Source organism: Rattus rattus, chromosome 9 (genome assembly GCF_011064425.1).
Source record: "Rattus rattus isolate New Zealand chromosome 9, Rrattus_CSIRO_v1, whole genome shotgun sequence".
Lineage (NCBI taxonomy): Eukaryota > Metazoa > Chordata > Mammalia > Rodentia > Muridae > Rattus > Rattus rattus.
Genome location: NC_046162.1, coordinates 84,806,518 through 84,877,386, shown reverse-complemented (window position 1 = coordinate 84,877,386; position 70,869 = coordinate 84,806,518). Strand labels below are relative to the sequence as shown.

The 70,869-nt window shown below is 49.1% G+C and overlaps 1 protein-coding gene across 2 annotated transcripts; it reads left to right on the top strand.

Moving 5' to 3' along the window:
* Positions 1-16,852: 16,852 nt before the first annotated feature.
* Tbx4 (T-box transcription factor 4) lies at positions 16,853-46,293 on the top strand. Of its 2 annotated transcripts, XM_032912713.1 has the most exons (9): positions 16,853-16,989; positions 20,483-20,689; positions 21,313-21,407; positions 29,157-29,276; positions 30,239-30,386; positions 41,284-41,436; positions 42,103-42,191; positions 42,272-42,507; positions 44,245-46,293. In XM_032912713.1, the coding sequence occupies exons 2-9, from the start codon at positions 20,486-20,488 to the stop codon at positions 44,856-44,858; spliced, it is 1,659 nt and encodes a 552-aa protein (XP_032768604.1). In that variant the 5' UTR covers positions 16,853-16,989; positions 20,483-20,485; the 3' UTR covers positions 44,859-46,293. The 2 variants fall into 2 exon arrangements, with proteins under 2 accessions (XP_032768604.1, XP_032768605.1); XM_032912714.1 differs by lacking the exon at positions 16,853-16,989 and having other exon boundaries at positions 20,486-20,689; positions 44,242-44,954.
* The last annotated feature ends 24,576 nt before the right edge of the window (positions 46,294-70,869 follow it).

Genomic DNA, 70,869 nt, shown 5'->3' with positions numbered 1-70,869 from the left:
GGCCCAGGGTAGCCGTGACCTTGCAGAGATTTCCTTCCTGAGCCCACTGAGTCGTGAGTTTATGTAGGTGTGCACCGTCACGGTCATCTTGTCATCCCAGCTTTTGTTCCTTCAGAGATGTAGGTGTCTATTTGATGTATATTGGAGTTTTGCCCGTGTGTCTGGGTGTGACCCATGTGTGTGCTCTGAGCCTGCAGAGGTCAGAAGATGGGTGTCAGATGCCCTGGAACTGCCATGTGGGCGCTCGGACTGAACTTCAGTCCTTCGAGAGAGCAACAAGTGCTTCTAACTACGGAGCCATCTCTTCAAGTCGCTGTCCCCATCTCCTCTCCTTCCTCTCCCTCATCTCTTCTTCCTTCCTCTTCCTCATCTCTTCCTCCTTGACTCCTATATATTTGTTTGCTTTTTTGTAAGACAGAGTTTCTCTGTGTAACCCTGGCTGTCCTGGAATCCTTTAATCCTCTGTAGACCAGGCTGACCTTGAACTCACAGAGACCCCTACCAAGTGCTGTCACCATCTTATCTTTTAGAATGGTGTGTATGGAAGGCATACATACATACATATATACACACAAATATATATTAAATATGACACATATATATATTATATGACATATATTGTATATAATGGAAGTCACTACAGTAAAGCTAATTAACATATTCATCATCTTACATAGCCATTGCCTGTGTGTGAGAGAGAACACTGAAGATCCACCTTCTTTATAAGTACACAGTATACAATACAGTATTTCTCCAGATCATAACACACACTAGAGCTCCGGAATATATTCATCTGGCATAGCTACATTTTTTAAGTACCACCTCCCCATTTCCTCCCCTCTAGAGTCCACTCTCTGCTTCTGCACGTTGGATGATTTCAGATTCCACTCATTAAGCGAGATGATTTAGTTCCCGTCTTTCTGTGCCTGTCTTATTTCGCTTAGCATAATGTCCTCCAGGTCTGTTCATTCATTTGCAGCTGGGATGGTTTTCATCTCTCAAAGCTGAGAACTATTTTATCGAGCTTACACATCCACACATACATAATCACGTCTGGTTTAACCTACCAACCCTGAACACTAGGTTGTTTGTGAGTAACACCACAGTGAGCACGGGCTTCCCGGTGCTTCCCTTTGTGCCTCTACAACAAAAGACAGAGACCAGGAAGGTTTTGTTTTTGGTTTTGTTTTGTTTTGTTTTTTCACATTCCTGGAGGCCGGGTGTCTGAGCTAACAGACTCTGTAAGGTCCATTAATGGTACAAAGAATAGAGGATTCGGGTGGGAGAGACAAACACTAGTCTCAAGTAGGGGAAGAAGAGCAGAGAACCTTTGATAGGAGCCACCTGTGGTGGCTGACCCTTTTGGATTCCAATCACTTCCACTAGGTCCCCACTTCTTTTTCTCCTGCCTCAGCTATACCAGAGGGGTGAGGTTTCATGTGGAGACTTACTTTTTAATATTTCCACAGTAGTTGTCTTAGTTAGGGTTTCCCTTGCTACGAAGAGACACCATGACCACAGCAACTCTTATACAGGCCATTTAACGGGGGCTGCCTTACAGATTCGAAGGTTCCGTCCATTAACATCAAGGTGGGAGCATGGCGGTGTCCAGGCAGGCATACCTTGGAAGGAGCTGAGAGTTCTATATCTTCATCTGAAGAAGAAAAGACTGTCTTCCAGGCACCTAGGGGAAGGGTCTCTTAGCCCACCCTCTAAGTGACACATTTCCTCCAGCAAGGCCACGTCCACTCTAACAAGACCACACCTCTTAATAGTGCCACCCCCTGGGCCAAGCATATTCAGACCATTCCAGTATTCTTTCATGGAGACTATACCAACAGGACTCACTTTAATATCTGATTTCCGCTGGGTGGTGGCAGTGCATGCCTTTAGACCCAGGAGACAGAGGCAGATGGATCGCTGAGTTCAAGGCCAGCCTAGTCTACAGTTGGGTTCCAGGACAGCCAGGGCTACACAGAGAAACCCTATCTTGGCAAAACAAAACAAAAATCTGATTTTAACTTCTTTGGATAAATATTCAGAAGTGGGATTGCCATATCAGGTGGTGGTTTCATTTCTTTTTTTAACATTTATTTATTTATTTATTTATTTATTTATTTATTTATTTATTTATTATGTATACATCATACAACTTTCTGTCTGCATGTATGCCTGCAGGCCAGAAGAGGGCACCAGACCTGATTATAGATGGTTGTAAGCCACCATGTGGTTGCTGGGAATTGAACTCAGGACCTCTGGAAGAGCTGTCAGTGCTCTTAACCTCTGAGCCATCTCTCCAGCCCTGGTGGTTTCATTTTTAATTACTGTGGTGCCACCATAATACTGATACAACTGAATCAATTCACGTTTCCATGTGGTATAAGATTTCCCCTTCCTCCTATATCCTCAGTGTGTGTGTGTGTGTGTGTGTGTGTGTGTGTGTGTGTGTGTGTGTGTATCAGGCTGGTCTTGAACTCATGGAGTTCTGCCTGCCTCTGCCTCCTGAGTGTTTAATATAACCACTGTGGTAATGTTAAGGTGTGAGCCACCACCTGCCTTGCTTGACATTTTTAAAAAGTACTGTAAATTGGGTGCGGTGGTGCACACCCACAATCCCAGCACTCCGGAGACAGAGGCAGGTGTGTCTCCAAGTTGGAGTCCAGCCTGGTCTACAGAGCTAATTCTGGGATAGCCAAGGCTACATGGAAAAACTCTGTCTCAACAAACAAACCGACCAAACAGAAAGGAGATCATGGTCACTCTTAGCTATAGTAACGAGTTCAAGGCCAGCCTGAGCTCTGGAGACACTGCCGCAAAAACAAGCCCTAAGCAAATAAAGACCGTCATTCTCAAGGTGTGAGGGGACTCCTAATTGTAACTTTGATTTGCATTTCTCTGATTATTCTCATGAAGCAATGTAGTCATTATTCATTTATCTTTCTTTTTTCTTTTAATTAATCATTCCATTCATTTACATCTCAAATGAATTCCCACTTCCTGGTTACCCCCCCCAAGTCCCCATCCCATAACCTCCCTCTCCTCCCTCCCCTTTGCCTCTATGAGGGTGCCCCCCCCAACCTCTCCTTTTTCAAAAAGATTGCATGCACTTCTGCCTGGGGACACTGTGGGAGCTCTCGCCTCTCTCCTGTTACCTTGTTTCTGGGGAAGGTTCTCCTCCTTTCTGCCAGTTTGACTGTCTGGATGATTCCCCTCTCATCTGGCTGGGATTACAGATGGGAGCCACTTCATTTGAACTTTTATATGGGTTCCAGTGATCAAAGTGAGGCACGGGGCAAGTGCTTTTACCCGCTGGGCCATCTTGCTGGCCCCCTGTATATCTTCTTTATAAAAATGTCTACACAGAGAAACCCCCTGACTTGAAAAACTAAAACAAAACAAAAACCAACTAGCAGCAAAAACCAATCAACTAAACAAACAAAATGTCTGTTCAGGCCTTTTGCCTCACGCTTCAAACTCTGCTGTTGAGTTGTGTGAGTTTATTGTATTTGTTTATTAACCTCCTAACTCCCTGCCATGGTTTGCAAATATTTTCACCCATTCTTCCAGCTTCCCTTTTCATTTTTATTGTTTCTTTTGTTGTGTAGAAGACTTAACTTGAGAGAGTTCTATGTGTTTCTTTTAGTGTTGGTTGCCTCTGCATTTGGTGGGGCCTTCCAAAGAAACTGGCCAGTATTAAGGATTTCCCCTGGGTTAACTTCTAGACTGTCTTTGGTTTCATATCTCACATTTATAGATAGTTTAAAGTTTTTTTATTACACTTATTTATCGTGTCGGGGGAGGGGGAAACACACACTATGGTGTGTGTGTGGAGGTCAGAGGGTAACTTTTGGGACTCAGTTTTCTCCCTTTCCTGTGTGGGTCCCAGGATTGAACTCAGGCCACCAGTCTTGGTGGCAAGTGCTTTTACTCCCCACCCATCACCAGCCCCTTGAATTAGTTCTATACAGGCTGGAGTATGATGATCTGGTTTCTTTCTTTCCCGTGGATGTCTAGTTTTCTTAGCACTTTATCTTAGTTTCTCTATTGGGTCCTAGGTTTCTGACAGAAACTCCTCTGGGGCAGGTGAGGACTCCAGAGATCTGCAAGAGTCTGTTGCTAAGCCTCAGCCACTGCCCACAAGGGGGAGGGGACAATTTCATTGTGACAGAGCTATAGGACTCTCCAGAAGTCCAAGGAAACCAAGAGTTCCAGCCTCTCTGATCCTAATGGTTGGTAACATCTACACTTGCACCACCGTGTGAGAAAGAGATTAACTATGATCGCCCCTGCCTGCAGTCTGCTCCTATTGGCTGCCAATGGTCCCCCCCTCCTTCACATGTTATCCATGGTTTACAGGGTTGACTCCCCCGCTCCGCAGAACGGCATTCTCTCTTGGCTCACCTTAACTTTACTTCTGGCTTCCTTTTCCACATCTCCAAAGGATCTATTCTTGGTGTTCTCGACCAGTATAAACTCCTACCGTGTACTTAAGTGTCTAAAATCAGGATCCACAACCCCGGCAGTTCTAACTTTAGTGGCACCATAACCAACATGAAGCTTATATTTTTCCCACACTCACTGTCTCTCTTAAAGTTTCCATGACTAGGTAGGATTCTGTTGTCAGAGCTCTGCAGACATCTTGGTTGACCTGACCTGGGAGGGACTCACTGGAAAGATGAGGATTCAGGCCTGGAAATGCAGAGCTGAGCAGTGGGTACAAGCGCACAGCTCTTTTAGGACACAGAGAAGACAGTAGAAGAATGTTACTAACTGCATAGTATCTTTGCTGAGGCTCAGATAAACAGTATGTATGGGTTTAGCCAAAGGAGGATGGCTCAACTCCTTTCTTTCATGAACAAGATCGAAATTCTAGGAAGGGAATGTGTGAGTCACATGCCTTGGCTAGGACTGGGCAGACCTCCTGCATGGATGGTCTTACTAAATTGTACTCATTAGGAACAATTTTCTCTCTTAAAACTATACTAGGTGACTTAGCTATTTTTCTATTGCTGTGACAAAGCCTCATGACCAAGGCAACTTATAAAAGAAAGCATTTAATTGGGTTTACGTTTTTACAAGCTTATAGACTGTGATGATCCAGCAGAGGCAGCAGGAACAGCTAAGAACTCACATCTCAATCTGCAAGTAGGAGGCAGAGAGGGATCTAGGAATCCCATGAGTCTTTTGAAATCTCGAAGCCCCCACCCCACAGTGACACACCCTCTTCAGCTAGGCCACACCTCCTAATCCTTCCCAAAGAGTCCCACCCACTGGAGACTAAGTATTCAAACATACGAAACTATGGGGTGTCCTGTTTAGGACTGTCCTTTTGCTGTGATGAAATACCATCATCTAAAGCAAGTTGGGGAGGAAAGGTTTCATTTGACTTTCACTTCAGCATTACTGTTCATTGAAAGAACTCAAACAGGGCAAGAACCTGGAGGCAGGAGCCGACGCAGAGGCTATGGAGGGGTGCACTTCTTACTGGCTTGCTCCACATGGCTTATTCAGTCTTATAGAACCTAGGACCACCAGCCCAGGGTTAGCACCACCCACAGTGGGCCTGGCCCACCCCTACGGATCACCACTTAACAAATGTCCTGCAGGCTTGCCGCAGCCTCCATAAGAGGCATTTTCTCCACTGAGGCTCTCTCTTCTCAGATGACTCTAGCTAGTGTCAAATTTACATAAAACCAGCCAGACAGAGGTCCATTCTCATTCAAACAACCACACTGGGGCTTGGAGCCTGAAGAAGGGGAACAGATCCTGAATGTGTACAATCCGTCATACACTAGACAGAGTATATGATGAATACATGTGATTCCTGACGCTTAATACTCTAAACATCTTTCTAGTAATTCCCCTGCTCTCACGACTCTTAAGAGGCCAGTTCCCATGAACACACATGTTCATCTCACCAATAGAGGTCTTCTAAAACACAAGTTAATCTTAAGTTTTTGCCTCTTCTTCCTGGCTCCTTCTCGCTCCTTAAATATGACTCTCCCGATTTGCACACAGTCTCTCTCCCTGTGTCCTTCACTGTTCTCTGCCTCACAGGATCCCATTCACATGATCTTCTCTCAAGAAACCTTCCTTAACCAGCCAGGACGAGCGGGCTGGTCCTTCTCCTGTACTCTCCTCAGTATGGATTTGATTTTAGCCTTGAGCTGCATAAACTTACAAGGAGTCCGGCTCTTCCTGGAGATAGGGGACTCCCCTAACTGGGCAGCCTGTTTTCTCAGCTTTACTCAGCTTCTAGTGTGAGTAGCTTCTAGTGAGCACTGTGAGTAGCATATAGGTCCAATGAGCTATCCAGACAAGGAAACTGGAGGCCCCGAGAGGTCAAGCCACACACTTAGGGACCAGCAACTTCATACATAGAAATGGATTCTGAGTAGGTAGTGATAAATCAGATCGTGCTGTGTAATAACCTGGGCAGTTGGTAGACACTGGAGGGGAAGGGTGGTCGTCAGCCACCTTCTTAGTGGGAAAATAAGGTTCAGCTCATTCAAAAACTCAGGTGGGGGGGGAATTCAGTTATCTATGAGGAAGAACGTTTGTTCCTGGGTCTGGTTGATAAAAGGGTGTTGACTTGAAATGCTTGAGGACTTGGCCCACTGGAGGCTTTAAAACCCAAGATGGCGTACGTCAGAGAGACCTCCAAGTTCTATTAGAGGTAGGCAAATGGCTGAGCCAACCTGGGGAGACATTGCCTGTTGAGGGAGTCCACCAAAAACAGAGGAACCCGGCCGAAGACTGCAGGTCTCCAGCTATATTCCCATGGAGCTCCAGGCTGCTTGGGGGAGGAGGCCTAAAAGGGGGAACCCAGCTAATTAAGCCTATACCCACAAGCGAATGTGAGGCTAATAAGGCGGCCCCATTGCAGGGTCCCTCCACACCAAGCCAGCCCGGCTGCCTGTTTATTGCCCGTATGGAGATCATTAATGCCTCCTGACACTGGGGTCACTCTCAGGGTCAATCCCAGAGCCTGTGCTGCAAGACAAGGGGAAATGAACTTCCCAGCACATGTGGCCCAGGCGTGACAGGGAGGGGGGGTCTCCAGTCACCCCCACTCTAGAAGAGATCTGCACCCCCCCACCCCGGTCATTGAGACCCTCCCCTCAAAGCAATCCCCTGCCCCACACTGGTCTGAGAGAGGGAAGTCTATGGAAGGGCGAAATGGCGACCCTTGTCTGGCCGGGACAACCCCCACTGAGGCTGTCCCCACCAACAGACGTGCACTAATCCCCTGGCGACGGGCTGGGGTGGCGTCTGGGAGCTGCAGCTGCAGCTCGACAGGGGCCAGACTACCAGCCACAGGTGGCGGGAAGACGCGGGCCTGAGGCCACGTGGTGGCGCACGCCTGGGCCTCGGCTCCACCCTCTCTGCCTTCTTTCTCAGTGATTGGGTCTCTCACCCTTCCTGAAAGATCAGTGCTGTGATTGGTGAATCTCGGTCCCTTTGAACTGAAGGACAGACTCAGCAGCCACTCAGCGATCTCCTGATGACGGTCGTGTCCACCTTCGCTTGGACATAAGCAACTGAGTCTGGAAAGGACAAAAGTGAAGGCAGGGACCCCCAGATATCATCTGGGTAGACGCGTTCCTTAACCTGGGATGTCTTCCACGAGAGCGATCAGAACTGGGATTCGATCTCTATCCAGACGGGCAAAAAGATGGGAAAACCTCCAAGTATCTTGGAGGAAATCAATAGGATTATGAGGTTAATGCCAGCGCAGTTTGAGTGACAGTTACCAGATAAATGATCCCAGAAGGACATGGCTGAGGTTAAATGAAGCCCAATAAATAAAGGGGCATGTTCAAAGAAAGAGCTTCAGAAGACGCAAAGAGGCAGAGTCCAGCCTAGGGTTTGTTGACTCTGTTGGAGAAGTCGCAGTTCCAGCCTGCAACCCAGAACTGTACCCTTTGCCGTGCCAGCATTGGCTTAGCTTTGAGGCATGGCATTCCTCGGACAGCTCCATCCACTCTCCCCCTCTTCCAGCCCCCACAAGCTTTGGGATCGAATGAGGGAATGGAAACTCTTACTGTGGAAGTCTAACCCGTTAACAGAACTCCAGCTTGCCTCTTGATTCCTTAGAGAAAAGACCAACGACAGGGAGAGGGTTGGAGCTAGACGTTAGAAGGCGTTTCCCAAGCATTAGATGGATACACTTCTGGGTCTTGGAGGCAAGGACCATGTTCTCCTAGGCTTCCAGCTCAACATCTTCTCACCGTGAAATATGCCAGAGAAAGCTGTCCTTCACTCGCAGTGATCAAGAGCCCCTTTCCAGTTTCTTCCCACTCTTCCCATCAATGTCCACCTCAGGCATTCTTAAGTTCTTTTTTCTAGAATGAGGCTCACTTACTTTCTGTAGGCGAGTAGATACGGCGTCTTTCTGATAGCCAATCATATTAGAAGAGGGAGAGATCAGAGCTCTGTGCAAACCTTCTGAGTCCCTCTAGGAGCAGAGATGGATTTTCTCTGGGGCATCAGGTCTGGGCCCAAGGCCTGTGATGAAGGATTCAACCCAATGTGGGCACAGCCTCCCTTGCTTGTTTGGTCAAGGCAGATGCCCTGTTAGAAAGGGCCCTTCCACAACATCTCTGCACCTGAAAGTTTGCTATACAGAGCGTGTGTGTGTAAAGTTCTCCTTCTGCCAACAACAGGACCTGGAGAAGGAATACCCCGTTCTCTTGAACAACTGGCTAGGTGGCATCAGCATGGTTACAGAACACGATACTCTTGGGACCATGAAGGATGAGAGAGGAGCTCGTTCTCTTTCCCCCTTCCCCTCTTCCCTTCTACCCTTCCTCTCCCCTCCCCCTCCCCCTCTCTCCTCCTCTCTCTCCCTTTCCATCTGCCTCTCTCTCTGTCTCCCCCCTTTTTTTTTTTTTTTATCTCTCATGTGGATATCAGAGAGCAACTTTATGAACTGCTCTCCTTTCACATTTCCATGGGCTCTGGGGTTGAGCTCCATGCTACCCACTGAACTACCTTGTCAGTCCCAAGAGAGCCTGACAGAAGAGGAAATTAAATTTCTGGTCTCTGGGGGCATTTTTTTTTTATTAGAGAATCTAGCATTTCTAGGTGTGAGACTTATTATGCCTGTTATAATAGCACATGGGAGGCTGCGGTAGAGGGTCACTAAGTGCTCGAGGATAACCTGGGCTATGTTGTGAGGTCCATTCCAGCCTGTATTATAAAATGAGACCTTGCCTCAAACTTCAAAAGGGAAAGGAAGAAAAGAAAGAAAATTTAGTATCTACCAAGGCCTGGGTTTGATACCCAACACTTCAAACAAAAAGAACCACGAACCAATGTAGTAGTTAAAGCTATTGTTTCCTGAGTACTATTACTCCAAATGGCCCCTTCCCATGAGACCCTGGGCAAATCCTACTTGGAATAATGACACCAGAACCAGAGTGTTCCTGTGCGTGAGGCACAGCTGCTGGCTTGTCTTCCTTCCTTCCTTCCTTTCTTTCTTCCTTTCTTTCTTTCTTCCTTTCTTCCTTTCTTTCTTTAAGTGGTAAAACCTCCCTGGGCTGACAGCCTCAAAACTTCAGTGTTCAAGTGATTCTCCTGCCTTGGTCTCCTGAGTAACTGGGACTCAAGGTACAGGCTGCTATGCCTGTTGCTCTGACAGCAGGAGTGTGAAGATGGTACTGTTGTCTTCTGCTAATAAGAAAAACTACTGATAAGTGACTGTGTTAACCTTTTGCTTTTTGCTGCTATGACAACTTACTCGAGAGTAATAATGTGAAAAAGGGAGAGTGGGGTTTTTTTGTTTGTTTGTTTTTGTTGTTGTTGTTTGTTTTGTTTTGTGTTTTTGACTCATGGTCTCGGGGGCTTAAGACCATGGTCACTGGCTCTATTGTTTCTAGGCCCTTGGTGAGAAAGGACACTGTGTCAGGAGGGTTTAATGGAGCAGAGCTGGTCACCGGATAGCAGCCAGGTTGCAGAAAAGAAAGGAGACAGAGAGGTTCCTGGAACAAGGTGTAGACCCCAAGGACACGCCCCAGTGATCGTCTAACCATTCTCTGCTTCACTGCTGAAATTTCCATCACTTCCCAGTGACTTCGTTAAATTATGAATTCATCAGCGATCCATCCATTCTTCAGGTCAGAGCCATCCTGAGCCACTGGCCTTGTGAGGATAATCTCACCAGCTGGGGGGAAAGTCTTCAATGTGTGGCCCATTCTGGGGGAGACACTTCCCATGCAAATCGTAAAAGTGAGCTCAGAGCCATATATCTAAAGAGCACGGTGCTAAAGATTCAGACTAATTGACTTGCAGTCCTGAATTCATTTCCTGGCTGTCTGACCTTCGACAAGTTCTCTCACTTCAGTTTCTTTATCTGTAAAATTGGGTTAATGATGGCACCCGTTTGATCGGATGATAGGGGTGAACTGCCTCCTGAATTCTGCCCGCCATGCTGTAGGTGCCCAGGGCATGTGAGCTAGTGGATGAGACCTCAAAGCACCTTTGTGGGATGTCACTGTGTCCCTTCAGCTGTTCTGGGACATTGGTATCAAATTCATTCTGTGGATGAGGAATGGCCTCCAAGTTGTTGTGGCCCCTGGGCTCTGTTACACCAGGCTGGGTCTCTCTTTGGAAACCAGGTCTCACTCTATGGCCCAGGCTGGGATTGAGTTCCTCGGCTCAAGCCATCTCCCTACACTCTGGGTTTTATCTCCTATTTATTTGTAGCACTGTGAGGAATTGAGCTTTTAACTTATTGGGCAAAAGTTCTACTATTGAACTCTATCCCACAGCTCTGCATTCTTAGCGTCCTACATTTCTGAGCCCAGGGGCTTTTTGGGTTATTCATGATTAAGAAAACTGGAAGGGGTAAGAATTATGCAGCCTCCTGACCTTAGTGGACCATTGCCTTTAACCCTAGCCCTCCAGAGGCAGAAGCAGGTGGATTTCTGTGAGTAACCTGATCTACATAGTGAGTTCTAGGACAGCCAGAGAGCTACACGGTGAGACCCTGTCTCGAAAAACAAAACAAAAATTATTAATTAATTAATTAATTAATTAACCTAACCCAGAATGTTTGCAAACTGACCAAGCCTAGTATCCAAGCTTCCTCAGACAGTGAAAGACTCCTATTTCAGAGAAGCTGTTTTGGTGCAAACCAGAAGGAAGTGGCACTTTGGGAGAGTGTGGTGCTGTGGACAGAAAAAGCTGAGGTAGCACAGGGTGCCTACAACCCGTATTGGACTTTGCCTTTGCAGTGTGTCTATGGAAGATCCCAGAACCACCTCACTCCTGAGAGAGGACTGCCTGGTAGGACATATCCAGCTCAGGGATCCAGCAATTCAGGCCTCCATTTCTTCTAACTGGAAGTTTCCTAATTCTCTCTAGTGGAAGAAGGGCCTGGGGAGACTGGGGTGAGAGGTCAGGTGAGCAGCCCTCATCTGTGGAGCAAGGGGAAGCACCTGCAGCCCCCACCGCAGCTGCCACCTTCTTCCGCTCCCATCCCCCACCCCCTAGAGTGGGGTTAGATCCCTGCCCCCACACAGCTGGAGGAGCTTGCTAATCCCTATGGGACCTGGGCTGGGGAACCTGGAACCAAGAGCCTGGGCTACTGGGAGATAATAAAGCCTCAGGGGACAGGTAAAGTCCCAGGGCCTCACCCATCCTTTCCCTTGGGAGACTTAATAAGGATCCCAGGCCTTAGATCCCAGTCTACACAACTTGAGGTGACTGGGAGGGGGTGGGAAGGCTTTTTTTTTCCTGGTCTTGGGCTGGAAGACATGTTACACAGGCAAGGGCCACCCAAACCTTCAGCTGGGTCTTTCCCTGTGCAGTGCCTAACAGCTTAGCGTTGCACTGGGACCTAGTCATGGGTCTTACAAGTTTCTTTGGGCAAAAAAAATACAGATTCAGATGAACAATGGAAAGAAATGGGGCTTAGTTAGGGATGCCACAGGCATCCACTGTGTTAGCTCTGACATCCTCAGCACAGTACTGTTCATCCTTCTGAACTTCGGAAGTATGGGAGGAGCTCACCCACGAGGAATGAGGCAGAGGGCATTGAGGGTGTTGACTGGTTTCATTGTGTTCCTTTCTGTAAAGAAAACAAAATGGTTTTCATAATAGTCATTCTTCCAGTCTTCTGCTTAGGTGTTCTTGGCCAATGAAGGGGTCATGTGTCATTTCCAGCTGCAGGGTGGCTAGGAGAGGGGACATCAGGACTTTCAGAGTGATAGTTCCCACGTGGGCTTTGTTCACAGAATGTGACTCAGTTGGTCTTAGGACGTTTATTAACTGTTCCCCACATCACTTTTCTTTTCTTTTTTTTTTTAAAGTTTTTTTAAAGATATATTTGTTTAATTTATGTATATGAGTACACTGTAGCTGTCAGACACACCAGAAGAGGACATTGGATTCCATTACAGATGGTTGTGAGCCACCATGTGGTTTCTGGGAATTGAACTCAGGACCTCTGGAAGAGCAGTCAGTGCTCTTAACCGCTGAGCCATCTCTCCAGCTCATCACTTTTCTTTTTGAGGTTGGGTATTGCGTAGCTCATGGTGCCTTTAAATTCCTAATGTATAAGAGGATGACCTTGAATTCCTGGTCATCTTGCCTTTATCTACAGGCTTCTGAGATTACAGAACCCAGGGTTTCCTGCAGGTCACAGGGCACTTTACTAACTGAGCTACAACCCCAGCCCAGATTCTTTTTTCTTTCTAATCGTAGTAGCTAACTGTAGTGCACATGGTATAATCCCAGCACTTGGGAAGTGGAGGCAGGAGGATTAGTTCAAGACCAGCCATGGCTACATCGGAACCTGTTTTTTAAAAAGGGAAAATAAGGAACTAGAGAGACGACTCGGTTGTTAAGAACATTGAATGTTTTTCTAGAGGATTGGGGTTAGATTTCCAACACACACATGGTGGTTTACATTGTCTGAAACTCCAGTTCTAGGAAATCCAATGCCCTCTTTGGAGTTCCCTGGGCACACGCATGGTTCACAGACATACATGCAGGCAAAACACCCAGCCACGTAAAATAAACAAAATGGAAAATTGTAATTGCACATTACTACACTCCGCTGTTAGCTCAAGCAGTCAGCCTTGACCACATCCACCCTAGGCTCTGGGCAGATCGCTGTAGTGTGCTGGCTCCCCTGCCCTTCCAGGAATCCCGCACCCTCCATGAGTCTTGATGAAGGAATTACTGAGCTTATGTGTTTTTTGTTAATGATTTGCAGGTAGTTAGTTAGTTAGTTAGCGAATGGGACTGGAGCTTGGCCTTCCCTCTTATTTAGGAAAGTGCCACCCAGTAAACACTGGGTAAATATTTCTTTGGGTGAATAAATGCATAGAATAAAGATTTTAAAATGGAGTTCTCAAGCAGCATGAAACGAGAGTGCAGCCACTAACCACTTTAACCAAATTCTGTGCAAATAGAAGGATAAACATTTACATGGGAGACAACTGCTTTCAAAAATTATGTAGGGCTGGAACATGTTTGTTCCTTCACTACAGAATCACTGCCTCTAGGCTGGGAAGAGAGCTCTGTCAGGGAAGCGCTTGCCTTGCAAGCCAGAGGAACTGAATTTCAGCTCCAGAATCCATGTAAAAAAGCTGGGATTACTGGCACATTTGCAATCCCAGTGTTAAAGACAGGTGAATCCCTGGAGCTCCATGGCCAACCAGCCTAGCCTATATGAAGAACCCAGGGCTGGTGAGAGATCCTGTTGCAAAACAAACACGAGTGACACACACACACACACACACACACACACACACACACTCACTCACACACACTCACATACACAGAGTCACACACATACATACACATACTTATACACACATACACACTCACATACACACACTCACATATACACACATACTCTCACACACAACTCTTTCATATACACACACTTATACACACATACATGCACCCTCACACACACTCACATATACACAGTCATAGACACTCATATACATACATGCATCACATACACATAGATACACACACACACACGTATACATACACAGGCACATATACAAAATAAAAAATAAAAATGAAAAAGGAAGTATTGATTGAACTTCTCTGAAGTGGAGTAACATCGTTCTTTCCTGGTCTTTGCTGCTGGTAAATCAAATTTGGTGTCAGTTACAGCTCTCCTACCCTTAAGACCACGCACACACTTTCTCCTTTGTCTTGGCCCTAATTTGTCTTCCTATTTGTATTTCACTAGCTTATGTTTGTTATAAAACACCTTGGGCTTTTGAGGAAGAGGGGAGTGAGGTAAAATTTAGAACTACCAAGAGCTTTGGTGAGCAGCTAGCATGCGTCAGGCATTTGCATGCACCGACTCAGTCAGTCTTTGCCATAGCTAGTAGGGCCATGATCACCCCATTTGATGTGGCTGTTAAGAGACTTGCCTAAGGTCACAGTTGCTAATTGGTGGTTCAAGATTCAAGCCTGGATCAAAACCAAGGCCAGCCTAACACCAAACCTGAGGACTTTCCCCTAAGCCAGCCCAAACCAGTGTGCTAATACTTATTGGATATAGTGGTATTGTTTAGTTAGTTGAGGTGTGAGTGTGTGTGTGTGTGTGTGTGTGTGTGTGAGAGAGAGAGAGAGAGAGAGAGAGAGAGAGAGAGAGAGAGAGAGAGCGTTTCGTTTCCTCTCTCAGTCACTGGCTGGCTGGTGTGCTGCATTATTTTCAGTGCCAAAACCGTGCCTTTTTCTTCCATATCTCATGTCTCCACATCATCGTGAACCAGTTGATACTGATTTAGACCGTCTCCCACGAGTCTCCAGAAAGACGTGTACTTATAGGAAGACTACAGTCTAATTATTTAAGAGCCTTACTACATGATGTGTCATCATGAACTTCCCCCATTGACTGTCAACAAATTCTTCCAGGGTCTGGCCTAACTCTAGTCTTCATACAGTTCCTGCTAATTCACCACTGGCTCTGTTTGCCCATTCCACACAGTTAGTTGCCTGGTCAGCCTGCCTACGGTGTGGGAAAGACTTCCCTACAGGCAGGCTATTGAAGAAGACAAGTGTGGAGCTGGGGGCAGGAACTGTGAACTGTTATCCAGTTTTCCCTAGCACAGGAAACATGGCTACTGAGCATACTCCGGGCCCATTTCTTTCTCCATTCCAAGAGACAGAGTGAGGAGAACTAAGTCTCTCTACCCCTCTTAGAGGTTGTTTCCTGCCCTCAATTTGGGACTCTATGGGAGACATTTTTGTTGTTTTGTTTTTTGAGACAAAGTTTCTCTGTGTAGCCTTGACTGTCCTGGAACTGACTCTGTAGACCAGGCTAGTCTTGAACCCCTATAGATCTGCCTGTCTCTGCCTCTGTGAGTGCTGGGATTAAAGGTGAGCCCAGAGGTCCTGGTTTATGGGAGGAAGGATCCAATCCATAGACACTAGGGATGGTAACAGGGATGGCTAAGCTGGGCCACTGGATCCTGACAGCAGCAGCTGTTGGTTGGTTGTAGGAGTTAAGCCTGCTTCTTCCTCCCAGGCCTGCCCATACAGACATAAGCTATTCTCTCTACAGTTTGTTTTTTCCCAAGACCCTTGTTTTGCTTCTTTCTTTGAGTACATGAGCTAAGGAGGCACGGATGCTGGTTTGCCTCTCAGCTTTGAAAAGGGGGGCAGATCCCTTCAGGAAACTATCTTGGTGTTGTGCCTTAAGTCTGCTTCTTAAGTGCAGATCCTAAGCTGACTGGGAAGGTGACGGCTCCAGTGAATCAAGGGACACGGACCACGCTGAGAACTGAAAACTATTGCTGGGGATCCCCACTAACAGATTTGTGGGGCCTTTGGAGATGAGTAGACAGACGGGCATATTCTTGACCAAGTTTCCTGGGCATGTGGCAAGCTATGAGCCTAGATGCCCATGAGGCAAAGGCCACAAGAGCCTGGAGGTTGTGGGGATTGGAAGTAGATCTAAAGAAAAAGAACCCAGAGGGAGGCAGGCAGTCTCAAGGTCTAGACTACTAAGCAGGCCTCACTTTTTCTGGCTTAGAGCAGAAGGAGCCATCTGCCTTCTCAGCTCTGCAGGCTGGAGTAGAATTGAATAGAATCTTGGGGACCTCCTTTTGGCTGCAGTTTCCTCAAAGGGTTCAGCTATTCCCTGTACCCCCAAAAGCCCAGCTGTGGCTAGGTTAGGGGCCAAGCTCCCACTGAGGCTAGTTAAGCATCCTACTGGTACCAGGCCCGGTCTGGCCACCCAGCCTCCTCCTTGCACTCCTCCGTGACCGCGCCGCGGACTCATAGTCTCACCAGGCCTGTCGGCTGCCCGTGGTCCTCTGGCCAGATCTAGGGCGCGGGGCTGTAGGTGTGAGCCTGGGCGATCAGGGGCCGTACACACACACATAAGGGCGTGTGTGCCCTTGGCCACAGGGCTCCCAAGTCCACTGCTTGCAGGCGGGGCTGTGGGAGAGCCGGTGCAGGGAGGTGACCCGGCCAGTGGCCAGGTCCAGGCCGAGGAACGGGCCGGGCTGTCCAGCCTCAGTGGGAACAGGGCACAGCGACTCGGCCGCCCGTCCCCTCTTCCCTCCTCTCTAATCTAAACCATGCGGGGCTCCAGGCCCCTGCCCAGACCTAGGACCACGGCGAGGACACCCGGTTGTACTGCTGAGGAGCCTGCAGCCCAATCGAGGCTTGGGGTCTTGGAGGACGGAAGAGTCCCAGGACCCTAGAATTCCCCCTCTCCGGGGGGCGGCAGGCGAGAACTGATTGACAGCTGCGACGTCAGCACGGAGGGGGGGCGGCCCCGGAGGGAGGGAGGACCAGGAGGAGGGAGCAGAGGCCCCAAAGTGCAGCCTCGGAGATCAAGGGCCCGCTCCACACCCGGGATGTGCCGGGCCCCGAGGGCGCAGCAGGCAGCTGGACGGTGACCCAGAGGCCCAGGCAGTGTCCCTGCGGTCCCGCTCCTCTAGGACCCGAGCTGGTTGCAGACCTGGGGCCGCAGGAGCCTCCGCATGCTGCGGCGCAGTTAGGGTGAGTGTGGGCTCCAGCCCGTCGCGGGTGAGCAGGGTGCGGGGCTGGGGTCATCCAGCTCAGGTTTAAGCAGCAGAATCCAGAGGGATGAGCTAAATAACAAGCAACTAGGGTAAAGGCCTGGGGTGGTCAAAGCCGCAGGAGGATCACGACCGTGCTTCGGTAGCCAGGTAGTTGCCCCGGGCCGACACCCAGTAGCAAGGGCACAAGCCCCATGTCTAGAGTAATGGGACTAAATGAGTCTAGGGACCTAAGAGTATTATCGCTTAAGAGCCGGCTTCGTAGAAACAAGAGCTGTGGCCTTGAAATTCGAATTCGCAGAATAAGAAAGGAAAAAAAAAAAAAAAGGCTTGGGACTGGCGGTGAAAACTGAAAATCCACGCAAAAATGTGGGTAATCAGAACCACGGGCTGTTTGATGCCACAGACTCGTCAGACGCGTCAGATTTAAACCAGTGGCCGTTACATAAGTAACAGTAGCTCAAAATTACCAGAATGAGAACAATTACCAAAAAAACAACAAAACCGTTAACTGATGAAATCCTTAGGGTTTTTGTCAGCACAATAGTCTTTTTCAGGATCAAATGAAAATAGTAATAACAATTTGAAAAGGGCTGAAGTCAAAGTAACTCAAATACGGAGACAAAGTAACAGTAAAGTCGCGATCTGTAGTATATAAGAAATAATACTGACATAGCAAATTACTGAACAGAAGTACTGTAGGAAACAAGCTAGGGAGAAGACGAACAACATATATATATCATGGAAAATGCCTTCGATACATTGCGAGACTATCGCGCAGTGCATTGTCGATCTCATATCAATATTAAATATTAACCAGAATATTAACAAGTAATCATAATGCTTGCAGAGACACAGTGATGAGCATTGCTGGAGTAATGACAACTTATGAGCGAGTATTAATAGTCACAATATTGTAAATAATATCCAAGTAATAAGTATTATACCAACGTGCTGAAAAATAATCAGAATATTAAAGGCTACGGCAGGATTACAGGATGGTGACAAGTAGCAAGCAGCCATGACGTGATGAAAAAAAAAATAACAGGCAAATTAAGATCCATACCGTGACAAATAACGACGGAGTAACGGGAGATAAGACGCATACCAATGCCTAGAATATAATAAACAATCTTAATAACGAATCGTGGTAAGATAACAAGAACTATTGTAATGAGATAAAGAAAATTAACCTGAAATATCGGGGACAATAATATTACAATTAGGTTAAGTAGCAACGTATGAAAATTTAGATAGACTGAAGAGCTAGAGGTGGGACCGTGAATGGGATGTCCAGTGCAAGTAAAGTAATGATAGATTAACACTGTATCCAATTGTCGATATATTGGAAACAGTATTACTAATTTGCCAAGGGAGCCCTGACCATCGGAAACAGTAGCAGGAAAGCAACAGTGTATTCTATGACGATAATCAAGCTACCGCTTTACCCTTACGGTGTTAAAATCATGAATAGTCCCAGAACTAGGGATAAAATTGCCGAACTGACTCGAGTTTTACTTAAATAATAACAGTCAAAACACTAAAAAAATTTTTAAAAAAATTAAATTCCCTTAGTGTAAGTAAAAAAAACTACTAGTTACAAATATGAAAAAGAAAAACGTATCCCTTTTTGTCCCCTCCGGAAAATAAGGTAACTCAAAGCGACCATCCCAGGCAAAGAAGCAGCTCACCCGCGGGCCACTCCGCAAAGGGTTGAGGTGAAGGGACCTGGTGGGGTGGCAGCCTGGGACCCAAGTGCCAGTATTGGAGCAAGCTGGGGGCGAGAGGAGCGTCCAAAGGGGCAAGGGAAAAAGGGGAAACTCAATGGTAGCTTAGAGGCAGAGGGAAGTGATCCCCAACCCGATGCTGGGGAAGGAGAGCGCAGAGTAACTCTGTCAACGGGTGTAGGAGGGCAGCCCGCTCAGCACAGGCAGGGTGAGGAGTTGCAAGGCCGCTGCTAGGCTCTGGGTGATGGGGACCTCCGTAGCGCAGCCGGCAGCCCCTGCTCCTGGACCCTCAAGCCTCCGCACCTGGGGCGGGCTTTGGTTGGCGCCCAAAACGAGTGGAAGCCAGTGCATTTGCCGGGACCCTGCAGCATCCCCGTTTGTGAGAATCCTGGATTTTCGAAGCTCGCCCGGGGAGCCAGCACGTGGCTCAAGGCGGGTGCAGGGGCAGGCCACGTCCATCGAGTCTTGCTTGTTCAAGGCGGGCTGTGGCCGAGACCGGCTGGGCTGTCAGCCTTATCTTTATGGGCTTTTCCCAGCCCCGACTGGCCCCAGTCCCCTTTTATCTCCTCAGTTGCACTTGGCTTGTTTACTTTGGAGGCCCTGGGAGTCTAAACCTCGGTGCAGAGGCTGGTGAGCTGGGTAGGCAAGAGGCCTGAGTCTGGGGATAGCCAAAGAGATCTGGGGTAGAACAGAAAGTGTGGGAGGAGAAAGGGGAGACATTTAGTTAGCCAAGACACACAGAAAGTCTACTAAAACTTGGCCAGATCCTGGAGGAAGAGGGTGGTGGGGAGGGAAACAGAGCAGTATAAGGCTGCACCCCGAGGGATGCAGGACAGGCTGGACCTCGTAAGCTTGAGTTTTTCTTTGGTGTCCCCAAGATCATAACATGCATTTGGGCAGGCAGGTGAAGAGGCTCGGATACTTAGGGGAAATTTTAGCTGTGCTCTGAGGCAAGGCCGGACTCTGAAATGGACCCACCCTACTGGCCTAGTGTTTAGCTAACAAGGTTTTGAGTCCTTTGGCCCAAGGAAGATTTCTTTTTGGAACTAAAGAGCGAATGTGTGAGCCAGCCTGTGGGAATGTGAGGACAGGTTGAGGAGCCCCCTGGCAGAGTTCAGGATCTGGATCAGAGGGACCCCAAGAGAGAGTGTGCTTCTTGGGTGAGGAGAATGTGGTGTGAAGTTTAGAAGCCTTTGGATCAGCCGATCTTTATTCAGAGAGCCAGGAATGGGGTGCTGGCTGAGCGCAGGCCTGAAGCACCCCAGTTCTGGGCCTTCCTCGGATATGGGGCTGCAGGAACCCAGTCCCTGAATTCAGGCCTAGGTTTCCTCTCCCGTAAGCTTCAGGAGTGTCCTGGACATCCTGGGCCAAAAGCAAGACCCTAGTTACTTCCGAATGGACAAGAGGACCCAGGCCTCAGACTCCAGTTTAGCAGGAGGGAGGGACACCGTGTGAGCAGAGACCATGCCTAGAAGGCGGTCTTTCTTCAAGACCTACTCATCATATAGCCCCAAGTCTTGGGGGCAGGCAGACCTTAAACTGCACGTAGACCCTCCCAGGTCCAGAACCTGAAGGGAGGAGGCTAGGGTCCTGCCCTCCAGCATGCTCCCTCCCCCAGCTCAGAAGGGGGCGGGGTCCACGTGTGCCGGGGCGCCCACTCGAAGCCTGGGGGACTCTAAACAGGGCCACAGGGCCTCTAGCCAGTGTGGATCTGGCCAAGTGACTCGGCGTGTGCTGTGCCCGCAGGAGATGCTGCAGGATAAGGGCCTGTCCGAGAGCGAGGAGGCCTTCAGGGCCCCGGGCCCAGCTCTCGGGGAAACCAGCAACAGCAACAACACCAACGCCCCCGAACCCGCGCTGGCCACGCCGGGTCTTAGTGGAACAGCGCTCAGCAGCCCCCCGGGCCAGGGCGCCGACGTCGCCGCAGCCGCAGCCGCCGCCGCCGCCGAGCAGGTAGGGCATCGGGCTGTTTGCTTGTGTTGTTTCTTCTCGTGGGTTGCAGAAAGGACTCCTGGGGTCAGAGTCTGTCGTCCCTTTGGTTCGCTACCGGGCAGGGGTTGTGCTTTCGAGGGAGGACCCTTCTCCACCTCGAACCCTCAGGGTTGACTCTGCGGCAGCCCAGGTAGCGGAGATCTTTGCTTCAGGGGTAGAACCCAAACCAATGTCCAGCTCTGAGGACCCTGAGAGGGTGAACGCCAAGGAGCGAGAGAGACAGGAAGGCCACGGAAACAGCACCGAGGCGGCTTTGGAGCCGCTACCCTGTACGCCACCACAGCCTACATCCCCCGAGCCTTTCTCGGGCCAGCTGTGGCGTGTCTACTTCTGCATGGTCACTATCTGCCCTCTGAAGGCCTATCAGCAGGTGAAGACCCAAAGGAGGGAGTTTGAATCTGCCTCAAAGTTTCAAAATCGCCAACGGTTCAAAATAATTTTGTGAAACGAAATCTTGAGGAGCAGGCTCTGGGGCTGGCAAGTCCTGCACGCTTGGTTGGTCTGAGCTCTGTTCTGTGCAGGCTCCGCGTGGAGCCCAGCTGTGGGCCAGCTAGGCAGACAAGTTCCCCTCCCTCCCATCCCAGACCATCGAGAACATCAAGGTGGGGCTGCATGAGAAGGAGCTGTGGAAGAAGTTCCACGAGGCAGGCACGGAGATGATCATCACCAAGGCCGGCAGGTCAGCTGGGGAGAGTGCCGTGGGGAGGGCGGCAGGTGGGCAGGTCACCCGGGGAGAGTGACACGGGGAGGGCAGCAGGTGGGAGCTAGGAGGATGTGAAGGGGCTGGGGTCCTCCGGGTTCTTGGTCTGGGACCGGTGGGAAATTTATCAGTCACTGAAATCCCAGCACCACGTCCTAGGGCAGCGGTCAGGGCCCACAAGTGTTTTTACACCTTCAGAGGGCCTGAGGGGGTCTGAAGGCTCCAAAAGAAGGGCAGTGTTATGCTGATGACAAAGGCCGGTGCAAACAAGGGTAGCGGGAGGCCACCTGCAAGGATGCTTGCCCTCGGGAGAATTTCTCTGGTGCGTTCTGCCAAGGAACCTTCTGGTGATAGAAGGGATGAATTGCCCTAACTTTTGGGGAGCCGCATGAACCCCAAGGTACTTATCCCAAGGCAACACCCTCCTCAGCCTAGGGGAAGGCGCCGGCGGTTCTGTGTGTTGTTGGGGAGCCTCCCTAGCTCTCAGTGGCTGCCAAAGAAGGGTGATTTATAAAGTGGAAACATCTTTAAAATGCACTAGTGTCTGTGGGAGAGAAAAGGGAGGAGAGGGTGAGAAGAGAAAGACAGAGCTGTGTGTGTGTGTGTGTGTGTGTGTGTGTGTGTGTGTGTGTGTGTGTGTGTGTGTGATGCTCCAGTAGTCACATGCCCATGAGTGTGTGTAAAGCAGACATTGGCTGGGCTGGGCTGGGCTGTCTGGCATGGGACAGTAGTGGCCCAGTAGAGCAGTTGTCAAGGTGAAGGAGGAGGCTGTAGGCACTGGAAACTTAAGGTTTAGAAAACTGCTGTGGGTCCTCTGCCCTTTCTGCATCCATACACTTGGTGTTGGTCTCTGGGGACGAGTTAGATGGGAAATGTCCATTTCGCTGGTGATGGGCCCCAAAATAGTTGTTTGGAGAAAGAAGGTGGTCAACATGGTCAACCGTTAAGGGGCAGAGTTAAGGAGTCAGACTAGAGTGTGGGAGGGGTGTTCTTTTACCAACTCAACTGTTTCCATCTGTGCGGCGCTCAGACAAGAGTCTCTACCTGCTTTGACTTCACCCACAAGAGAAAGGGTCCTGCACCATTCAGCAGCCCATAAAGCACATGACAAAGTTCCAGAAACCAGTGGCATGTCGTGTGCATGGTGCACAGGTTCAGGGGTCCCAGGCAGGCATTGTGAACTTGGTTTGCTGTTGAACATGGGCCACCCTCTTGTCTCAGTCAGAAAAATGGTCAACCTAGGGCTTCTATCAGCGAAAGGGGGAGGCTGTTTTTAGGCTTTTTTTTTTTTTTTTAAGGTTTGCTGCATTTGGGGGATTGAAAAGAGGATGCTTTTGCATTTTTTGTAGAGTGACCCTGTGGAAGAGTCATGGAGAGGAGAGAAAGAAAGGGGCAGGTGTGGAAAGGTCTACCTTTTTTCCGGCTGGGTGCACTTCGCTAAGTAACTACTATCTACGGCTCTATGGTACCAGATGTTTGAGGCAGGGAACTGTATGTGTACCTGCTGTTCTCCTTAGCTATAGGACTCAAACCAGGGGCTCCTTTGAATAGCGCTGGTTAAATGTCAGGTGCATTACAGGTGTGGAGAAAGGGGGATTGTTCTTTTGTGCATACTGACATGGAGGGAAGTAAAAACAGAGACCGCTCCAGAATTTACATTTGTAGATTTTAGCGTCTTGGAAACATGGTATTTACCTCTGGGTCTATGAGCTTGTGGTTTCCAGTGGGCTTTCTATACCTATGTGGGTCGTCCTCCCTCCCTCCTTCCATGAGCCCTCAAATCCACACTGCAGAGGCTACCCTACCATCAGTCAGAAGCCTGTGCCTTATCCAGATTCTACCCAGGGGTGGAGCTTGGGAATGGTGCTGATAGTTTTAAAATGGCTGTGAGGATGCTGGTCAGTGATGTGGTTCTCACATCCTCTCATTTCTCCAGTGAAAACATGCCAAGTATAATTGGAAAAACTCACTAGCTTCATCCACTCTCTTTTTGGGGGGAGGGAGCGCTAGGATCCACCTCCCATCTTGCACTGCACGTGCAAAGCATGCGGCTAAGGCTCTGAGCTACACCTGTAGACCCCCACTGCTGTCAGGGACCACCTCCATTGCCAGCTCACTGTGTCCAGGTAGTGTGAGTCCAGGGCTCTTTTGTACTCTACTTAGTGCTTCCCAAACTCTGCTAGTCTACCCTTCCTGGACTGTGAACGCTTCTCAGCAGATGGCCTGGTACTTTTTCCTGCACCCTGGATCATGGATTCCTAGATGTAAAAATTGGAAGCAAACGGAAAGACCAAACCAACCCCCAGAAAAGGGAATTGCCAGGATTGTGCAAGTCAAGCAACTCACATATCACATATCCGCCCCCCAGAACAAGACCCTAACTTTGAAATTATTCAGTTTTTTTTTTCTTCTTTAAATGGAGGTCCTGTGTAGTGTGAGGTTGTTTGGTCCTAGAGACTCTGGCTGCTTAGGGCACGATGGCTGCTATCTGGCCAGCCAGGGAGGGACAGGGCCTTGGTGAAGGGAACCAGAATGTTCTTAAGCCTGTTTGAGCTCATGGTTTCACAAGTCTTCTGCCTAGTGGGTCCTTGAAAAATCTGAAGGCCAAAGCAGAAAGAGAATCAGCCTCATTGGGTAGTGGTTTTGACTAAGATGCTTAAGAACCTGTGATGTTAGGTGTCTGTCACACAAGAGCCAAACCCTCCCTGGGCATTCTCCATTCCTCTCAGACACTTGTACCCAGAATGCTCTTGTTGGTAACGCAGAGAAGAGATTTCTGTCTTGGCTTCATGTGGTTTCCCAGCTTGATACATGTGAGAAACTGCATTTTTCTCCCAAACACAGATAAAAAGTGAACTCCACAAAAATTTAAATATAAACCTTCCTAAAACGAACATTTCCTGCCCATCTGAATGCCCCGCTCCTAGGTCACGGTTTTGCCACCAGATAAATCTCCAGTATCAGCCTTCAGAGCCTGTTGAGTTCAATGTTGCTTGTGTCAGTGACAGTGAATTTGCGTTTGAAAAATGAACTACCGATGAGAACTCCTGTTGAACCTGTATTGTTTGTTATTCTGAGGCAAGGATTTGGCCCGGCTTAATCCCAGGCTTCAAAGCCAATTGCCTTTGCTCTGTATACAGAGCGTCAGAGCCCAGTGGCGTGGATGATAAGAGAAGTAAGGGTTGAAGACACTGGGAAAGTGGGTCGGGGAGAGAGTGCTTTGATCTCTTCTTAAAGTATTTTCTGAAAGCAAAAGTCTATCAGAAGGAAGTGCCTTAAGGGAGAGAGAGAGAGAGAGAGAGAGAGAGAGAGAGAGAGAGAGAGAGAGAGAGAGAGAGAACTCGGAGCAAAGCCACTGACCTTCCCAAACAGTATCCATTTCAGCCACCTTCCCCTCAGGGAAAACACATCTTTAAAACTGCTTTGGGTATATTAGAAAGCCTCGAAATCTTCTCTCTCTCTCTCTCTCTCTCTCTCTCTCTCTCTCTCTAGCTGAGTCTTTTAGTTGTGTTTTCAGAAATCACTTGGCTCCAAAGGTCTGGCCTGAATACAGGCAACAGTCCAGCTTTGGTTGCTGCCCACCCTTCCCAGCCATACCCCGGGACTTTGAGATTTTAAGAACAGAATGATTGGTGGGCTCTCCAGTGATCCCGCCTTTCCCCTGCAACTCATTTTGCACTCCGTTTCCCTTGAAGGTTTAAGATAGGACCTCTCTCTCTCTCTCTCTCTCTCTCTCTCTCTCTCTCTCTCTCTCTCTCTGTGTGTGTGTGTGTGAGAGAGAGAGAGAGAGAGAGAGAGAGAGAGGTAAAAGCTATGTCATTTAAATGTAGGTAGATTTCTTCTCTGAAGTGAACTATTTCTGTGAGAGAATACTGGGCATCTGAAGTTTACAGCCCTATAGAATTTTAAAAACATGAACCCAGGGTGTAACCGCCATCCAGATAAGGGAGAACCTTCTAGTCCCGTACCCTAGCCTTCCTTGCAGGATACCCGTTGCTGCCTCCCTGTAAACCACTTTCCGCACTTCCCGCCTGCTGCGGTGGCTCTAATGCCTGCGTTTCGGTGAAGGCGCGTGTAACTGCTTCAGGCCTCCATTCCCAGGGAAATTGGGGCTGCGATGGGATCCAGCTAGGTAGGGAGAGTCTGGCGGATTCCAGGATCTTCATTTCCACTCTGTCCTCGAGATAGCGGTTGTGCACTAATTAGGTGCCTTGAATTGACAACCGTGAGACCTAGGAGCCCAGCCATCCTCAGTGCGTCCCTTCCCGGCAGGGAGTTCATGGTTACAGATCTGTGGCCAAAATCACAACTCCCCCAAGCCTCGAGCCTGTTCCGTGGAGGAAGCTTATCCTAGCAGCTCATTCTAAAGCCATTTCCGAGTACGAAGCAGATAAAGGCTCGGAGCCTGTACCCTCTCAGAGCCGGCTGCTGACCAGAGGGGAGGTCCGGGCTTTCATCTGCTCCCGGCGGGCGGCCAGGCGGCCGGCGTGTTTATTCCCCTGGCGGAGCCGCTTCCGAGCGTGCTGGCCTCCGCAGCTGTCTGGAGACTGAGTGGGTGTGGGGACCGGGGACAGTGGGGAGAGAGAGAAGACGCGGGGGCAAGTGCAGAGGGTGTGGAAGGGAGCCAGGGGAGCCGGCCCAGTCGGGTGCAGCGACAGCTAGAGCTAGTGACAACGAGCTCCTGCTCCGCCCTCCTCAGCCCCAAAGCTTCCCCCACCCACTCTAGGGTGTTGGTTTTCAGGTGCGTTTAATGTTTTTTTAGTGTCGTAAGTCAGAAATAACTTATAGCTCACAGGGTCCCTGTGTTTCATTAGGGAGGACCTTAACTTTGCCAGTAGAGCGCCGAGGAAGTCTCAGCTCCCAAACTCAGTCTGGCCTCTGCGTGGAGGCCTGCTCTCCTGATGACCAGGCAGGCAAGCTGGACGTTTGGGTTCCCTCACTAGCCCTTTGCATTTGGAGGTGGCATACCTTACTCTTCATACAGCAGTGCGTGCTGGGGGTGGGGTGAGTGGCAGCATTTAGGGCCCCCACAGAACTTCAGGCCCTTGAAGCTTGCCCTGAAGAGGTTTGGTTGGCTGAGGGACCCACAGGATATCCTGGCTGCCCTCTTAGCTTGTGAGAGGTGCTGTCCTCAAAAGAGGGGCATCTGTGGACGGAAGAGGCAGAGGCCAAGAGGTAGTCTTCCTTCCCTACACTGGGGCCTCAAGACCCCCTCAAAGTGGCTTCTCCATGGTCACCTGCTAGAAGGGGGAGGACCAAGGCCCTGAGCCTCCGGAGGCAGAGTGCAGGTGTCTGGGGGTGGGGGTGGGGTTCTGAGGAGCACCCAGGGTCTGCCTGGCCCTCTGAACTGCTGAGGCCCAGGGGGAGGTAGAGAAGAATTGGATGGTCAGGGTCTTTTACTTCGCTCTCTGTCCAGGCTATACATACACGGTTGTTATAGTGGAAGGGAGGCATTTCTTTCTTGTCCTTGTATGTGGGCACTGGCCCTGGAAGGAGGCTAGGGCTGACCTCTGCTGTTGCTACCCTCAGCCACTACCTGGGCCTAGCTAGCCCAACACCATCAGGGCTGCCCCATTTTGTTTCTGTTTCTGTAGTAGTTGTGAAATGGTGGCTTGCAGGGGACAGGGTTCTTGGCCTTCCCCCAGGGAGGGTGAGGCAAAGCAGCTGCTGCCCTCCTCCTTTAGCTTTAGGTCCACTAGGAGTGAGGCAGGGCCAGGAAAGAGGGTGGCGCCCATTCCAGCTGTGCCCCTACGCTGGGCAGGGGGCTGGTTCGAAGGAGGAGGCTGGATTGGGTTCCTGAGTCCTCTGGCTTTTCCCTCATCCTTGGAGAGGGGGTGGGGTGGATATTTGAAAACGCTTTCAATTGACATCTGAGACAAATTCTTCCACACGGTTTATAAGTCCCTAGACTTGCAGCTAGAACTACGAGGACCCCCCCCCCCCGCCCTCCAGGCACGCATACAGGCACACATGCGCACTCCCCCCACATGCTTATGCACATGCGCCTGGTGCTTGGGGGCCAGCATAGCAGCCCTTTCTTCCTGCAGTGTGTATACCAGCCTCTCCTGCAGCAGGAGAGGGCATTGGCTGGGCTAGGCAGGTCCTGGAGGGGAACCAACCCTTCCGGAACCCTTGCGCTCAGGGTCCCAGCTTGCTGTGGGGTCTGCCAGCTTGTGGAGACCTTTATTCTTTCAGGAAGTCCTGCCCAACCCAGGTAAGCTAACATTGATAACAAAACGGTGGTGGTGGTGGGGGGAACATCCAATCTTTTTAATCTGTTTAAGCTGTTTAAGAGCAGCTTCTTGTGACGTTCTCTGTTCCTTTGGCTTAGTGAGTAGCTTCCTGGTGTTGACTCACTTCGCAGTACTAACAGTGGAGGGAGGGTTGAGGCTCCGTGGACCCTGCCTTTTTTCCCCCCTTGGTTTTAAGAGACAGGGTTTCTCTGGGCCGTCCTGGCTGCCCTGGAATTCACTCTGTAGACTAGTCTGGCTTTGAACTCAGAGATCAGCCTGCTTCTGCTTCCCGAGCGATAGGGTTAAAGTTGTGCGCCACTCTGCCATTTTCGCTTTTTTTTTTTTTTTTTTTTAAAGACAAGGTTTTTTTTATGTAGTTTAGACTTGTCTCAAACCAACAATCCTGCTTCAACCTCCCTGAGCGCTGGAATTATAGGTCAGTATGGCCTTGCTGAGTTTAAACAGAGTACACGGCTTGTGTAATTGATGATCTAACAAGCTAGGCAAATGGTCTACCCCTGAGCTTACACCTCCAGCCCTGAGCTGTTGGAAGTCAGCTGGGGAGGGACCAGAGGCACCTGGGTAGGGAGTGGGGCGTGGCTACTTGCTCTGCTCTGCTCTGGTTAAGGAGCTGAGGGACCTATGCTCTTGCAGACTTGTATGTATGAGTTGAGGGCCATGGGAAGTTTTTCTCTGGAATGTTTCCCCGAGCTTTAGGGTTCTGGACAGCTTCATCACAAGCTATAGGAACGGGAAGACTGTTTTCGTTGGGTGGGTCTGCTTTCATAGAAATAGGCCATGCCACTGGTCTGTGGAAGGGGGACACAGCAGGAGCTGGAAGCAAGAGGGGTTAAGTTATCCTCACTCGGGAGGTAGAGAAACCAAGGCACAGAAGACCTGGTCAGTGGTGGATCAGGGTCTGAACTATGTATGACAGGCTGATTTCAACATCTGTGTTTTCACCCGTGAGGCGTCTCCACTGATTCCTAGTCAGTGAGGCACCCACCATGAGAAACACCCCTGCTGCACACACAGGAAGACCTCAGGGTTTTCACGAAGCGCCCTTCCCTATGAGAGAGGCATCTTATTGATTATGGGAGCAGCTGACAGGGACTTCCAGGTCAACTGCCCTAGCACCCTATGGTGGCACCTCAGAGTTTTAGCTGCACCTCGTAAGCTGGCAAAGGGCTGGGGGCAATTTAAAGCAACCAGATGGCTACTGAAATCCTTCCCCACTATCCTGGCCAGGGTCTCCGAGCTGCTGGGGTCCTAATCTTGGGGGAGATTTCCAGGGTGGGAAATTTGGGAAAAGGCATACATTGTCTTTCTGGATGTAGATTGAGAGCTGGTGGGGTCCGGTGTAGCTCTGTCCTGTGGTACAGTGAGGACAAGAGAAAAGTGGGTCAGGACCTATGGGTCAAAGGGCTCTGCGGTCTGCCCTGGCATTTACTCTCATTTCTCCTGGTGTGCCACCTCAACCCCTTGACTCCTTCAGGAGAATGTTCCCCAGCTACAAGGTAAAAGTCACAGGCATGAACCCCAAGACCAAGTACATACTACTCATCGACATTGTCCCTGCGGATGACCATCGCTACAAGTTCTGTGACAACAAATGGTAAGAGGCCGGGCCATCCTTCCTCAGCTGCTCTTGGTACTCCTATCCGAAGCCAATCTGTCTCGGCCCAGATCTGCTTTTTTTGGTCCCTGGCCAGCACCTGGGCAGGGGCTAAGGCAGGTCCAAATGCTTTTAGCACCAGCACTGTCTATAGCAGATGTGCAGGCTTGCTGGACCTCGAGGGGCCATACTTCCTCACATCATGGGTAGCCTGGTGCTGTCTGGTGGCAGGAGCACTAACACCGGGTAGAGTCAGGCACTGGCAGTGCCTCACTGGGGTGGAGAATGGGTAGCATTTTCTCTTGAGAAACTAATGGTTTAGCGATCTTACTTGATTTCAGGCTCTTCTGTTTCTCTGCCTGGCTTCAGAGTCTGACCCTCTCAGACTCTGACTGAGGGGTTTGCTAGTAAAGGGTCTGGGGAAGAGATGAGCAGGGTGGAGGGACAAGTGAGTGTCATACCTTAGACATATACGTGTCCCTGGAACATGGAGCTGGGACACTGGGCTCCATGGTGGAGGTCATAGAAGCAAAAGCTAGATTAGAACTCAGGACAAGCTCTGGATATGAAACGTTGTTTATATAATTATTATTATTAAAAGCACGCGGAATGGAGGTTGGGGACGCAGCTCAGGGGTTAGAGCACTGTCAGTAAATAAGTACAACTCATAAACAAATCACACAGAAGTGCCCCAGTGTCCCTGAAGCATCTTTATAAAGTGCCTCAGTCTGGGAAGCAAATGCTCCTTGCGCGTCTCTCTCTCTCCCTACAGCAGGGAAAAAGCTGGGAGGTGCTGACTCCTCCTCTCTGCCCCTCCCACTCCCCCCCCCACCCGTACTGGGTAGAAAACAGCTATTATTCCTGTGGCTCTGCCTGGTTTGCTCTCTGAGGGAACTGGAAGTCAGGCACCGCCCGCCTGGACCCCAGTGTGCTCAACTGTTCTGCTGTCTGCTTCTTGGCAGGATGGTTGCTGGGAAGGCCGAGCCAGCCATGCCAGGGAGGCTCTATGTCCACCCGGATTCTCCTGCCACCGGGGCCCACTGGATGCGGCAGTTGGTCTCTTTCCAGAAGCTGAAGCTGACGAACAACCACCTGGACCCCTTTGGCCACGTAAGAACGGGGATGGTAGTGGAGGGATCGGGGTGGGCCGCGTGGATTCAAGGATCCCCCTTTGTCTGACCCTGCAGAGCAGCTGTATGCGCCCCTCTCCCCCTCATTAGCTAGTGCGTCTGGGCAGATACCTCAGTCTAGAGATCGGAGGTGACCGGGTACCTTTTGTAGCAGTGAGGCCTAGATGAGAGACGATGCAGGAAGTACCCTATAGGAAGGAGCTAAGTGAGGGCAGGTACCACAGTGGAGCTGCTGACGGGGATGAGGGGAATCTGAGGACACTGATGGAAATGATGCTGATGACAACCCTGACGGTGGTTGATGGTGATGGTGATGTCAACGGAGATGAAAATGGAGACGGGGATGCTGAGGGCCATAACTGGTGATAAAAGGATCACGGGATGGCAGATTAAATCTCTCAGGTTTGGTTTTCCACAGCCTGCTAGATCTGCAGACATGAATTCCGAAGTTCCTTTTTGCACGTTCCACTCTTTTGACCTCTGCCTCCTAACTCGGCCTCTGCCTAGCTCCCTGGGGTCTGGTTCATACTTCAGGGCAGAGGCGGTGGGAGTAGACGGCAGGCAGCGGTGGGAGCTGCCCCAAGCATCCTAATTCCATCCTCCCAGGTTCACTCTTTCCCCATCTGTTCCTGGCAAGCCCACAAAAAGGAGCTTTTTTATGTGGAAATCTTTAGCTCAAATGTGTTGCAAACAGAAGCCCAGCAGCTGGTAACTTCCTCCAGGGCTTCAACCCTGCCTCCATGGGCTTCTGTGATTCTTTGGAAGTTTAGGGCAGGGATGTTGGGGAGCCCAGCAGGGTAGAGGCAGCCAGGTGCTTGTTATGCTGCACACCTAACACTGAGGGCAGAGATGGGGACAAGTGCACAGGCGTGGCCCACTCGCACAGCTCAGTCTCTGGGGCAGGAGGCTGTGTGCAAGTCAAAACTTTTCTGAGCAAAGAAGTTCCTTATGCAAAAATGCAGGAAGCGCTTCATCCTGATCAACTCCAAAGCTGTCCTTGGTGTCCGTTTCTGCCTCTGTTCAGTTTTCTTCTTAGTTATTGGTGATGTATCTAGAATGCTGACTTGACTGAATGAACTCTTCTCTGTTTCACAAGTTTCCCAGGCAGGGCCTGAAGATCCCCATGGAGAGGCTCAGGCAAGCCCCAGCTCCTAGAGCAAACCCTAGCCAGGTCTCTGCCCATTCTTGATTCCTGCTGGACTTTGCCTGACTGGATTGTGGTATCAGGCGCATGAGGCCTCTGATGCCCGTGGGGGATGGAGAGACAGGAAGCCTCTAACTACACCTGCAGGATCATGCTGTACTGGCAGGGTGGGGTGAGTCCAGCGCTTGGCAGGTGTGGCCTCTTTGGGCATCTGAAAGTACCTTGAGTTTCAGGGTTTGGATGGGGTTTTGGGTGTGCTCGATTGTTACCATGGTTCCCAGGTGCAAGGATGCTTGCCAAGACGCTTCTGTTTCCCTTGGCCCTGCAGAAAGTGAGAGGAGAGGGTGCCCAAGGTGGGCCTTCTTTAGAAGCAGGAGAAAGTACTGTGTTTTCTACACCCATCTTCCTGGTGGCTCTTCAAGTTCTGTAATCCTGCATGCTTTTTAAAGTGAGGGTCAGGGGGCTACTTTGCAGAGTTGTAAGACTGTGGGGGCTGCTGGGCCCTGACCACTGAGACTTGTTTCTTTGACAGTAAAAATTCTACCTTTTTTTTTACTTCGGCTTTCATCCCTGAGGGATAGTTGAGGTGCATCAACCTACCTTATGTCTGTCTTGTACCCAACACTTGGCATTTATTGGCTACCACATCCCTTACATTGTTGGTCCCAAGGAGATGAGAGTGTTTGAGGAGCTAAGAATAGAGAGGGTAGGTGCTTGGACCCAGGGCTCTAGCTATCTTTCTTAGGTATTGGTAGTATTGCTTTAGAGGTAGTAGGCTATGGCTGTGTAGACAAGGGCTATGCTACACAGGCTCACTTTCTGGTCTTCTTAGGGCAGAGCAGCCCTTTTGACTCTAGATTTCTATTCTTGACTTGTGCCAGAGGGAGTTGTGAACTTGCAAGAACGGAGGAAAAGTCACCCTTCTTGGCTTCTCATTTGGGAGCCTGGGAAAGCCATCTTGTACTATGAATTTGCCTCAAACATGCCCTTTGTTCTGCATAACTCACCCACCCAAATACTTAAAAGCTTCCAGTCCTGAGGGAACTTTCCCCAGCCCAGTGGACTTGGAGGACTTATCCCTTGGGTTCTCACAGCATCTGAGGACCTCTAGCAGCTACTTCTAGTTTTCTCCACTGTCACCAAAGGCTGGCACCTCTCCCTGGGAAAGGGCTAGCTGAAGAATGAGAAGGGACTGCTCCTCTTAGAGATGGCCACAGCTAGGTCCAGTGGTGTGAATTATTCGAGGGTTTGGCAGGGGGCTCCATGTGGGCCTCTCAACCCACCACATCCCCTCACTTCAGAAGTGGCCATGTGTCTGCCATCACATAAAGCAAGAAGAGAGCCGTGAGTGGAGGAAGTATACAGCAGCCATTTTGGATTATCTATTTTATTTAGATTCTTTATCTTTAGGGCCTCTTCCCTTTATGAATGTTCATTTTGGTATCTTCTGTCTTCCTCCTTCCCCTCCCTCATATGGGATAAAGGGCCTTGCACATGGTGGGCAATCCTTCTGCCCCCAGCCTGAGGTTTCCCTTAATTCTCTGAGGACCAGGAAAGGGGACTACGACTAGGTCTAGGGGTTGGGCTTGGCAGGTTCTTCCATGGAATTGGGAACAGGATCCTCTTTCAGACCACGTGGCTAGATGCTTCCTAATTCAGGGTTGAATTCTGACAGGAAGACCTGTGGAGTTTTTAAAAACTTAAAAAAAAAGTGAATGAGGGTGTTTGGGTGCATGCCTGGTACCAGAGGAGGTCAAAAAAGGGTGTTAGGTCTCCCAGGACTGAAGTTACAAGTTAGTGTGAGCTGCCACGTGGGTGCTGGGAATGGAACCCACGTCTTCCGGAAGAGCAGCCAGTGCTATATTAATTGCTGAGCCATCTCTCCAGCCTCGAGTTGTGGGGCTCTGTAGTAAATTCCCTCAAGGACATTTCTAGTAAGGACAGTGGAGGAGGAGGCTCAGGAGGGCAGGACAGGTGCAGGGTATGACCTGGATTTTGTGGGAGGAAGGACCAGCAGCAGGAGCAGAAAGGATCATGGGAGTAAAGCAGGACAGCCACTGCCTCAGCCTGGCACACCTTCAGCCCTGCTGCAGTCAGTCTGATGACTACAGAACTGTCCGTCTCCCTTCCTACCCCCACCCTTCCAGCAGGCCCCTGTGCTAGGTAGCCATGTGGTAGAAAGAGGCCACTTCCCCTTTCTTTCCTGGTCTCCTGAGAGTCTAGCAGTACTTGGGCTTCAAGAAGTCAAGTAGGGCTGAACTGGGTCCACAGGGGCTGGCACTTGGGTCTGTCTTTCCTGCTCATTTGGAGGCAGGAAGGAGACATCTACAGTAGGCTGTGTATCCATATGTGTGCAGGAAGATGGTTAGTATCATCTGTGTGCCAGGTCTTTCAGCTGTCTGAGGAGAAAGGGCCATCTCACAGGGTAAATCTGACTGGAGGGACTGAGTTAGCCCTCATCCGAGTTTCTTAACAAGACAGGCTACACTGGGGGGTGAGGGATGGAGGCATCAATAATGCCCTCCCTCTTCTTACCCGCCTAGTGACATAACAAGGTACAAGTCCCTCAAAGTTCACCGTGAGGAACAAGTGAGGTTATTGGTTTAGTGTAGATGTGGGGTTACCGACAGGAGTGTGGGTGCTGCCCCCCAAAACACCTGGAAAAATCTTTACTCAGTTTGGATGATGGCATCCCCATAGCTTCGTAGAAGGAGTCTCCTCCCTTGACCTCTCTCAGAGGCTACATGCAGTTAGACAGAATCGCATACTCTCATGAGGGTCCCATTACCCAACAGTCAACAAACCCAGCCCAGATCTTTTGCCAAGTAGACACGGCTGAGCCCATAAAAATGTTGGCAGTTGGGGCTGGGGATTTAGCTCAGTGGTAGAGCGCTTACCTAGGAAGCGCAAGGCCCTGGGTTCGGTCCCCAGCTCCGAAAAAAAGAACCAAAAAAAAAAAAAAAAAATGTTGGCAGTCCTGTACAGCACTGTGCCTGCCTGACATCCTGCCACCCCACCTTAGTTAGGTTTCTATTGCTGTGAAGAGACACCATGACCAAGCCACCTCTTGTAAAGGACAATGCTTAATTGGGGCTGGCTTACAGTTCTAGAGGTCCAGTCATCATGGCGGGGAGCATGGCAGACATGGTGATAGAGGAGACGAGATCTTGAACCTCCGGCAGCAGGAGACCATCACATAGGGCTTGAGCATACTAAGACCTCAAAGTCCACCCCCACAGTGACACACGTCCTCCAACAAGGCCACACCTCCTACTCTGCCACTCCAAATGGGCCAAGCATTCAAATACACGAGTCTAAGGGGGCCAAACCGGTTCACACCACCATCCCTTTACCTTTAGTCATTTATCCTTGGTTCTGAGTTCAAATGCAGTCCCTCTGGGGACAGAAGCACAGTTTCTCTGTGTGCTTGGGGCATGCACAGCTTTTCATCCTTCTGCTTACAAGGTTGTAACTGAGTATTATACCTCTACAGCTGATTTTCAAATCAGAAATGCACTCACATGGTTTAAAAAGAAGCCACCAAGGAGACTGGGGAGATGGCTGAGCTGGCCCTGTAAGCCTGAGGACCTGCTATAGGTCCATAGCATTTATCTCAAGGAGCCCTGTACAGTGGCATGTACCAGTCAACCCTGGTGCCATGGCTGTAGAGACAGGTGGACCCCTGGAACTCACTGGCTGATTGCCAGATGAATGAGCCCTAGATTCATTCATTCACTCACTCACTCATCCATCCATCCATCCATCCCTTTTCTCAGAGTACAGTGGAAAACAACTGAGGACGACACTGGATGCTGACCTCTGCACATGCACACACACACACTCACACAGCACATCACACGGAGAAATCACTGAATTGAAGTGTCTTTGCTGGGATGTGGTCAGCCACTATCGTTGGCAGAATAGGCTGTAGCAACACCCTTTATTCCTTGCCCTGTGATCAAAGTAACCTGGGAAGACTTTCATTCACAGAGAGCTTCCTCTTCTGCTGGGTTCCACTTTTTTGTTGTTCCATGAATCACTTTGCTGGGCCTTACTGAAAGAATTAGGTATTTTGTTACCATGTGTCTCAGGGATGTTGTTTTGGTTTCATTTTGTTTTCTGAGCTTCTGTTGCCCAGGCTGGTTTTGAACTTAGGATCCTTCTGTTTTAGTTTTCTGAGTACTAAGACTGTATGTGTTGTCCTCCATCCCCTGCTATTTTTCACTTTTGGTTTTCTGAGACAGGATCTCACTGTGTAGCCCTAGCTAGCCTGGTCCTTGCTGTATAGGCCAGGCTGGCCTCTGACTCTTTTCATTATTTTGATTTAGCTTGAATGGGTGTTGTTTTGCACTGTGCCAAAATTGTGTGTGTGTGTGTGTGTGTGTGTGTGTGTGTGTGTGTGCGCGCGCGCGCGCGCGCGCGCATTTTGGTTGAGACTGTCTCTCACTGGGTCTGGAGCTCACTGGTCTGGCTAAGCCCAGCGGCTGACCTTAGGGACCTCCTGCCTCTGCCTCAGCTTGGAGATTGCCAGCATTGGCCATGCCTGGCTTTGAACATGTGTACTGGGGATCAAACTTGGGTCCTCAGGGTTGCATTGATGGAGCCGTTCCCACTCCAGCTTGTCCGATTCCCAGTAGTTTGACAGGTAAACTACAAGTACCGATTTTAGTTTTAATTCTCGTGTCCTTCCCCGGGAGCGCCAGCATCTGTGCACACAAATCTCCTTTTCTGTCAGCTGTTGGGCTTCTTCATTTTCCACTCAGATTTTTCAGTTCATCGTTCTTAGGAGCCTTTATAAATTCGGAAGATTTAGGCCTTGTCTGATGCGTTTGCCAGTTTGTCACTTGATCTGGCCCACGGTAGTCGTGGTTTTCCCTGGCAGAAGTTTTAGATTGAATTTATCCTTTCTTCTTTATAGGTTCTGGAAGGACCTCAGTCATTTCTTCTTTATAAGGGAACTTTCCTTCAGTGCTTTTCAGAGTCTTTCTGAGTAGCCCAGGTTAGCCTCACACTCACGACCCTTCTGCCTCAGCTTACTGAGTGCTTTGAGGAGTCTGCTTTATGCATTGTGTGGTCTTGAGTGCTCAAACTCGGGTGGCCAGGCTTGGCGGCAGAAGCCTTTAGCCACTGAGCCATCTTGCCATCCCTGGATTTATTTTTAAATACAAAATAGGAATCAAATAGGAATCCTTTTAGAACTGTGCTGGCCATTTGATGGGAGGTGTCAATCCTGTTTTTTTTTTTTTTTTTTTTTGTTTTTTTTTTTTTTTTCTTTTTTTTGGGGGGCTACCTGGCTGTTTCAACATCAGTAAAGGAGGGTCCTCTTTCCCTGGGGTAGGATGCCTTCTGCATTCTTTTTTTTATTTTTTTATTTTTTTCGGAGCTGGGGACTGAACCCAGGGCCTTGGGCTTGCTAGGCAAGCGCTCTACCACTGGGCTAAATCCCCAACCCTAGCCTTCTGCATTCTTGGTCCCCATGTGAATTTGTCTATTCGTGTGCCAGCAGCTTAAACTACGGAGACTTCTCCATGCATTTAGTGTTTGGCAGGGCTGGTCTCCTTGGCTCTGCTTCCTTCAGTTTTCTTGGCGAGTTGTGTGTGTGTGTGTGTGTGTGTGTGTGTGTGTGTGTGTGTGTGTCTGTGTGTCTGTGTTTCATCTGAACTGTGGGATCAGCATGTGGAGTTTCTACTGCAGTTCCTTTACATTTTAAGCTGGCGCTGGGAAGATTGCAAGGAATGCCCTTTGCTTTGCTGGAGCTCTTTGTCTGCCCTCCAGAGTGCGATCAGGTGCTCTCCCTAAGGCACTACACATTCTAGGTAGCCTCCTCTCAGGTGCCGTCACCCCTACCTTAACTGCAGACTTCTTCTGCCGTATTTTCTTATTTTCACTTGATTCTTGGTGATGGCAGGACTCACATTGTGTCTGGACGCCTGGAAAGCCAGTGGGTGCTGGCAGACAGCACATGAGTAATGAACCCATCCAAGGGGTGGGGTTTAACAGGCAGCCTTTTCCATACCAGGGGCTGCTGTCCCTCTTTGCCACCCCCATTTCCTGACTAATAGTGAGTCTCAGCACTGCCCATCAGGCCACCCCTCCACAGCCAGGTAAAGGGAAGTCAGCTTAGGAGTTAGTACTGATCTTGCCTCTGCCTCAGATGTCCAGCTGCCTTCCAAAGTTCAACCCGTGGTCTGTTAAAATGAGGGTGGCCTTGATGTTGACTTTGTAAAGACACGGTTAAGATTAATTATGATGTATGTAAAATACCTAGCCCAGGGCCTGGCACGAAGGCTATGTTCTCCTGACCCTTGGCTGTCATTGTTGTTGCTGTGGGAGAAGGCAAAACAACAACACCACCACCAACAACAACAACACATGTTCCTGGCTCTGTATGAGAGCCCCAGGTTACTGTCCAGGGAGTGAGGCTTATCTGGTGAAGGCTTCTTGAATAGGCTGAAGGTCTGTCTGACGCTATTGTGTTTTCTCTTTTCTTTCTCTTTCTTTTTGATGGTATTTCATTCCATAGCCTAGGCTGGCCTTGATTTCTTGGGGTCCCTCTTGCCTCAGCCTCCCAAGTCCTGGGATTACAGGTGTGAGCTACCACAGCCACTCTGCTGCAGATGCTATCTCTGTTCTAATCTAATGTCGAAGAGGTGGAGGGCGTGTCCTTAGTGAGAGCCTGATGCCAGGTAAATCAGGTTTCACTACATGAGTAAATGCGCGTTAGCCTGCTGTCGTGCGGCTGGCATCCAGACAGAGGCACTGGAGCGCGTGCTCCTTGCAGTGTCTAACAGACACCTTGTTATTAGCCATGAAGTTCTTGGAGGGAAGAGCGCCAAGCCCATCTGGAATCCGCTGGGCCATCTGTCTTCCTCCAGCTGTGTGTCCTTGGGCGAGTCACGTTCCCACCCCAGGCCTTCTGTTCCTCATTGTCATCTGGACCTAGGGGGTTGGGTTAGAGCACTCCCTGCCTTTCCGGGCTCTCAAGTTCTTGGACTCTAACAGGGATAAATAAGGACCTTGGTGGCAGAGCACGCTGTGGCAAGCTCTCGGGGAGACGCATGCTTGGCGCTATTACAATTGTGAAAACAGAACAGGCTTTCTGAATTGTAGCCAGAACATAATGAATCCCATTTCTGCGGAACACGGATGATGATGGGACTGGTCATGAAGTAGGGTGGCTGACACGGCTAGCCCATTTGGCCCAGTATCACTCTGTCACAGGTGTAAACTGAGGCTCTGGCCTCTCAGGCTGGTAGGACCAGGGTTCAAGTTTCCATGGGCACTGGTTTGATGGGTGGGTTTCCTTCTAGATGGGTGCTGGATGGTCAAGAGCTCGGAGGGTGTTGGGGACCACCTGGGTGAGGGCTGTACTTCCACAGACACGGACTCCAGTGTCTAGAGAAGAGCTTGTTCATGACTTGGAGCTAGTGGAGAGACACCATGGAGGCTTCTTACTTAACTCTTTGGACTTCCCTACGGCCTTGGTTGTGCCCTCTAGTGCAGTGGTTCTCAAGCTTCCTAACACTGTGACCCTTTAACACAGCTCCTCGCGCCGTGGTGACCCCCAACCATAAAATTCTCGTTGCTACTTCAGAACTGTAATTTTGCTGCTGCTGTGAATCATAATGTAAGGATCTGCATTTTCCCAAGGGTTGTGAGACCCTTCTAGGGATCACGACCCACACGCTGAGAACCACTACCCTAGTGGCAGCTCCCTCCCACCTGCCTCTGCAGGCCCTGTAGTTTCTGATCTTTGGAAGGTGTCTTTGGCAGTCCCAACCCAAGTCATCCAGAGCACTGTCTCGTAGGCTGAGGTGGCGGCATTCTGAACATAAGACTTCCGTGGGGCCGAGGAGCTGGTAGATGTGGCCCTAAAGGGAAGGAAAAGAAGACGCTCATACTCAGGAATAGTCTGCGGCTGCTGCAGTCTGTCCCTAAGAGCTGGGGACACCTCACTGGGGTGTGGGTAAAAAGGCTGTGGTCAATGCCATTCTGGGAGAACCAGAGAGCCCGGGGTGCAGCCAGCATTTGGGAGAGCTGCAGCATGTGAGTGCCCATAAAAGAGTGTATACACCTTCAAATCCTGCCTGGAAATAGGTGCCTAGATTAACTTGTCTCCAGTGAGCAAAGCGAGCTCTGCAGAGAAGAGGCACGGAGGCCAAGCTCCACTCTGTACTCACTCCGCCAAGAGGCCTAGGGTGCAGAAGACCAGAAGATAGGGCCCTTTCTTGGTGGAAGCTTGCTTATCTTAGTGGTATTGGGAACTGAGCCCCTATTTCCATCCCTGGGTGAGTTTGTAGTTTGAAGAGTCTAAAAGAAATAGGAAGCCACATGGTGTGGTCAAGGCAGAGTGAGAATCTCCCAGAGGAGCTGAGTCCTTGCCGAAGGGAGAGTAGCAGTGACTGTGGGCTGCGTGAGCCCAGCTCCTGGCAGCACCAGAGCAACCCAGGTTGCTGGGTTCAGGGAACAAAGGCCCCCATGAATCCCTGCACCTTGGTGACTTGTACAGGATGACAGAATCCTGAGGTGCTTCGCAAGGGCCCATCCTGGAATATCAGGACACTCCCGGCTCCTAGGAAAGGACTGTGTTTTTCAGCCTTGTTGAGCTCTAGTCCAAGGCTACGAGGGACCTCCACACCTTCCCCCCAAGGGGCTAAGGCTTGGTGTACAAGACAGAAAGGCTGAGACCAGAGTCACCTAGGTGGACAGCAGAAGCCAGGGCAGAGCAGGCTGAAGCCCACAGCTAGCCCCCCCAGGCACAGGAGAAGGTGGAGCCTTTTGGAACTCCATTCAGGAAGGCTTTCCAGGAAAGCACTTTCACTCTGGTCCTTATTCTCTTAGCATTGCGGCCACCTAAGGGTTAACTATTTCACCCCACAGAGGCAACAGCAAGCCTAGCCTGGAAGGGGCACCCCTGGGGCAGAGGAAAGCATTTGGAGAAGAGGAACTGGGGGCCAGCAGCTGAGATAGAAAGCAAAGGGTTAACAGATGTTGCTGGGCTGATAAAATGCCCCAAATTCCTGGTCCAGCCTCCAATGAGAGGGCGTCTGGCAAATGTCAACGATAAAAAATACATTTTAATGACACACGATGTAGCCACTACTGTGGGGGCACAGCCACACGGAGCAGGTTTGGGGCAGTAACTACTGTGTGTTTCTGCCTGGGCTCTGATGACCAAGCATCTTCCCTGAGCTTCTGTCAGCTGGGCTGACCTGCCTCCCCCAAACCTGTCTCCTGTAGACCCAGGCAGCCTCACTGGAACTTCCCCTGTGATAGTAGCCCTCAGGCTAGGAATTGCCTCAAGCAGCCTTAAGAGAAGCAAGTGGCTGGTTTTATCAGGTCCCAAGCTAGAGTAGGACACCCCCTCCCCCAGTTTCCCCCTTCTTCTGCCCTGCAAACCCTTACCAAAGTTGCTGGAAGATGTGAGAGGTAGCAGCTGGCCAAGCCCTCACAGCAGCAGTCCTAGGAAAGGCAGGGTACCTGCAGGCGTAGGGGATGGGGAAGGCTTCATGCTAGGATCTCTCAGAGGAGACCTGAGAAGGTTGGCATAATGTCACAGTGAAACAGTTCCACACCACAGAAACTGGAGTAAGGTGTCTCTAGCACAAGCGGCCGGGTTCCCATTCCCTTTCCTCGGGTGCTTTGAGACATCTCTGGGTTCAGGCCTGGGCCCCCCACTGTCAGAATGAAACTGGGCAGGGTCTGGAGCTCAGACTGAGTCTCTCTCCCACAGATCATCCTCAACTCCATGCATAAGTACCAACCTCGGCTGCACATCGTTAAGGCCGATGAGAACAATGCTTTTGGCTCCAAAAACACAGCCTTTTGCACCCACGTGTTCCCAGAGACCTCCTTCATCTCCGTGACCTCCTACCAGAACCACAAGGTATAACCACAACCCACACTGCAACACCAGCCTACCCTCCTACTGACCCCAGGGTACATCAAGTGAGGAACAGAAAAGCAGAGTAATCCAGATAAACAGTGAGACTGCCATACTGGGAAACAGAGCAACAGTTTAACTGGGAAGGGCAGAGCCCATGGCCAACAACGGAAAACTGGAGACTTGGAGCCTACCTTGGGGTTGAGCTCTTTTCTTCTAGAATCTTCCTGTAGGTACAATTGTGCCTGCCTGGGTCCTGTCAACTAGGAGGTATTTGCCAGTTCCCCACCCCATGTCACTTTCCTGGCTATTTGCTTCTTACCCATGGTTATAGGCAGAGTCCCCTAAGTCAGTTTTGTGGTCTTTCGAAAGCTGTAAGGGGGTTGACATGCACAGGAAGATGTCATGGGGTTCAGGAGCTGGGGGAGTTCTGGAGAAAGCACTAGGAGGTTGAAGCAAATAGAGCTGAGAGCCAGGGCCAAGCTCCCAGTGGGCAGCCAGGTCCAGGAAGACCCAGTCTGTGTCCTGGGCTCTGAGATGACTCAAGAAGGGGATGTAGCATTTCCAGGCCGTTCCTAAGTCATCCTTAGGCCTGGGTTGGGGGAAGAGGGCTACCAGTCAGCTTGTCCTCTCTCCTCTCACTGACTCTGTGTGTCCGTTTTCTGACAGATCACACAGCTGAAAATCGAGAACAACCCTTTTGCCAAGGGATTCCGGGGCAGCGACGACAGTGACCTGCGCGTGGCCCGGTTACAGAGGTGGGGCTGCTCTGGCCAGGGGTGGGATGGGAAGACCCAGTAACCCTCAAAGCATCTTCACTCTCTCCCTGCTCCTCCAGCAAGGAGTATCCAGTGATCTCCAAAAGCATCATGAGGCAGAGGCTCGTTTCCAGCCAACTCTCGGCTAAGCCGGATGTCAGCCCCCTGCACAGCACACACCAGGCTCTGCAGCACTACCAGTATGAGAATGGGGCCCACATGCAGTTTGCTGCTGCAGAGCCCCAGGACCTGCCCCTCAACACCTTCCCAACGCAGAGGGACTCTAGCCTCTTCTACCATTGCCTGAAGCGGAGAGGTAGGCGTCCGTGAGGACACACGAGTGCCTGATGTGCTGGGTCTCAGTTTCCTGTGGCCTTGGAAAGCCTCAGGCAGCCCTCGGTGTTCCCGGCATGCTGGCCAGCCCCGGGTGTTGACTTGGGGGCCTCCATTGGTAGGGTTCCTCCTGCTTGGCTCTCCCTGGGAGGTGGGGGGAAGCTGGATCGTAGGTCATCTCAGCCCCAGAGCAGGGGGCACCTGCAGTACTGTGGGTGCTGCACTCCACCGGTCCCTTAAGGATGCACACAGGGTTCTTGGGTGCTGAAATGAGTGACTGGAAACAGATTTCAGGTGACCACACCCTGGACACTTGGCTTCTTTTCAACACTGACCGGGGAACCAGCATGTCCTGGCTCTGCCGCAGACAGATCTGGGCTTGACTAGTGTTCACCTTGCCAAAGGACTCTCGTAGATTCTCAAGATCCTCTTGGGTGTGAGTCTGGGGACTACTGCTTATGATCCAGAATGTTCCCTCAGCCCACTCTTAGAAGACTGGCCCTCAGGCCTAGGAAGGCCGGATGCTGCTATATTTTAAAAATGTGGGCTTCTCATGTTATTATATAAAATTCAAACTTTAGTGTCTGTAAATAAGGCTATGTTGGAGCTTAGCCACACCTCTATTTGGTCTACAGTTATTTTCATAATCCAGTAACAAAAGTGAGTAACTGTGGTACAAACTGGGTGGCCTTTAAAGCCCATACTGAGGGAGGGATAGGTCACCTGCCAATCACAGGAATGTAGCTCAGGGGAAGATGTTGGAGAAAGAGGAGTAAGTTTCCTCAGCAGCCGTCTGCAGAGAGACTAGGTGCTCAGCACCCCCCGCCCCCGCTTCCTCTAGGCTGCGCAGCTCTGTATGCATGGCTCCCAGAATGGACCCCTAGAGAAAGCCCAGGAGGGAGGCCAAGATAAGCCAACAGGAAAGTGTTCTTAAATTTGTTAAGAGGGCTGCTGTCCCAGTCCTCAAGCCTCAGCTATCCTGGGTCCCAGGAGAAGACATGTCACTCCAGAGAGTTGCGCCCACACAGTTGGGGGGTGTTGGAAGATGCAGAGAAGTGGTTTGTGGTGGCCGATGGCATCTTTCCAGAGGGTATAAAAGTGGACTGCACATATAAGCCTTTTCACGTGTTATGTGGGGATTGGCGTGACAGCAGCTCTATGTCTTCTTCGAACATAGTAGGGTTAAACTGCTCTTCTCAAAACAGCAAAACCTTGCCTACAAGCTCTTTGGCCCACTGCCCCCTTCCTGAGGCTCTCCACAGGCACTGAGGGTTGAGGCAGTAACATCGCGGCCTTAATTTGCTGGCTAGTTCTGACAGATGTGGTCTCTGGGCCTGGTTCGACCTGGCAGTTGCTTCTGCTTTCCTGGGCCAAGGCTGTGCTCGTCTGAGAAATGCCAGTGCGAACAAGGGCCGCTTCGCATCCCGAGAGGCTGGCAGAGGATCAGAGCCGTACGGTGCCTGATGCAGCAACATCCCTCAGGGTCCAGGGATGTGGTGTCCCCCTTGGCCTTTGGCGAGGGTCCATAAATTGACCGCTTCTTGGTCACTGCCACTTTATAAAAGCTGCAGCTTATTCAAATGGTTCTGGGAGTGCCCAGCAACATGGGGCTGAGTGAAAAGGGCAGGATGTCCTGGCATGTGGGGGAGGGGTGGAGAGGACACCAGGCCCTGAGCAGGCAGGAACGCCTCTTTCTAAACACTTCTCTATCTTTCAGCAGATAGTGCCCGCCACCTGGACTTGCCCTGCAAGCGATCCTACCTGGAAACTCCCTCTTCAGTGGGGGACGATCACTATTTCCGTTCTCCCCCTCCCTACGACCAGCAGATGCTGAGCCCTTCCTATTGCAGTGAGGTGACACCCAGAGAAGCCTGTATGTACTCAAGTTCAGGGCCTGAGATCGCAGGGGTGTCCTCCGTGGACGACTTGCCCCCACCTCCACTGAGCTGTAACATGTGGACGTCGGTGTCACCATACACCAGCTACAGCGTTCAGACCATGGAGACTGTGCCTTACCAGCCCTTCCCCACACACTTCACCGCTACCACGATGATGCCTCGGCTGCCCATTGCCGCCCAGAGTGCCCAGCCACCAGGAAACGCCCACTTTAGTGTGTACAATCAGCTATCCCAGTCTCAGGTCCGAGAGCGGGGGCCCTCTGCTTCTTTCCCTAGAGAGCGTGGCCTCCCTGCGGTGTGTGAGAGGAAGCCACCCTCACCTCACCTGAACACTGCCAACGAGTTCCTCTACTCACAGAGCTTCTCTTTGACCCGAGAGTCATCCTTACAGTATCATTCAGGAATGGGGACTGTGGAGAACTGGACTGACGGATGACATGACTACCTTTATCCTTGACAGCCCCAGGACCATGTCAACCCAGTACTAGCTTCTGTGGGTGGCCGGCACTGCCAAGAAACATGGAAAGGTATTTCAGAAAGGGTGTGTGTGTGTGTGTGTGTGTGTGTGTGTGTGTGTGTGTGTGTGTGCATATGTGTGTGTGTTTGCTTGAACTTCTACACACATATATGTGGTTGGAGAGCATCTGTCTTCTTATATGCAGCTAAGGCCAAAACAAGAAAAATGCAACTATCTAAGAAGTAATTTTGGCTGCAGGAGCTGTGTCCACTGTTCTGTGGCACCTCTTGACAAGCCCTGGGTGGGATAGAAGTGGAGGACTCAGGAGTCACCTAGAGCTTTCTGCAATATACTCTGATTTTACTCAGGGGCCAAGTGAGATCTCTGGCGCAGGTCGGGCCTTTCTCTTCTCTTGGGTGTCCATGCTTACCATAGAGTTCCTGGCCTTCCACCTGCAAGGGAAGCTGCCACTTTTGGGGACAGAAGCACCCGCTTCCCTTAGCTTCTGGAGATTGTGTGAGACTACCTGAGTCTGAGAGCCCTTGGAGAGAGTGGAGTCGGCCTGGACTTAGGGTCCGAAGCATGACTTTGGAAAAGAGTCATGCGCTAAATGTCACCGCCTGGTGCTTGTTTTTCCTCCAAGAGGAGGGGAAAATGTCACCATCGGTATCTCTGTAATTATTCAAGTTTTATCATAAAGTACAGAGTCCCTCCCCTCCCAGTCCCAGCATGGGGCCTCTCAGCCTGTGAGACACCATCTGCATCCAATGATGGGCAGTCAAACACACCTTACCTGGCAATGTCCCTCGGAGATCTCACCGGACTGATGTTACACGTCGGTTGGACTGGTTCTGCTCCCAGAAAATCTACACACATCCCCGGAGCAAGGATGCCGGCAGAAGGAAATGGGACAGCTGAGAGAAAGTTCTTCAGTATTCAAGCTCAGAGGAGCATATCATTCCTTCAGAGTGGGAGAGGACAGTACATACTCCTTGGTCCATTAGCATCACATGTCGCCAGAACGTCAGGGTGGCCGGTATGAACCCTAAGTCAGAATTTGGAAATCACTAAACTCTTTGCATGCTGAATAGCTATTTATATATTATATAAATAAATATATAAATAAATATATCTCACAAATGCGGGCCACATGTCAAGTTCAGCTTTGCTTGTTATAAATAAACTTACTGAAAACAAATGCTGAAGGAGGTATTTGGAAAGACATCTATTTAAATTTTTATTACAGTTGAAGTTAAAGATAAAACATATATATATATATTATAAATGCACACTGCAGATAAAGCTTTATTAGAAAACACATTAGCTGACAGGCGGTATGAAACTTCAAGTGTTTTTGATATATAGCATGGACATTTTATTTTGCATATTGGAACATAAAGCCATCTTACAACTGTGAAGTGTGTGCTTGTCCTTTGTTAATGTCTGGCCATTGCTTGGCAGTGGTGTCTGCCTTTTCAAGTGCCTGGTGGGGTCCTCAATTCCTCTCTAAGTGTTTGTAACCATGGGCCCCTCAGAGTGAAGTAAGTTCAAAGTCTATTCGATCTCACATTACTCCCTGGGTTATGGGGCTCTGATTCCAGGGCTTACAAAGACCCCTGAAAGGAAGAACAGGCAAGCAGGATAGATCTCATCTCTGTTAACAGTTCACACAACCCTGCAGTTTGGGGGTGATAGTCTCCTAAGTAGAGAACCTTTGGTATTTGTGCAGTGGCTTCAGAAGAATAACTGCAGAGTAGGTTTGAGCCTGAGTCTAGTGCTTTCTGGAGCTGCTGGCTGTGCAGATCTGTCAGCCAGATTCATCCTAGTGGGTATGAAGAGAAACCCTGGTCTCAGGATGGAGGGATTTGGGGAGATGAACTCCAACTTGTGCTTGTCACATTAGGTGAAGAAAAGTAACCTACAGAAGGTGCTGCAGAGTGTGGACAATGTCCTGTGCCCTCTCACCTACACTCCTCGTCCACTCCCTAAAATGTTTTCTCTACCGCTCTGGTCTCCACCTTAGATGGTCTTGAAACCCAGGAGAAGAGAGACAAGAGTAGGTGTGCTTTTAAAGCCTCTTGCCCAGGCACTGTTGGTGTCCATCAGGGCCTTAGTCACAGAGAAAACATGGATTTGACTCAGGAACAAGAAAGGTGGCTTTTCACTCACAGTCCCTGCCTGTTCCTTTCCAAAGATGGTACCCTGCCCAGGACACCACTCGCCCAGAACTCAGAGGGCTGGATGTACGTTCCTAGAGTCTCTCCAAGTACCCACTCAGCTCAGTATGAGAATTGTTCCCAAAGAGGTGTTCAGCTTTGAGACAGCCCAGAGAGTCCTCCTGACTTTCTGGGAAGCATAAGTTTCCCTGACTGCCCCACCTGGGTATGGCATGAGCAGGGCCTGCAGTGGGATTTGTGGAACTTTTCCTGCCCCTCTGAATCAACAACTCAATAAAAAGGGGGCACACGGGATCCTGTGGAACAAAGGGTACCATTCAGTAACGCCAGCAGGTCATACATCATCGGCCCAGAAGCCTGCCACATGACACTGCCTGCTTCTGCTATGCCCTGCTTGGGAAGGAAAAATAGCCGGTTACTGCTCCACTCTGTGGCCATGAGCCGGTGGCCCCTAGGGTTCCACTATAGCCAAGGACTAGAAGGCCTCAGCCTGGAGGATCAGCCACCCCACAACCCTCAGCGACAGAAGGTCCTGAAATCACAAAAGAGAAGTTGGGTCAGACTGACAAATTGTTAAAAAACCAAAGCGATTTCTATCCTCAGCAAGGCCTCAGGGGGTCAAGAGGCCTCTGCTGGCCTCCCTAATGGAGCCTGCAGAGGAGTAGCAGCCTAGCCTTGCAGTGTCTTATCTTACAACATAAAATTAAAACCCACTTAAAAGGCCGGAGGGCATGTTAACATTCCGACTGCTGTCTAATTGAAGGAGTTCCCAGTGCAAAGGATTTTACTTGAAAGATGTCTCCCTCCAAGCCAGACTCTCTTGCCTGCTAGGGCAGGGGTGGCAGGGAAGGAGAGATTGTCATTTCAAAGAGCTCAGGTCAGAAAAGCACTGCTTGTGGCCCCCAGTGATGGAGGTGGGGCGGAGGGGGAGGAGGGGGCAGGTGGTGACAGCCAAGGTTAGAACAGGCTAAGTTTTCTAGTTTTGCAAAATTTACAAATTCATTAGCAGTTATGTCAGCAGAGGCCAGACTCGTTCAGGTAATGATTCAAATATGGCGAGCCCCACAGCAAAAACCTGGCAGCCTCTGTGGCCCAGAGGTTTCTATTCCACCAACCCCCCCCCCGGCCCCCCAAGCAACCCCTATGCAAATCTCTCACAGGTCTCCAAGGCATACGGAATCAATCAGGGACATCCTGTAAAGGGTGGTGAACTTGCACTGGCTATCCTGAGTAATGGGAACCAGTCAGCCCCAAACCGGCTTGGACTGAAAGCCAAGGTGACAGCTATTAAGCAATCGCACGCAGAAACAAAATGGCAGAGGGGCCGGGTAATCAATTCAATTTCAATGGGCAGCCCACGCAACTGCAGCATCTGTCGCTGCCGATTAGAGAGGGCCAGCCTGGAGCTTTCAATGCGAGCCCATCACAGATCAGAAACAGGCCCCAGGATGAAAAGGCAACGGACGTCTCCTGAGGAGCTTGCGATGAAGGACTCTGTTTTATGTGATTGTGTTCTTCCTCCTCTCCTTGAAGAAAGAGAAGGGGGAAAAAGCCAGCAGTTTGGAGATTAGATAGTTTTCTTTTCAGCCATTCATCATTATGAAGGAAAGTAGACAGGGCGAGAGCAGAAAAAGCTCCAGCGGGATTTCTGCAACCTCTCACTGCAAAGGACCAGCTTTACACAGCAGCCCACCAGCCCCTGCCTATTACCGCAGTCTGACGGGGCCTGCAGAGCATCCAGGGTACCTTTTCTCCAACAATGGCAAACGGGCCCCAGGGCTCGGAGGATCACAGGCATTCTCTTGCAGAAACTCCAAACTCTATCATTTGTGAAAATTAAAGCCCGAGCTAGAATAATGAGGAGGAGGAGAACGCAGAGGAGAAAAGGCTGAGAGGGTTGCGTGTAGCTCAGCAGGTAGGACACAGGAGGTGCCCACTCCCACTCTTCCTGGATCAAGGTCAGAGCCGCCAGGTTCCTACTGTATCACTGCCTGTCAACACTAATCCTAGCCAGACAGCCCCTGGCAACAAAATTCTAGGCTCAGACTTGGTTGCTCTAGTCTCTGCTACGGGGACCTCCGGATATGGAACAGGGGACGCCCGTAGGCACAGAAGCCAGGAGAGGTCAGCCAGTGTAGGGCTATAGAGAAATGGATGAGGCTAGTGAGCAAAGACTGGGGATGCAGAAATAGGAGGGGAGGGGCCGTTCTGGAGGCAGTGTTGAGGCAGAGGGCTCAAGGCTGGGCTGGGGAAGAGGGAGAAAGGGCTGACAGAGAACTAGAACGAGGGGTGCCATCCGATGGCTCTTACGACGAGAATTTATGAAGATGATTAAACCAACCTCATAGTAATGAAAAATGAATGCCGAGTGGCAGATCGCCACCACTGTCTAACGATTAGTAAGAAAGAAACGAAAGAAAAGAAAAGGGAGCCTTTAATGGTTATTGCTGGTGGGAACAGGCTGCTAGTTTTTCTGGAAAAAGCAATTTGGTAGACTGGGCAATGACTCTAAAAGTATTCACAGCCTTGGGAGAATAGCAGGGGAGGAGGACGTGGTGGGATGTCGGATAATGTTCATTGTACTATCAATTTTTTTAAGGTCCCCATAGGCAGAAAGCAAATTGGTAAATGATTGCTTCGTATTCTGGGATGTGATGCAGCCAGTGGAATTATGATCACAAAGAGCCTTTAATGGCGTGGGGACTGACTGACAATTAAGAGAAAAGGAGAGGCCTAATAGAACATGGTCTCAGGACCATTTAGATTAAAAAAAAATTGGGGCAGCCAAACTACGTGTCATTAAGTAGTGATTAATAAGCGGGTAAAACACACACCAATGGCTTCTTATGTGAAAAAAGGGAGTGGTAATGTAGTCTCCCATTTTTTATGCAATACAGAGCCCAAATCAAACCTGTGTGTGTGCTCGAATGCACTTTCATGTGTACGGCATCCACGTGCGCGTGCATGTCAGAGGAGGTTGATGAAGGAGGACCTGTTTCAGAGTTCTCGCCTGTACACGAGCACTTCTGCAATTCAAAGATATAATACAAAAAACAAAACAAAACAAAAACAAAAGAAAAGTAAGATATAATTATAGAATTATAGAATTCCTTGCAGAGCTAAAACAAACTGCCCAAAAGCTGGCAGCAGTAATGGCAGGAAAAGGCTGACTCCCCTGCTGGAGACTCAACTGGACGGACTGCCTTGGAGGCTGCCCCATCTTGCCCTTTCTTCTAACTCACCCAGGCCTTCAGTGCTGCTGTTGGGTAATGCCTAGGGCTACAGCCTACCAGCTCATTAAGTATTTGGTCTAAAGCCATCTCCATGTACAGCTCCTCCCACCAAACATGAACCTTAAAAGTCCGACCTCATTCTCCTCTCCTGACACCACCTCGGGTTATTTCTACTAAACATTGGCAGGGCACCCCACCCTACCCTGTTCTGACCCAAGCCACACTGCACAGCTTCCTCTCAGTGTTTTGGGTATGGTACCCACTCCTTGTGCTCCCTACCAATTCACTTCAAGCCCATGCTATCCTCAGCCTGACGGTGTACCCATCATGCTGGCAAATCCCTCTGTCTGGGCTGTAGTCCCCTTCAGTCAGAGCTTTGGGATCACTGTGAGTGGCCCAGATGTGTCATCCATGTGTGATGGCCACTGAGACCCATGGGGCCAAGGAATGCTACCTTTATTGCTGTTCCTACCTTCAGCCAGGGGGAGCACCGCACAGGAAGCAGGGAAGCTCATCTTCCTGGTCACAGGCTACCCATAGAATTAATGGCTATTTAAGCACCTTTCTGCCCAGCCCATCTCCAACTAGAGTAAATATGCTCACAATGACAGCTATTCTTGTTTCCTAGAGGCAAGTAGGCCAGGAAGACTCAGTCAGGGATGTTTCCTGTATCTATCCTCTATGCCTGGACTCCTATCACCCCTCAGACACGTCAAATAGTCTGTTCTCTCAGAGAAGGCAATTCCATGGGAACTACATGCAATCCATGCTAACCAAAGACAAGACACAAACATGGCTTCCTATGTAAGGGAACCTAGCACGTGGCCCTGAGGGAGGCTCAGAAAACATGCTCAGCCATCCTCCCTCAGACAGACTGGCGGCTAGATGGATCCCTACCTAGGAGGCTCTAGTCTAGACCATTTGGGGTGAAGGTACTGGAAAATCTCACAAGTGCTTTGGGACACCGAGCGTCGCCACCAAGTGTGGTTCTGAGTTTTGACTGGACAAATTGGTGCTGCAGAAGGGCGGCAACTGGTGAAAGGCTTGGCCCCGGGGGCAGCCTGAGGTGTCCTGGGTCTGGGGATCCTTTGGGTTATTCCAAGTAGGACTGCGTCTAGGTGGAGCTCCTTGGAACTGGGAGGAGCAAGAGTTCAGAGGCAAAAAGGCTTTTGTTTTGTTTTGTTTTTCTTTTCTTTTGTTGAGTTGGGGTCTGGTGGGGATCGAGGGAGTGGGGGTGGGGGAGGGTTGGTCTCAGACTTACGATGCAGTCAAGGCTGGTCTCAAACTCACAGCAATCTTTTTGCCTCAGCCTAAGTATTGTGATTACAGGCTACCAATGCTCTATACTAAAAGGTCCTTGTGGGCACAGTTGGTCAATCTGTAGAAGGTCCTTCTGAGCATCCAATTTGTGGACCATGGAGCCAGGTGGCCTTTGAGCCTTTCTGCCCTAGAGAGCTCTGCTGTCTTGTGTTTCTATTCTAAAGATGGTACAACCTTCCAAACAGTGCCCACCCTGAGTCAAATATCCCGGGTTTAAGACTGGCCCTGTCACCTTCTGACTTATGTTTCTAAGCAACGAGGTCATTTCTTTGTTTATGTTAGGGACCTGGGGACAATGTCTGAGTACACCCATCTCTTAGGATCATGGAGGGTTTCTTTCCTTCCTCTCCGTTTCCTTCTTCCTTCTTCTTTGGGAAAGTTTCACCATGTAGCTCAGATTAGCCTTGAACTCACAATCACCCCGCTGGGCTTCCTAAACTGCAAATCACAGGAATTCCGCCGCTTCCAGCTTGGCTGTGTGTGAAAGTCCCTCACATAGACTCTGACCCCCGGCGTTCACGGAGGAAGAATGCCAATGCCAGTGCCCCGCTTCGTGGCTTCCCTTCGGGGAAGGACAATCCTTTCGCTTTGTGGAGTCGGATGATGAAGAACGGTTTATCATTCTCATCTGTATCATGACAAAAGAAATTTCCACTTACTTTGCTAATCTGGGCTTGGTGCCCCAACCAGAGGGCTGCGACCTCTTTGAGGTCACATGATCAGATATCATTTACATTGATTCATAACCATAGCAAAATTACAGTAGCAATGAGCAGCAACAAAAATAATTTATGGGTGGGGGCCACCATAACACGAGGAAAGGTGTTAAAGGGTCCCAGCATTGGGAAGCTTGAGACTGTCATCTCTGTCACTTTAAGCAGCAGGACTGTCACTACCCCCACTCTGCCATCTTTCCTCCGAGGTTGCTGGGTCCAAAAGGTACGTAACTCCACTGCTTTTGCATTAACAGGGAAATAAACATGCGTATCTACTTCTATGACTCAGGGTGTCCCAAAGGGCAGAAACTTACCCTTGTGGAGGCTGATAACTGATAGCCACCTCCACAAACCCCAGCAACCAGTCTGGCTATGAAGTTACCTATTCCTGCAGCCCCCAACTGTCACCTACAGGTATCTGATGGTGTACTACTCTCTCCACAGAGATGTCACGGGCAGACTTGACAAAATACTGAGATACTGCAAGAGGACTGGGTACTCTTGGGGGAAGGCTTCAGAGCCACGAGGCTTAGGCAGAGCTCAGGTGGCCTGCTCTAGTCTTTCCCATGCCTGGGCACAGCATACTTCCTTGGAATGTCCTGAAAGAGACTTGTTTGGGAATTGCTGCTCTTAAATACCCATAATTCCTAGCCGGATGCCTGGAGCAAGGGCTGGGTCTGTAAAATGACATGGCTCCATTAGGGACGGTGGAAACTATGCGAGCCGCTTTTAATAGCATTAAATGCAGCTTGGCACAGTCTTCCCTCTCTCTAGGCTCCACGTGCTCGACTGCCTGGACTGGGTTTTGGTGTTTCCTCCGGGCAGCTGGTGGACCTCAATCTACTCCAGACTCAGCATGGGTATCTCAGGCAGCGAGCTCTGGCCTGGTATACTGAAGACTTCAATGTAATTTTCTGGCCCAAGAAAATGAACTTTTCGGATCCATTTTATATCACCAATATAAGGCAGTAAAAAGAGCTTGGGACTGGGTATGAGGCTACGTGGGCCCGAGACTGTCATATGGTGGTTTGTGGGACATGTCCTTTCCCCCAGCCAGCTTCCTTCTTATCCCTTGTAGCAGTTCGGAGTTCAGCCCTGTGAAGAGTATCTGCAGTGATGTACTCCTTCATCGAGACCAGGCTCTGTCTGTATCTACAGCAGGGCTCTCCAAAGCAAAGGGAATGGAGTACTGAGCTTACTTTTTGAATTTTATTTCATTCTTTCCAAATAGCTAATGTCTGTTAGGACGGTTGTATATCATATAAGCTTCTTTATTTTATTTTGTTTATTTGACGGTCTCCAAGTATTGGAGGCTGCCCTGACACTATTGTCCCTTTGCCTCTGGAGTTCTGGCACTTACAGGTGTTCACCACCACATCTGGATTGTAAATGAATTTATAAATACTATATTGACAGGAGGTGCCTTTCCCTCCTCAGGGGAGCCAGGATCCAAAGTGGAGACTCCAGAGGGACGGGCAAGTAAAGATGGGGCTCTGTGCAAAGGCCGGGCTCTCTGCCACCCCTGTGATGCTCTGGGCTCTGTGCCATCCTCCCGGGGATGGTTTACCAGAGCTTTGAGTGGAGAGGCCTGGCCAGGCAGGGGACAGAGGATGGGCTGAAATCTATGCTTATTAGGCACGCGCCTAATCTCTGTGAGCTAGTTGCTAGGCATGTTAATTAGGGGTAATAAATGCAACCCATCTCTTAGGCTTACACTGAGATGATACAGATAAAAGATGTGCACAATCCAAGTTGCTGCCCTTCCCCCAACCGGGGATGCCAGTCTACAGAGGTTTCATTTTAGCCGCTTGAAAGACGTGGGACTTTTTTTTTTCTTCAGGGAAATTCTATTTATTGCTTTTGGGGGCTCTGTTGCTTCTCCTGCCACAGTTAAGCCTCCTCTACCAGATGCCAAGACCTGGACCCGTGTGTAGCTAAGCGTACAATGCCAACTACAGGAAGCAGGCAGGCGAGTCTGGGAAGGATCTGGGAAGGAAGACTCACGCCTGGTCTTTTCAGGACCATGAGCGTCTCTCCCTACCTGGGCCCTTGGGCTCAGTGGCCCAGGATGAAGGGGAGGGTCTGCTTCTAACCCAATCATCTTCAGTGCTTCTGAGAGGAGGGACAGCTTGAGGTTTGCCTCTCATTCAAAGCCCACCGCAGACTGGGTGACGCTGGGAACAAATCAGTTGTTAAAGAAGGCTGGGTTTGGTTGCACACAACTGTAACACCAGCGCTGCGGAGGTAGACGGAAGAGGATCGGGAAGTTCAAGGCTAGTCTTGACTATATACCTAGCTGGAGATCAGCCTGGGATATATGGGATCTTGTATCAAAATACAAGCCCCGCCCCCATATTCCCCCACTCTCACCCCCCACCCCTTGCTAATGTGGCTCCCAGCTTCGCCCCGGTGTGACCAGAAACTTTAGGCAAGTCTTTTTTGCACTCAAGTTTCTTCCAACCTACCAGATGTCATTTAAGGGCCAAATGAGATGCTTCTAAATAAAACAACAATATGCAAACGAGCGGTAACCAGGGCGCTTCCTGGCCCGTTAGCACCAGCTCATTTCTGCATTGCCACGGAAGAAAACCCAAACCAAACCCAAACTGTGGCTTTTTAGAAGCTTAAGGCAGGGAAACGATTACCAAAGTGCGGGCCGATCTCATTGGCTCTAAGAGGCAGATGATTTAGCATCATCACCTGCCTTATCGTTATCCTTGAGCCGCCTGCATCCTTGGCTTCTGAGGAGGTCAATTTCCGGCACACACAGGAAAGCCCAGGGCTGTGGCAGGGAACAATCCCTGCCTGCCGTTGATCCTTTCATTTCCTCCAGCGGGCTCCTGCCGGGGCACTGGGTTCTGAGTTCTCTGCTTCTCTTTTAGCCCAATCATTCACCACAGCCTTGAGCACCCAGCCGCACTCTCGAGTTTGCTGTCCAGCTACTGCTCCGTACCGGCAAGATGGCTAATTGGGACGTGAGCTCAGCCAAATGGCAAGAAAGATTTCAAGGAGCCTGTTCAGTGGACCTTAAATATCCTGACCACAAATTTACAGCCCAGGCTGCCACGGAGGAAGCGTGAGTCAGAGGCGGAGGCGCGGCTGCTGCTGAGGGAAGGCCTCTGCGATGACATTTTTCACGCTTTTAATAAACCACCGTATTATTAGAGCTCACTAAAGCTGAATTTAATGAAAATCTTGGGCCCTAAGGCCTGCATTTTTCTTTTGTATTACAAAACGAAACCAACTGGCCCAATTCAAATTAACCCCAGGGAAAAAAAAAGACCCATAGATTTTTAATTATGTTCTTTCTTTCTTTTTCCCCCCTTTTCTCTTTCTCTCCCTTTTCCACAGTCTAGTTTTCAAATTTCACTGAATTACAATCTCTCTTAGGCGAACAGGAGAGCTACGGGATGAGGTTAAAATACAGCCGTGTACTCTGGTCCGCACACGTTTCTCTGTGGGATCCCTGAAGGAATGGTACTGAGCGCTGTTACAGTTGTTTTAAGAGACTGAGAAAGCAAAACCCACAACAGAATCGCAGAGCTGAGTTGCACCTGAGACTCCGTCTGATTTAAAATTCCAATTTATGAGTGTACTTTTCAATCGGGTCCAAGCCTACACAGCACTGGTGATCCTAAACAGAAATGAGGACAAGAATCTCAATTTTTCAAACCCTAGAGTCCATGGAAACTAACCTAGGATGGGGAGGAGGGTAGGGGAGGGGAGGGGAGGGGGGAGGGAAAGGGAGGGGAGAGAAAGGGAGGGGCGGGGACGAAACTGGGCTGCAGCGCACCTGGCCTCCTAAGGCTCAGCGACCCAGCAGGAAATCTCTCCACAGCCGCTTCCGTACCTGTGGGAGCTCGTGAAAAGACACCTTTTCCCCCTCGCCTTGCAGCTATGTTCATAAACAAAATAAACGGGCGCTTTCTAACCCTCAACCCGATTTGGCACCTACTTGCCCAACTATTTGCAGGCTTTCAAACACCTCCTTGTCCTTGCGAAGGAGCAGTGCCCACCCTTGGGTTCTGTGCTCTCCCGACTTCCCCCGGGAAGGGCCCTGCCTGAGCCGCCTTTGTCTTGGCCCATTCCTCCTTCTGGGATCAGGCTGGGCTCTGATTCCTGCAGGGAAGTCCCTGCTTGGCATCGAGGCTGGCCTCAGGCATAAGATCCTAATTATTTGAATGGTATTTGTTTTCATAGCTCTCTCTCTCCCTCTCTCCCTCTCTCCCTCTCTCTCTCCCTCTCTCTCTTTTTTTTTAATGTGTCCAGGTCGATGGCATTTTAATGCCTTATTAAACAGGGGTTTTACAGCAGTCTGTCTGTGCAGTCTCTGGGCCCATGCCTGTACTTTGTGTGCAGGGATTTTTATCTTTCCTGCTGGCCAAAAATATTTTCCGAATTCCCTATAAAAGTTTTCGAGATTTCCTAAGACAAATAGAGCCCCACCAGCTCTGAAATGACCCTGATGCCGTCGGAATTACAGACACGGGCCGTCTCTCCTGTTTACACTAAGAACTGAACTGAACTCTGTATTCATTAACTGCCCTTCTCAGGGCGATGAGTTTGCTCTACAAATGTGCCAGTACATTAGAACACAGCCTACCTAGATTGGCTCCCCGGAACGCCATCTTTTTACTGGTTTCTTCTAGCCTCTCAGATGGTCGCCTTGGCTTTGAAGACGACATCCGACATCCGGAAAGTGCACCCTGGCTGTGGGGTTTACATAAGAGCTGTGGGGAGAGGGCACCTGGACCTGCTATAGGAAGATGGATGTCTGAAGACCATGGAAACTTCGAGAAGGAAATCAGTCAAGCTCTGTGTTTATATGACAATGTTTAAGAGTTGATGAAAATATATTGTTGTTTTGTACATGGAAGCTTAATTTAGACCATACAGGAAGTCACAGGTTAGGTTATTCTGTAAAAGAGAACACATTCATATATACAGGTGTATGCTTGTGTGTGTGCGTGCACAGACAGACAGACAGACAGACAGACACACACACACACACACACACACACACACACACACACACCCCTCAAGACAGATGATGGCAACAAAACCTAATCCCAGGTTTTTTATTCAAAAATGAAAAAAATTTCAGGGTTGGGAGTATAGTTCAGTTGGTACAGTGCTGTCCTCAGATGCATAAAGTTTTGGGTGTGAGCTCCAGCATCACATAAAATTAGGTGTAATAGCACAGGCCTACAATGCCAGTCAGCACTCGGGAGCTTCATGCAGGAATATCAGAAGTTTAAGTCATTCTCTGCTACATATGGAATTTAAGACCAGCCTGGGGTATGTGAAACCGTGTCTCAATTAACAAATATTTATGGAGAAAATCGTGGTGAGGCGAAGATGAGCAGAGTAAAGTGGTTATATTTAGATGAAAACGTTGGAATGAGATCCTTTGTTTTGCATAGTTAACAAAAATATTAAAAAATTAAATAAGATAAAACACAAAGGGGTTGGGGACTTAGCTCAGTGGTACAGCGCTTGCCTAGCAAGCGCAAGGCCCTGGGTTCGGTCCCCAGCTCCGAAAAAAAAAGAAAAGAAAAAAAAAAGATAAAACACAAAGAAAAATTACACACGAATATATTGCACTGTTGCGGAACGCTTAGGGACCGTTTGATATATAAACATGTGGTCCAGAGACCTAGTAATAGAGCTCTTGCCTCACAGAAGCAGGGCCCTGGATTTGATCTTTTAACTGAAAAACAAGACAAACAAACAAACCAGCAGGAGGACTCAGTGACTGGCATTAGTGTTGATAAATCACAATGACCTCCCCTCCTTCGGGAGGTACTTACGGACTCTGATGGGAAGAAGGGCATGATGGGCAGAGCCATCATGTGATGCTGCTTGTAGCTAGGGTCTGGGGCTGGGCTGGGAGGTCCCAGCACTGAGTCAGGATGTGAGCCATGTGTGACCATAAGCTATAGACCAGCAATGGGAATCAGATCTGCTCCAAACCTAGGCAGGCTCTGCTATGCATAGCGCGGGGACATGTTGAAATGGACCCAGCCTCCGCCATGCAGCTTCCGATGGACTCGACCAACCAAATGGGCTCACTCTATTTGGGTGGCATCCCGACCCTTCCCAGGCTAGCCTGCGTAACCACTAGAAAGCTCTCTTTCACTTTGGACTTTACTGAGTATTACCGTCTCTGTGGCGCTTCATTAAAAATACCATTTTTAACATTTAGGACCATATCCTGGGGAAAGGTTGGTAAGGATGTGTAGCTTATGAGAACACTCCCTGCTTCCTCCACTGCTGGCATTGGGCAGGTCCTAACCGAAGATGGAGGCTGCCTGAAGCCGCAGTAGGAAAGGCCCATTAATGAGGGCTTATGTTCCTGCTTCTATGGTTAAAGCCAGCCGTTTATTTAACTAAGTCTTTCCACTTTCATGGAGTCAATGGCTACTTTCATTTCAAGGAATATTGTTTCAACCCCTGAAACTCAGTTTGATTTCTTTTAAAGTCAGCCCAGCCTTTTAAAAAATATTACTTCTTCTGATGTCCACAATCTCTTCGTTTTTGCATTTAATTATTCTTAAACACACTTTGAAACCATCTGTGGATGCTAATTACTATGTCAGGTTTGGGGGAGGGGCACAGCTGAGTGTGCTATTTATCAGGTCAACAGACACTATATGACAGAGTATTTCCTTCTATTATCCTATGATTTTTTGTAGGAACTCATCCTAAGCCAGATTTTACTTATACCTAGTTTCTTTCAGAACATTTTCATTTGTATTAGAAAACTAAGAGTTGTTAGTGTTGTGGTACCTGCCTGTAACCACAGCCTTGGGAGGCAAAGGAAAAGCAAAGTTTGAGGCTCGCCTGGGCCTCAGAGACAGCTGCTGCTGCTGCTGCTGCTGCTGCTGGTGGTGGTGGTGGTGGTGATGATGGTGGTGGTGGTGTTGATGGTGGTGGTGGTGATGGTGATGGTGGTGGTGGTGGTGGTGTTGGTGGTGGTGAGGGTGGTGGTGGTGATGATGGTGGTGGTGGTGTGGTGGTGGTGATGATTGTTGTGGTGGTGATGGTGATGGTGGTGGTGATGATGGTGGTGGTAATGGTGATGGTGATGATGGTGGTGATGGTGATGGTGGTAGTAATGGTGGTGGTGGTAATGGTGATGGTGGTGGTGGTGATGGTGGTGGTGGTGGTGGTGATGGTGGTGGTGGTGATGGTGATGGTGGTGGTGGTAATGGTGATGGTGGTGGTGATGTGATAATGGTGGTGGTGGTGGTGGTGGTAATGGTAATGGTGGTGGTGGTGGTAATGGTGATGGTGGTGGTGGTGGTGATGGTGGCGGTGGTGGTGGTGGTGATGGTGATGATGGTGGTTGTCATGGTGGTGGTGGTGTTGGTGATGATGGTGGTGGTGGTGGTGGTGGTGGTGGTGGTGGTGGTGGTGGTGGTGGTGTGGTGGTGGTGGTGGTGATGTGGTGGATGGTGATGGTGGTGATGGTGTGATGGTAATGGTGGTGGTGGTAATGGTGGTGGTGGTGGTGGTGGTATAAAACAAAAATCTTTTCTGTTGATTTTCAGCTTGAACATTGTTAGATTATTCCAGTGGTATAAACATAATCGCAATGAAGGACAAAATTTCTTTGTCATGAGCTGACAACTATGGCTAAGAAGGTAAAGGCTTTATCGTCCAAGCCGGAGGACCTGAGCTTACTCCCCAGACCCACATGATGGCAGGAGAGAACTGAGTCCTGCGTGTTGTCCTCTGACATGTACACAAGCCCACGAAGCTAATAAACTTTCAAAAATTTCTTTTCCTTGTTCTGGGTAGGAATTTTTGGCTCAGCCATTTCTGATGAGCCACAGTACTGACTCTTCCACTATGCTCACCTTCAGTTAAAGTCCAAGCTCCTGGTGACCTTGAAGACAGAAGTGGAGGACTTACACACAAGTGAGAGATCCTGCCTTAAGTCTGCAGCGACAGATGGCACAGTACTGGTGCTATGTGATGCATGGAGCAGACCAGGTGGCGTCTGGACTATAGGAAGGCAGTGTCACAGGGGGAAAGGGTGTGGCTCAGCCCATGGGTCCTCAGAAGAAACTCACACTGTGTGCACTCATTCAGATTGAATGAAATAAGTGCATATTTAAAGACTTGTAAGATATCTCTGTGACCTCGAGCTCAGACACACAAAATCCACGAACCACCTTAAAAGACTCACATATAGTCAACTAAAATCCTATGTGTTTTGAAACAGCTCAGAGTAGAACAAAAGACAATGAAGATATTATATGTTCATACATGTACACATATGTTTATTCATAAAACACATACATGTATGTTTACTCATATACACACATACATACACATATGCTTATTCAAACATACATGTATGCTTACTCATATACACATAACATATACATTTGTTCATATATACACATATTTAGGGTCAAACCTAGAATGAATACAGGAGAATGGCTAACGACTCATACAGGCCATTGGTATAGAGCATAGATTTTGGCTTGTCTTCAATTGCTTCTCTACTTCATTACCTATTTCTCTTTTCTCTCTCTCTCTCTCTCTCTCTCTCTCTCTCTCTCTCTCTCTCTCTCTCTCTCTCTCTCTCTCTGTACCTGTTGTGAGAATACAGGCACACCGTGGTGTGTTTGAGGAGGTGGGAGGGAAGTCTTGGATGTCCATCCTTCCCTCTCCTATGTTTGAGGCAGAGTCTCCCTTGGTGTTTGCCACTGTGTAGTCCAGGCTAGCCCTTGAGCACCGGGGAATTCTCCTGCCTCCCACTTTGCATTTTGCAGTAGGATTACCAGGATTATAAACATATGCCTTCAGGCTCAGGTTTTACATGGGTTCTGAGAATCAGGACTTACATAACTAGTGCTTCTCCCCTTCCCCCGCCAAACCATCTCCCCAATCCCCCACCCTGCCCCACCCACCATATTTGTTCTGAGACAGAGCTACTCTTTTCTGACCCTGGAAGCCAGTGTTTGGGATTCAAATTCAGGCCCTCACATTTACACAGCAAATGTTTTACCCAGTCCCCTTAGTCAGATTCATTTAAACTTTTTAAAAAGAGATTTATTTTCTATGTGGGTGTTTTGCCTTCATATACACATATGCACACCTTGCATTCCATGGATTTCCTATAACTGGAGTTAAAAACAGTTGTGAGCTGCCATGTGGGTGCTGGGAGTGGAACCTGGGTCCTCTGGAAGAGCGGCCAGTGCTCTTAACCACTGAGCCATCTCTCCAGCCCAGGTCAGACTCATTTACTCCTTGGCATCCTTGAATTTTGTGTACAGAGCTTTGGTCGATCCATTTCCAGAGCCTCCAGGCAACTGTTGGTTGCTCCCTGCCAATTCAAACTACATATTCTGTTTCCAAGCACCGAAGTTCAGCACAGTACTTGTGGCTGTAGCTTGCGATCAAAAAACATCTGCTTTCTCAATGTAGCTTTGGGACCCTACCTATATATATCTTTAAACCTTTGAATGTGTTTTGAACACCATCTTTCAGTTCTGGGACTGGAAAAAAAGGTGTTTTCATTTTTTTCCATTTCTTTCATTAATAAAAATGTACACAAATCTTTTAAATCTGTAACTGCATCCTTAGGGAAATCTGGACGAGTGTCACCAGGCCGCTTTACCCCTGCTTGCCTGAGTCCTTCAGTTCTCTATAGGTGCAGTGCCCCAGTGGGCAGGTCTTTCTCCTGTTACTTGCCTTTTCAGTGTCCTTGCCACATCTAGCTCTGTCACTCACTACACATCACCCATTCAAATGAGGAGTCCATACTGTCTTGATAAAGCACTGAGAACTTCTTTCTTTGCCTTACAGTACACATGCTCGACAAACTCAACCAATCATGATGTCTACTCTCTAGACCATGACCAGTCCAACCCCCAGCAGTCATCTCTAAGGATAAGAGGGTAAGAAGGTTCAGGTGCAGGGTTGAGATTTAGCTCAGTGGTAGGCGCTTACCAGCAAGTTTAAGGTCCTGGGTTGGTCCCCAGCTCGAAAAAAAAAAAAAAAAAAAAAAAAAGGTTCAGGTGCCAATGAGGTCCTTTAAGAGTGTGGACATTAACTGCATTGACTTGGAAATTCCCTTGTTCACAATATCCTAGATATTGGCGATGGTTTTGTTGCTCTTAGACATTTTCCTCTTCAGACTTTCTCATGATAAATATCTTCTCTATCTTCCCTACTCTGATTTGAGAAGGTCTCACTGTGGCACACATTTTTAAATACTTTCTAAAGAACATGGTTTAAAATGGTAATGTTTCCATGGGTGGGTGTGGAGTTCTGGATTGGTTCATGGCTGTGGCAAAATACTTGATTTTCACAACTTCAGGAAGGGAGAATTATTTGTGTTCACTGTTTGAGAGTGCAGTCCACTGTGGCGGGAGAGACACGGGCAGCAGGAGCCTGGGGGAACTGGCTCCATTGAAGCTGAGAGATACTGTATGCTGGTAAGGCTAGCTTGATTTCTCGTTTTTGTAGAGTCCAGGGTCTCCAGGCTTTGGAATGGCAGCTCACACTTAGGGTGGCTCTTCACACCTCAATTAACCCTGACTTAGAAATGCACTCACAAATATCCCCAGAGGCTCCTATGGTGATTCTCAGTTCTATTAAGTTGACAGTTACCATTGACCACCTTGTACACACAGGGCACCAAATATTTTGGCACTCTGAGAACAACATAGGCAAACAATTGAAATTCAATTGGACCACCTTGTTCTGAGGTCCACCACATCCAAGCCTCCGTGGTTGCTGCTGTGGAACACAGATGACAAGAAGGGGTTTCCGCAGGTAGAGACAGACCCCCGGAGGCAGAACTCAGGTGCTTCAGTGTCCCTGCGAAAGCTTAAACTCCACATTCCCCTCTGAAGAGATTTTCTTCCTTTTTGAAAACAACATGCACTTAATTGAAGGAACGAAATTCAATGGGAAAACAGGCACCACATCTCCTCTTGTGCAACTGTTAGGTCTCAGGCTGGGGCCGGGGAGCTGTATTAGTACTTCGTACTTTGGATATGATCTTCTCGTTATTCCACAGGGTGACTGCTGCCTACTGTTTGACCTCTAAGCTTTAGTGACAATCGAGAGAGAAACCCAGTAGCTGCAGCTTCTTCCTGTGTGCTTTGAGAAGCAGGGTGGGCACCGATCTGTAGTCTAGGAGATTTGTCACGTGGGAGATTTATCTCCCACAGTGTGGGCCACAAAAGAGGAGTTTCTGTGAGCTCCTTGCCATGTGTCTGAAAACTCAGTGCTTTCATATTTGTGCTTCCATTGTGCATGGCATTTATTTGAACACGCTCCCTTTCCAGTTGTTAAGGTGGGTATTTCTGAGATGAAGTAGGATTGAACTTTCTGGTTTAACATGGCTACCTATCCATCTTTAGGTCCAGCAGTTTCTATCTGATAGTTATAATTTCCTATCCTCTTTCCTCTTTTTCTTCTTTCTTATTGAGATGGGATCCACTGTGTAGCCCTAGCTGGCCTTGAACTCACAGACCCACCTGCCTCGACCTTCCTAGTCTTGGGTTGAAAGACCTGGGTCATCATACCTGACTTATTTGGTTTTCTTGACCTTTCCAATTAAACAATAAGATATTGGTAACGTTCCAACCCTCTTTCTCTTCTCCACTTGTTCCTTCATTTTCCCCCTAATTTTTGTTGTTAGAAAAAAAATAACTTTGACCACAATGATAACCAAGTGTAATAATAGACTTTGCATTCTGACTTTTTCCATTAAACTTTTTTTTCTTTTCTTTTTTTCAGAGCTGGGGACCGAACCCAGGGCCTTGTGCTTCCTAGGCAAGTGCTCTACCACTGAGCTAAATCCCCAACCCCTCCATTAAACTTTGTAATGTGCAGGATGCTTTGACTGCATGCATGGTCTCCTGGTACCCATGGAGACCAGAAGAGAGAATTAGAACTCTTGGAACTGTAATGACAGGCAGTCAGTGAGCTGTCCTGGAGGTAGGAATTGAACCTGGGTCCTCTGAAAGACCAGCCAGTGAGTGCTCTTAACCACTGAGTTAATCTCTCCAGTCCCTTGTCCTGACTTTTACATTGAAATCTTTCTAGTGCTTTCTTCTTTGTGCATATATGTGGTATGTATGTATGTGTTCGGGCTGGTGTGTGAGTACATATGTGCCATCCTTGATCATTCTCCACCTTATTTTTTTTTTGAGACAGGGTCTCTCACTGATCTTGGAGCTCATTGATTCAGTTAGGCTAGCTAATAAGATCCAGGGATAGCCCCATCTCTCTGCACCCAGCATTGGGGTTACAGAGGAAAGGCTACCATTCCTGGCTTTTCAATGGTGCTAGAGGCTTAGGTCCCCATGTCCCCAGCCCCTGTCACCCCCAGGGCTTCCACCTCATTTATTATGTATGTGGCAATTATATGTTTCCATTTGCTCTGTTGTCTACCATCTATCTCCCCGTGTTCTTTTTCTTGCCATTCTGAACGATTTCTTTTATAGCTAACCCAATACTCTGTGCTTGCCTGACGTCCATGTCCAATAAAGAGACCCCATCTCTCCTGAGTGTAAGCGGCTGCATTTCTGTTACCCTTGCATGCTGTTATCTGAGAACCTGTAGATAACTCACAGTTGATGCCTTCAAAGCTGAACTCCGTCCCTGCCAAAGAAAGCCACTCCCCTTGTAGGTTTCAGGCCAACTCTGTTGAGGAACTTACTTACTAACGCTGGTCAATCGGAATCAGACTTTATCACAGGGAACGTCAGCCCTTCCAAACCTTTCACAGCAGGAAACAGTTCTGCCACCCTTGTTCACCCTGTTCACCCTTGTCTTTCTGTCTCTTCTCTCTCCTCACACAGTTTGACAAGCAAGTGCTTTTTTACACAAGACCAAAGCCTGAGGAGGACAGAACCGGAACTCATCATGTGCAAGTCACTATGAATGGTGTAAAGGTGACGTGGTCCCAACATGCATCCGAACTAGAACTAAAAAACAGTTCAAGCCAGGCATGGTGGCATAAGCCTTAAATCCAAGCACTCAAGAGGCAGAGGTAGATGAATTTCTGTGAGTTCAATGCCAGCCTGGTCTACAAATTGAGTTCCAGGACAGCAAGGGCTCTGTTATACAGAGAAACTCTGCCTTGAAAAATCAAACCAGAAAAATAAAGAAAGAAAGAAAAGAAAATACTGTTCAAAACTGAAACCAGGGCTGGAGATGTAGCTCACTTGGAAGAGAGCTTTCTGAGCATGCATGAGACCCTGGGTTTGATCCCCGGCACCCCCAAAACTGGATATGGTGTTGCAAGCTTGAAATCTTAATGCTTCGGGTGTAAAGGCAAAGGGGTCTAGAAATCAAGCTCGTTTGTGCTGCAGTGAGTTCAAAGTCAGCCTGCCTCACTGCAGACTTCATTTTCAAAACAAAATAAAGGACCCCAAACAACAAAACAAAACAAAAACAAACAACCCAGACAGAAATGAAAACAACAACACTACACTCATTTTATTGCAAGGAAGTAGCAAAGCTGGCTTCCAGAGCAGACAGTAACGTTTCTTAAGCAACATTGCTTAAGAAAACTCTTTGGCAGAACTGTTTCCTGCTGTGAAAGGTTTGGAAGGGCTGACTTTCCCTGTGATAAAGTCAGATGGCCTGAGCTTGGGCAGAGAATCAGGAGGAATGGAGGATGGGGTGACCTGGCACATGGCGCTGTCATGGGAAAGGAAACAAGAGAGGCGAGGCAAAAGAAACCCAGACCAGAACGGAGAAAAGCTTTCTCTTAGAAATCTCCTCTGCAGCGGGGACATCAGGACATAGACACCCATGTTAGCTTCCTCCTCTGCGGCTGCTGGAGCAGTGTAGGTCACTCCCCAGGGACCCTCATAAAAGTATACTATGCAGAACTGCCTGGTGTGAGTGGCGCTGAAGGAAACTGAGGGTGAAGGCAATAAAATGAAGTGTGGCCTCCTCATATCACCTCCCTCACCTCCCCTGAGGCTGCAGGTCTGGCAGCAACCCAGAGCCCAAGAAGGACAGCTCAGGACTGTGCCCTTTCCTCTAGGAAGGAGGATTGGGAGCAGGGGTGGGGCTTAAGGAATTCTGGGGGCGGGGCGGGGGCGGGGCTTGGAGAGGAGGCAGAGCCGAGGGTTAGGGAGGGGAGAGATGGGAATAGAGAAAACTAGAACCATATCACAAAGCACCATGGGATGGGTGGTTTATACAAAGGACTGTAGCTCACCAAGTCACTGTGTCAGGAGAGAGTATTGATAGTAACAAAAATAAAATGAGATTGAACTCCATGAAAAATGTCACATAGGAGAAAAGCATAGTGCACACCACTTATAGCACCAACACAGGACACCGTGAGTTAAGCTAAAAGCGTTCTCTGTGCTTCTGGCCAGAGTCAGTTCAAAACTACTTCGTGTTAGGCAAGCAGCCTACTATTTCTATTTTTTATGTGTGTGTTAGTGTGGTATATATGTGTGTATGTATATTTGTATATATGTGTGTATGTATGTGTACATGTATATATGCATATATGTGTGTATGTGTACATGTGTGTATGCATGTATGTGTACATGTATGTATGTGTGTATATATGTATGTATGTATACATGTGTCTATGAATGTGTATGTATATATGTGTATGTATGCATGTGTACATGTGTGTATGTATGTAGGCGTGTATGTATGTATATATGTATGCATGCATGCATGTATGTGTGTGTATGTATGAATGTATATGGGCGTGTGTGAGAAGGAGGTACATACGAATGCTTGTATGCATGCTTGTAGAGGTCAGAGGCTGACAGGGATCTTTCTCTTCCCTTTCATCTTTGTTCACTGAGGTGGGGTCTCAGGTGAATAGAACTTACTATACAGGCAGCTATGGAATATGCTCTAGGGAATTCCTCCCCATCTTCTGAGTGGAATCATAGGCAGGCCTAACCGACATTTATTTATGTATGTGCCGAGGATTTGAACGCATGTCCTCATTTTACATGGCGAGCACTCTACCCACCGAGCTATCCCACCCATCCCATCTGCTGACTAACGTATGGGGAATTTGTTAAAGTAACTGGGAAAGGGAACCTGATAAATGAACAGACATCACAGACCAAGCGGGAGAGAGTAAATACAGAAGCAAATGGCTTGAAGAGAGGATTTGAGACCTCCATTGACACTTTTTACTGGAAAAAACTTGCTGACTAAGGAAGATCAAAGGACCTAGGTGGATGTAATCACTGTGTTAAGACCGGAAATCTGGAGGGTATGGGGGTACCAGCCTGCAACCCCAGCTCTTGGGAAGCTGAACCCAACACACAAAATCGGCCGTCATGATACCAGCTGAGGCGATCTGAGGGAAGACTGAGCAGGGAAAGGATCCTCAGAGCTTGCAATAAAGAGTAGGGAAGATGGATCTGGAGGCTTTGAACTAAAAGCTCTGAAGAGTCTAGTTCATTCTCAGCTGTCACTGAAGAGTAGATTGTGGTACCCACCATCCATGCAAAGGACTGTGTGTGTGTGTGTGTGTGTGTGTACTTCTTAGTATGTTACAGATGACAGGGAGAGAGAATCTATATGGTATTTGTGAGTGAAATCTGTGAATCAGAATGTTCTACTGTACTTTGCCCTAAGAGATCTTCCCTAAGGTTTAACTGGAAAAAACAAAAAACAAAAACAAACCAGGCGTTCCATAGGACAAGCATACGGTGTGCTGAGTTAGAACAGCTTCGTGCAAGTGTTTAAAATGCATCAGTGCTTAAAGGAAAGCACCAGCGAGCTGTGGCTACAACCCTCCCCTGCTACACGATAGCCCAGCCGCCACATCAGCCAAGTGGTGGGCGGTGCAAGTCTGGGATCATGGTAGAGGGAGGCTTGTGGCAGAGTGCACAGGGGAGCGGAGCTGTGACTGCACCTGCTCAGAACAGACTTGTGGAGAGCTGTGTTCCATGCAGCCATTAGATCACTTTCTGCATCATCTGCATGGATTTCACCAGGGAGGGAGGCAAGCCCTATCGTGGGCCTGAGAACTTGTATATCACAATTGAGGTGTGGTTTACACACTAGGTTCACGGTGCTTGGAGGATGGCTCAGTGGTTAAAGCTTTTTGGTTGGTTTTGTTTTGTTTTGTTTTTGCTTTAGAGCATGATGGCTTGAGTTCGAATCCCCAGCATGCACCTAAAAACCAGACATAGCTGCTTATGCCTGTAACCCAGCATTGGTGGGGAGGGGCATAGAGACAGGAGGATGTCTGGGGTTGCTGGTCAGCTGGCTTACCCCAAACCAGCAAACTTTGGAGGTTCGGTGAAAGATTGCCTTAAAGGCATAAGGCAGAGAGTGATACAGGAGGCCCCCAGTGTCCTCCTCTGACTTGTGCACACATGGACTATACACTCAAAAGTGCACAAAAAAGATAGACCCCAGCTTTGTACAGCTCTGGTCTTCACTGGGCCACCATCCTAAGGAGAGGTAAGCATTCCTTTTTACAATTTCCTACTGACTCTTAGGAACAGAAACATTTGGGGGCTCTGTTGGTTGCCTGATACTAAGCAGAATTTCCTTTAGAACAGGTGAAAGTTATCAACCGAAGTCTGCACTTTTTGGGGGGCCTCTAGAGACAAGACTCCAGCTTTAGAGAAAGAAATGCGTAAAATAAACAGAATCAACTCCAGATTCCTCCCAGTCCACTGCATCTTAGAGGGAGCAGAGGAGTCACTTATTCAGGGTCACTAAATTCCAGCCCCTTTTTTTGTTCCTTGAGGGTAAGAAACGGATGCAGGCAGAGGAGCAACTGCACTCGAGTTTCTGCTTGGCAGAAGCGAGCACAGATAAATAAGACGCGAGATCGCACTGTCAGGGGGTAGACTATGCAAAGACGGCTATAAATCAATAAATAAAATCATATCTGAAGGAAAGCCAGGAGAACTGAAATCAGACTCTGAGGAAGAGCAATCAGAACTGACTGAGAAATGTGAAAGGCGGGCCAGCGCACTGAAAATCATGGATGCACAACTCAGAAACACAGTATTCGTTAGACCCCCAGGGCCCTGAAACGCCAGGTCAGAGCCCAACCAAATCTGAAGACAGTGGATGCAATCTATGCTGCTGGTGACCGCCTAAGACCTATGGGGAACAAGTGTGTGTGCTGTCCAGGACGCTAATGAGCAGGCTCAATGATCCAGCAGGAAGGAGTCTTTAGAGAGGCTCTTGCTTGGGGCAGGTAGGCAACTTCTCAAAGCAGGATTGAACTATAACCACAAGTATGTATGCAGAAGACATGAGTTTCAGACAATATACTCAGCATGGCATCATTTTACCAAGCTCCAAACAAAACTCAGACCAGTAGAGGTTAGGGATGTGTACCTCTATGGGGGTGAGGGGGTGGGGAGGTGCAGGGGGCCAGCATGAGATGGAAATGAACGGCATTCAGGTCAGTGGCCTCTAGGAAAGAGGGAGACTAACTTGAAACAGGGGAGGCTTCTCAGAACTCTTTGGTGACAGTGGGTGATGATTTCTTTTTGAGCCTTTGTTTTGGGAACATATGTAATTGTCTTCTTAGCCTTTCACCTAAAAGATGCATTATTTGTTTTCCTTAGTTATTTGTTTGTTTATTTAGAGATGGGGTATCATTATGCAGCCCCGGCTGCTCTGGAACCCAAGATCTTCCTGCCTCAATTTCCCAAGTGTTAGGATTATAGACATGCCATCAATGTATCCCTTCAGACACTAATTTAAAAGCTCAATTAAGCAGTCATATCCAGGGTCCACAATATCTGACTTTGATGGGATCCTCACTCATTTTCTCCATAGTCAGTTCATGTTTATCCAATACTTTCTCTTTACTTTTTTTTGGAGGGAATTCGGTAGCCACAGAGCAAGCGCCCAGTTAGCAGCAGCTGTTAGGTTCACGTTTCTCTGGTGAATTATCAGAAGAGGACTCTGAGGATGGACTGTCCTCTGTGCAATCCACAGTCCATGGATTGATGTTGCTTTTCCGAGAATCTCCTCACTGGCTAGAATGCTCTCCCCAGAAACAGATGATGCTGGTGCCCTTGGGGTAGGCTTAGAGCCAAATCCAACCTGGATGCTCTTCTCTTGTCTGCAACGAGCACCTCTCCTCACCTAAGTTGATGCCGCCTTTGAGAAGACCATACTCTTTCAGCGGCCCTGAGCTGAGGTGGCTAACTGCAAGACACAGGTCATCTGAGGGTGCACTAACTGCAGTGCTGTGTGCGTGCATGCGTGAGTGTGTGTGTGTGCACCTGTGAGTGCACATGTCCCACAGCTCTCACACCTGCAGGTGCCCCTGCCATAGCTACACATTCCCTAGGCCCTTGTTATGCTGGGATTTTCAAAGTCCCTTGGAGGAATGGGTTCAGCTGCATGCTAGAGCCTTGCCTAGCATGTGAGGTCTCTGTGTTCTACTCTCAGCACAAAGGGAGGAAGAAAAGACTTTCAAGCCGGGTCTGGTGGCACAGGCGTGTAATTCCAGTACTCATAGAGTCAAGGCAGCAGGAGCATCGATTCAGGGTCAACCCAGACTGCATACCGAGTTCCGGGACATTTGTGGGAC

Coding starts and splice junctions, on each gene's coding strand:
- Tbx4 (XM_032912714.1), top strand. CDS start 20,486: ATGCTGCAGGATAAGGGCCTGTCCGAGAGCGAGGAGGCCTTCAGGGCC. Junction 30,387..41,283: donor ACCTGGACCCCTTTGGCCAC/GTAAGAACGGGG, acceptor TCTCTCCCACAG/ATCATCCTCAACTCCATGCA. Junction 42,192..42,271: donor CGCGTGGCCCGGTTACAGAG/GTGGGGCTGCTC, acceptor CTGCTCCTCCAG/CAAGGAGTATCCAGTGATCT.